General features: G+C 42.6%; 1 protein-coding gene, 1 long non-coding RNA gene and 1 pseudogene across 2 annotated transcripts; all 3 read left to right on the top strand.

Moving 5' to 3' along the window:
* Positions 1–33,613: 33,613 nt before the first annotated feature.
* LOC130137777 (uncharacterized) lies at positions 33,614–34,857 on the top strand. The gene is made up of 2 exons (XR_008816205.1): positions 33,614–33,845; positions 33,928–34,857. It is a non-coding gene; the product is annotated as an uncharacterized LOC130137777 (long non-coding RNA).
* A 3,256-nt stretch (positions 34,858–38,113) lies between these two features.
* Positions 38,114–53,363, top strand: LOC115680957 (uncharacterized). The gene is given in 7 exon segments (XM_030604807.2): positions 38,114–41,014; positions 43,074–43,841; positions 44,138–44,887; positions 45,022–45,570; positions 49,872–50,606; positions 52,829–53,254; positions 53,256–53,363. Coding segments are annotated over 7 exon segments (6,033 nt in total). The 5' UTR covers positions 38,114–38,230; the 3' UTR covers positions 53,277–53,363.
* Positions 53,364–53,713: 350 nt separating this feature from the next.
* On the top strand, positions 53,714–66,577 carry LOC115680961 (uncharacterized; annotated as a pseudogene).
* Positions 66,578–72,089: the final 5,512 nt, after the last annotated feature.

The following is a 72,089-nucleotide window of genomic DNA, read 5'->3' as shown; positions in this document are numbered from 1 at the left end:
CTTTCTTCTTCCTTCTCTTCTCTTCGGCTCTTCTTCTTCAGTCTTCTTTCTTCCTCCCCCGACGAGCCTGCGTGTGGCTCCCCGTCCCGCCCAGCGCCGACCCGCCGTAATCGCCGCCGCGGACCGACCTCCGCCGCTTGTCACCACCGCACACCATCCGACCGCCACCTCCGCCTAGCCGCCCCGACTCTTCCTTCTCCTCCTCCCGAGCGCGTGAGCTCGGCTCGCCGCCGTTCCCGCCGCCGCGTCGCCTAGCTGCCCCGTCGTCATTTGCTCGCCAGGCCAGCTCGCCCGTCACCCGGCTCGTCCGGCCCGGCTCGTCGCCGTTGCCCCCTTCTCGGCCCCGGCTTCTCTCTCCTCACCTCGCCCTCACCGCCAGGGCCGACCTCCATATCTCCTCCGGCTCGTCGCCGCGCGTCAATTGTTGCCTGTACCCGCCGCCGTCGCCGCTGTACTGTCTGCGTCACCGGTGCCGTGCCGCCAGCGTCGCCACCGGTCCGCCACCCCCTCAGCCCAGGCTTCTTCTCTCTCTCCCTCTCGCCTCCACCCCGGCCGACCTCCACCCCTCCTGGCGGCTCGTCGTCGCCGCTCGCTACCACCGCGCCGCCGTCGCCGTCGCCGTAGTCGCCGCCGCCGGTCGCCGCCCGACCAAGCTTGCCCAGCCCCGGCCCGGCCAGCCAAGCCGTGGCCAAGCGGCTCGGGCCGGCCCGGGCCGTAGCCAAGCCCCGGCCAGGCCCCGGGTCGTGGCCGAGCTTGCCGGCGTCGTGCCGTCCGACCGTAGCGCGTCGCCGTCCGACCAGCGCGTCGCCCCGGCCGTGGCCCGCGCCTTGCCTGTTCGGCTTGCCGTGCGCCCGGGCATGCCGTTCGGCCACCGCGCCCGCGCGCCAGGCGCGCCGTCCGGCCATTGTGCCCGCGTTGGCCGGCCACCGCGCCCGTTGACCCATGCCCGCGCCTAGTTCGGCCTTTGTTCACCCGGGCCATTTTAGGCCCGAGCCGATTTTCTCCGGGCCAAAACCAAGTAAGTGACTTCCTAAACCCTACCTAGTACTTTGGGTATTTTTAGACTTGTTTAGGGTGAAATTTAGTACCGGCTTAGGACTTTAATTAGGTGTGGGCTAATTAGACTGATTGTGCTTAATTGATGAATTATTGTGGCGATAATTGTGCGGCTGATTTAGTGATTTACTGAGATAAATATGCCTGACTGAATTGTCGTGGCGCTTGTGGGTGAATTGAATTAATTGAATGTGCCGACATGAATGTCGGGTCGGTGGACCGATGTGGGGGAGCATGAATTGAGTTGACTGATGTGGCGTGCTAGATTGACATTGGCGAAAGGGTGGTGATTGAAAATTGATTTATATGACTAAGAGCATGGTGAATTTTGTATTGTGGTGCATGTGCATGAGAAAAGCCCGGCTTGATCTGAGGGCTGACCTGAGGCGCAGTAGCGCGGGTCGTGGGAAAGTGTGAAATGTCCAGTGAGGGACGGAGCCCGGCTTGATCTGAGGGCTGACCTGAGGCGCAGTAGCGCGGGTCGTGGGAAAGTGTGAAATGTCCAAGTGAGGGACGGAGCCCGGCTTGATCTCGAGGGCGACCCGAGGCGCGATAGCGCGGGTCGTGGGAAAGTGTGAAATGTCCAATGAGGGGACGGAGCCCGGCTTGATCTCGAGGGCGACCCGAGGCGCGAGCGCGGGTCGTGGGAAAGTGTGAAATGTCCAGTGAGGGACGGAGCCCGGCTTGATCTGAGGGCTGACCTGAGGCGCAGTAGCGCGGGTCGTGAGAATGGGCCTGAGGCGCAGTGGCGCGGGCAGTGTGAAAGGACCTGGGAGGTCGTGAGAAAGTTGGGCTGGACCACGCATGTTGCATAGTGTTTGATTATGAGGTGAATACTGCTAGGCATGGTATGGGACGTGCCCAAGTGGTTTTACCTTATAATCGAGACACGCGCGAGTGTTATTGTATGATGCATGGAAAATTTCCTTGTGTGATCTGAATATGAGATCAGATGGATACACTAATGTGATTTGACTAATGTACAGTGTGGGCATGTGATTGGATGGCGAGGTAAGTCCATTGATGTGAATTTTATATGTTATCGGGTAGATTGCATGTACGACTTGTCTGGGTACGCATTGGCCTATGTGGGGTATAGGGGGTTGCTTATTGAGACTCGTTCTCACGGTTATTATATAACCATTTTCAGATCTGCGACCGTGATTGATTGGAGACGCCACCAGGGTATCTCGGGGATGGAGGACGGGTCAAGTTACTCCATATTTTGTGTGCCCCTCTTTTGTATAGCGAAGTAGGATACCCCACCACTATTCCCTTTTGATGTTGTGTATTTGGAATTATTATTTTGTGCTATCCCTTTGTCATATTTTATTGGCTGGGTTGTTTTAAATTCGCTTCCGCTTGCCTTTATCTCTGATGTTTGAGTTGGGTCGGCGACGTGTCTGGGACGTCGCATTCAATGATCGACCATCGCGGGATGATCGCGCGCTCGTAGGGTGCGGGGCGTGACATCCCCGTTGATTTGGTATAAGAGCAAGGTCAGCTCGAACCAAGATGGTCGAAGCTTGGAGTGATAAGGAGCGATGACTTTGGGGTAGCTAGTTAGGGAGACTTGTTGGCCATGCGTTACCTAGACTGCTTGGTTGTGATTGCTGAGTGATATTATGCACTAATACGTGAAATGCAGGTGCGACAGGACTTGAGGTTAGTGCACGATCGCTGTTCTTTGTGATTGAGTGGTGTTGTGATTGACTGCCTGCTTAGTGAATTGTGGTGATTCACTGCCTAGGGCTTAGACTGGTATAGTTGGCCTAGGTCTTTAATTCCCAAGAGGAATTATAGCAGGTAAGTGGGTGGTGTGAACCCTGTCAGTATGAGTAGCCGAGGTCGAGGTCGAGGTCGAGGTCGTGTAAGTCCGCAAGTTGGAGTTGTGGGGGATCCCAGATGGAACGAGATTTTGATGGCACTCGAGGAAGTTGGAATTTTAATGCGAAGGCAAACTGAGGAGCGAAATGCGACTATTACTACTGATTCTGAGGCCGCTGTTGCCGCCACCAATAAAAGTAACGGGAATCGTGGGCATAATGGAAATGTTGGGAATCAAGGCCAAGGGTAAGTTAATGCAGTTAGACAAATGCATCAGTTGGTTGGAATATTTTTTGAAATTTAAACTTGTGAGGTTCGATGGGAAGAGGTGACCCGGAGGCTACATTACTTTGGACGGAGGGCATTGAGGTATTCGGGTGCACTGATGATGAGAAAGTGACCCTGTGTGTATATCAACTTTAAGGAAATGCAAATGATTGGTAAGAGGGCCCCCGAAGTGGGATATTTCATAGGGCATATTTCCAAGCTGGGGTGTCGTTATCGAGGCCTTCAATGGGAGGTACTTTCAGAGAGCACGTGAGGACAGAAAATGATATAGTTTCTTTGGCTTCGCTAGATTCGGATGTAATCGATCAATACGAGGTCGAGTTTATAAGGTTGCCTAAGTACGAACCAAGGATGGTCAAGGACCATGTGGATAGGACAAGGAGGTTTCGGGATGGATTGGAACTGGAATTCCGCAATCAGTTAGTATTTTTGAGTCTTAAGGGATTACAATGAGTTGTATGAGAGAGCTCGATGGTTGAGACGGATACGAGTGAAAGGGCTACCGAAATGGATCGCGGTACGCGCCGGCTAGGGACAATAGGAACTTTGGAAAGAAGCCTATGACAAAGAATCAGAGATTTGTCCCTCTAGTAAAAAAAGAACTTTGGGAAGCCGAATTACTATTCCAACGCCGCATGTCGGTCTTATGGAAAGAGGCGTAGGAATGACCATTGCCAAGGTGGAAGTGGAGCATGTTTTGGATGTGGCCAACATGGTCACCAAGCGAGAAATTGTTGATTCGACAGGTTAGACCACTGATGCAATTGCAGCAACCGCAAGTAGGACATTAAGCGGGAACTGCCCCGCAGAATAATCAGAATCGGCTACGGACGTAAGGAAATGTGTATGTTGTGATTGGGAAGGAATCAGAGAATTTGTCTTAAAAAAGCCTAGATGCATTATGTGATGCACGACGTATAATTGCTTATAATGGGTAGGCGCAATCGGTTCAAGGATTTCTAAATTACTGACGGTATTCTTGGACGAGTTGGGAAGGATATGTGTTGCTTGGAGATTTCGGATTTTGTAAAGGACTAAGGCGATTATTTTGAGAGACCATTGGATTGAAATTGGATGGGTTGAGCTTTATCTTCGAGGTGTAAAAAGGTGATTATTTTGTGGATGACTAGTTGGTTGAGGAACCAAGGCTAAAGGACATAACCGAGGTGTGTAACCTTCCCGATGTCTTTCCTCAGGAATTGCCGGGATTGCCACCTAATAGTGAAGTGGAGTTTGTGGTTGAGTTGGCCCTAGGGACGGAACCAATTTCGAAAGCGCCCTATAGGATGTTGTTGTCAGAATTGAAGGAATTGAAGGTTCAAATGCAAGAATTATTGGAAGAAGGTTTTATTCGTCTATGTAAGTCTCCATGGGGAGCGCCAGTTTTATTCGTGATGAAGAAGGACAGATCGTTAAGGTTATGTAGTGACTACAAACAGTTGAGTCAGGTGACTATTAAGGATAAACGCCTGTTGCCAAGAGTAAATGACATGCTCGACCAGTTATAAGGGACATCAATATTTTCTAAGATTGACTTGAGGACTGGTTTCTACCAATTGAGGATCAAGAAGGAAGACGTGCCGAAGTCGGCATTTAGGACGAGGTATGGACGCTATGAGTTTACGGTGATGCCGTTTGGACTGACGAATGCCCCTGCAGCCTTTATGGATTTAATGAATCAGGTATTTAAGGAATTTCTGGATTAGTTTGTAATCGTGTTCATAGACGATATCTTGGTATACTCGCAGAGTCCCGCTAAGCATAAGTTACATTTGGAAAAGAGATCTATGGACTTTAAGGGAATACGCACTCTATTCTAAGTTTAATAAGTGCGAATTCTGGCTTCATTGAGTGGCGTTCTTAGGACATGCGATACTGGGGAAGGGATTGTAGTGGATTCGACAAAGATTGAAGCCGTCACGAATTGGCCGAGGCCGACGTCAGTAACCGAGGTTCGGAGCTTCTTGGGTCTAGCAGGCTATTATAGGCGCTTCATGGAAGGGTTTTCGGCACTAGCTACGTCGTTGGCACGGTTGTTAAAGAAGGAGACGAGGTTTGAATAGACGGATGAGTGCGAAAGGTGCTTCCAAGAATTGAAACAGAGGTTGACGACCGCGCCAGTGTTAGCGATCTCGTCAAGTCCGGGAGGATTTGAGAATCACAGTGACGCGTCGTTAGGAGGATTGGGATGCGTGCTAATGCAACACGGGAAAGTAGTGGTATATGCATCGCGTCAATTGAGACCGTATAAGCTGAACTATCCGATGCATGACTTGGGATTGACCGTAATTATATTTGTCCTTAAGATTTGGAGGCATTACTCGTGTAGGGAGAAATTTTAGATTTATACAGATTATCAGAGTTTAAAGGTATCGGTTTTCTCGAAAAAGAACTTAGCCTGAGACAGCGTCCTTGGATGGAACTCCTTAAAGACTACGACTGCGATATTTTATATCACCCCGGAAAGGCTAATAAGGTAGTGGATGCACTGAGTTGGAAATTGAGCGTTGCGCATATGATGGTCAAAGAATGGACCTTGTTGGAATGAGTCCGGGATTTAGAGTTTAAGTTTGAAGTGAGCCATGTTTTAAAGTCTACTTGCCGCATTGAGGATTGAACCAAAAATTCAGACTAAAATTAAGACTTTACAATATACGGACCCGGAGATTCAGAAGATTTTGATGTATGGATGCCACAAAAAGGAAATCGGATTTTCAGATATCCGAGGATGGGATTCTAAAGTTCCGTGGATGGTTATGTGTGCCAAGTGATACAGAACTGAAGGAAGAGATTCTGTTTGAAGCACACCGTAGTACGTATAGTATTCACCCGGGGAGTACAAAAATGTATCAGAATTTACAGCAGCATTATTGGTGGAAAGGCAAGAAAGTAGATGTAGCCAAGCACGTGACCGAGTATCTAACATGCCAACAAGTGAAGACACGGCATTGTAAGCCGGGTGGATTGTTGCAGTCATTGGAAATCACCGAATAGAAATGAGAGCATAACGCGATGGACTTTGTTATGAAACTACCAAGAAGCAAAGGGGCCATGATTCAATTTGGGTTATAGTAAATCGGCTGATAAGATCAGCACATTTTCTGGCAATGCGAAAGGACTTCGCATTAGGAAGGTACGCAAGATGGTGCGTGCAACAGATAGTTCATCTTCATGGAGTACTAGTGACGATCACTTCAGACCGTGATCCTAAGTTTACTGCCGCTTATTGGAAAAGTCTTCATACGGCATTAGGAACAAGGTTACAGTTTAGCACGGCCTATTAGTCGCAGACGAATGGCTAGTCTGAGAGGACGATTCAGACTTTGGAAGATATGCTGCGACCATGTGCATTGGATTTTAGGGGAAGCTGGAAAGAATAATTGCCCTTGGTTGAGTTTGCCTATAACAATAGCTATCAGCAGAGTTTTAGAATGGCACCATTTGGGGCATGGTATGGCAGGGTTTGCAGAACACCGGTTTGTTGGGATGAGTGGGTGAGAGGAGCATCACGGGTCCCAAGTTGGTTCAGCAGTCAATTGAAACAGTCAGAGTGATTTGGGAACACCATGGAACCGAAGGTGCGACGTGGAAAAGTGAAGAGTTGATGCGACACCAATACCCCCATTTGTTTGAATAGTTGGGTTGGATTGTAAATTTCGAGGACGAAATTTTTGTAAGGGGGGAAGAGTTGTGACATCCCGAATTTCGGCCCATTTTTGGGATTTATAAAACGCGTAATTTGTCAGTGTGCTTATAGTAAAATCTCGCCCGGGAACTGATCACTCCCGGTTATCATTTTTAAATTAGAGATTTCGCTAGAATCGCACTCGATCGAATTTGGCCGTTATTTAGACCCCGAACTTGGCAGTAGATTTCCGGGAGTTTCGGGACGAAATAAATTGGACGGTGTCGATATTATTGTGGCCAGCCTCGAGATTGCCAGGAATAGTGGAAAAGTGAAATTTCGACCGGGTGCGGATTTAGACTAGCAGACCTCCCTCGTAGTGTGTTTTGAGTTATTTTATTTTACCCAATTGCCCTATAATATTAATTAGGCTTTTTATGGGCCGTTAGATTGTTTTTGGATTCGAACCGTGTCCGTTGAATCGCATTCGAGTGCGTTGACTTTCTTTTTCTCTCTTTCTCTCTCTCCCCTTTTTCCCGCTCGCGTTCCCCCGTCCCGTCTACTCTCTCTCTTTTCTCTCTCTCCCTGCATTGCGCCGAGCCCCAGACCTGCACGTTTCCTTTTCCCGTGCGTCTGCCCCTCTCTCCTTCCTTCCTTCTCTCTCTCTCTCTCTCTCTCTCTCTCTCTCTCTCTCTCTCTCTTTTTCCCCCTTGCATGCACACGTCCATCACGCATGCACGCACGCCCATTCCCCCCCTCTGACACCCCACCCTCTCTCTCTCTCTCATCTTCCTTCTTCTTCTCTTTCTTCTTCCTTCTCTTCTCTTCGGCTCTTCTTCTTCGCTTCTTTCTTCCTCCCCGACGAGCTGCGTGTGGCCCTGCTCCGCCGCGCCGACCCGCTCGCCATCGCCGCTCGCCGGACCGACCTCCGCCGCTTGTCACCACCGCACACCATCCGACCGCCACCTCCGCCTAGCCGCCCGACTCTTCCTTCTCCTCCTCCCGAGCGCGTGAGCTCGGCTCGCCGCCGTTCCCGCCGCCGCGTGCGCCATTGCCCGTCGTCGCTGCCCGCTGGCCCGGCTCGCCGTCACCGGCTCGTCCCGGCCAGCTCGTCGCCGTTGCCCCCTTCTCGGCCCCGGCTTCTCTCTCCCTCACCCTCGCCTCACCGCCCGGCCGACCTCCATATCTCCTCCGGCTCGTCGCCGCCGCGTCCTTCAGCTTGCCCGCCGCCGCCGTCGCCGCTGCGTGCCGTCGCCCTGTGTGCGCAGCGTCGCCACCGATCCGCCACCCCCTCGGCCCGAGCTTCTTCTCTCTCTCCCTCTCGCCTCCACCCCGGCCGACCTCCACCCTCCTGCCGGCTCGTCGTCGCCGCTCGCTACCACCGCGCCCGCCGTCGCCGTCGCCAGTAGTCGCCGCCGCCGGTCGCCGCCCGACCAGTAGCGCCCGGCCGGCCAGGCCAAGCCGTGGCAGCACTCGGGCCGGCCGGGCCGTAGCCAACAGCCCCGCCGGCCGGGTCGTGGCCGAGCTTGCCCGGCGTCGTGCCCGTCCGACCGGCGCGTCGCCCGTCCGACCGGCGCGTCGCCGGCCGTGGCCCGGCGCCTTGCCCGTTCGGCTTGCCGTGCGCCCGGGCATGCCGTTCGGCCACCGCGCCCAGCGCGCGGGCGCGCCGTCCGGCCATTGTGCCCGCGTTGGCCGGCCACCGCGCCCGTTGACCCATGCCCGCGCCTAGTTCGGCCTTTGTTCACCCGGGCCATTTTAGGCCCGAGCCGATTTTCTCCGGGCCAAAATCAAGTAAGTGACTTCCTAAACCCTACCTAGTACTTTGGGTATTTTTAGACTTGTTTAGGGTGAAATTTAGTACCGGCTTAGGACTTTAATTAGGTGTGGGCTAATTAGACTGATTGTGCTTAAATATGCCTGACTGAATTGTCGTGGCGCTTGTGGGTGAATTGAATTAATTGAATGTGCCGACATGAATGTCGGGTCGGTGGACCGATGTGGGGAGCATGAATTGAGTTGACTGATGTGGCGTGCTAGATTGACATTGGCGAAAGGGTGGTGATTGAAAATTGATTTATATGACTAAGAGCATGGTGAATTTTGTATTGTGGTGCATGTGCATGAGAAAAGCCCGGCTTGATCGAGGGCGACCCGAGCGCAGATAGCGGGTCGTGGGAAAGTGTGAAATGTCCAGGTGAGGGACGGAGCCCGGCTTGATCTCGAGGGCGACCGAGGCGCGATGGCGCGGGTCGTGGGAAAGTGTGAAATGTCCAAGTGAGGGACGGAGCCGAGCTTGATCTCGAGGGCGACCCGAGGCGCGATGCGCGGGTCGTGGGAAAGTGTGAAATGTCCAGTGAGGGACGGAGCCGCTTGATCTCGAGGGCGACCCGAGGCGCATGGCGCGGGTCGTGGGAAAGTGTGAAATGTCCAGTGAGGGACGGAGCCCGGCTTGATCCGAGGGCTGACCCGAGCGCGATAGCGCGGGTCGTGGGAAAGTGTGAAATGTCCAGTGAGGACGGGAGCCCGCTTGATCCGAGGGCGACCGAGGCGCAGATAGCGCGGGTCGTGGGAAAGTGTGAAATGTCCAGTGAGGGACGGAGCCCGGCTTGATCCGAGGGCGACCCGAGGCGCGATAGCGCGGGTCGTGAGAATGGGCCGAGGCGCGTGGCGCGGCGTGTGAAAGGACACAGGGAGGTCGTGAGAAAGTTAGGTGGACCACGCATGTTGCATAGTGTTTGATTATGAGGTGAATACGCTAGGCATGGTATGGGACGTGCCCAAGTGGTTTTACCTTATAATCGAGACACGCGCGAGTGTTATTGTATGATGCATGGAAAATTTCCTTGTGTGATCTGAATATGAGCTCTGCTGGATACACTAATGTGATTTGACTAATGTACAGTGTGGGCATGTGATTGGATGGCGAGGTAAGTCCATTGATGTGAATTTTATATGTTATCGGGTAGATTGCATGTACGACTTGTCTGGGTACGCATTGGCCTATGTGGGGTATAGGGGGTTGCTTATTGAGACTCGTTCTCACGGTTATTATATAACCATTTTCAGATCTGCGACCGTGATTGATTGGAGACGCCACCAGGGTATCTCGGGGATGGAGGACGGGTCAAGTTACTCCATATTTTGTGTGCCCCTCTTTTGTATAGCGAAGTAGGATACCCCACCACTATTCCCTTTTGATGTTGTGTATTTGGAATTATTATTTTGTGCTATCCCTTTGTCATATTTTATTGGCTGGGTTGTTTTAAATTCGCTTCCGCTTGCCTTTATCTCTGATGTTTGAGTTGGGTTGGCGACGTGTCTGGGACGTCGCATTCAATGATCGACCATCGCGGGATGATCGCGCGCTCGTAGGGTGCGGGGCGTGACATAAGCAGTGCTTTATTTTGGAGAGTATTGAGTTTCCATTTATAGCTCAAGAGGGTCTTGTCCCGGGCCTTAACAACAAGGCTTTGTTAATTTTTGCCCGATGTAGCTTGGGTTCTTTATTTTTCCACACCTTTATTTATTTATTTGGTTAATATTTAATATTGCTTGCTTGTTTATTTTTACTGCTTGAGCACTATGAATGATCATCTTTCACAAATTAGAGAATTTCGGGAAACAAAATTGAAGAGACCGCATGCAAACGTTTACATGAAAAGTATCGAAACGGCGTTAGATTAATTTAGCGCAGTCAAGTTCCAAACTCGTGAATCTTTGGTTCGTAGGCTCCACATCTTACCTAGCCCATATAGGTTAGTAGCGACTTTTTAGTGTAATCATGAATGAATAATTAATTGAAAAAACTAAATTGCGGTTGGGAGGGCTAAGGAGGATCCATGTTAGGCGTGGGCCCCACCAACTGAGAGGAACCAACCTCGGAAACATCGCGACAATTTGTACTTAAAATACTACATATCTTTGTACTAGTTAAATGTCCATGCGTTACGAGAGAAAGAACTCCAAAATTTAACACGATCAATGTATGACAAGATTTGACCTCCCCCCCCAAAAGAAAAATGTATGACAAGATTTGCTGTAACATGTTATTAATAAACATTTCAAAAATAATTTTAAAAAAATGGAAGCAAATGAACAGAATGGATGAGATGATATATTACCTAAGAACGCCGAGGATTGCTGCCACATACTGCCATAATATAGCGTCTAATGATCCTCTCTTGATGCTGCGACCGTGCATTGGCTAATGAAGAGATAGTGATTGTTGAGCGTACATCATCTTCCTCGTTGGCTTAAAAATATGAGATCAAAATTCAATGCAAAAACCTTAATCCTGTCACGCCCCGAACCCCAACGGGCGCGCGACACCCCTTACCTGGTCGATAAGTGCGACATCCCAGGAATGTCGCCGACCTCAAATAACCATCATCGATTTACAACCACAGCGGATACTAACAAATAATCCCGGACAATTAAAACTGGGGAATCAATCAGGGATAATGAACATATTCGTTCTCATTGCCAAACTTACACCATAATATTTACAATATCCATTATTATTACAAGCACACCGAACCAGTAATTATTAACTTCCAAAATACAAAAAGGATCGGCATCCTAGATCAGCATTATCCAAAAAAATGGGGCCTCTCAATTTATTGCCTCGCTCCCAGAACTAGTCCCTACGCCCTCTCGGAGGCGTCCACTCTGACTCACTGTCCTCGGCATCACCACATGAATCCTCCTCAGCTGTCTGTTCACCCGACGGCTCCGAGTCGGCCTCAATATGATCATGGCTCAGGCGGGGGCTCTGAAATGGTTTGGTTGAAACAACCGTGAGACACTTCTCAGTAAGTACACCCCTAAACCCCACCTAGGCTATCACGTACCTCCAGACAATCACACAGACACACGTGCATTCGTACACATCAAGTCATCACATCGCAGGCACCTCAAATAATATAGTCAAACTCAAACATGCATACACCCGTACTCAATCACAATCACGCCGTATGCAACACACGCATGTACCAATTCTCATTCCACTATTCCTTCCATTCTCATTTCCTCTTTCTCATTCCTCGCCAGTGACCCGCGTTGAAGTACACGCCTCAGGTACATTGTGACCATTCATCACCACACTTTCGGCCCGCGTACCCGTACACGCCTCAGGCCTCTCGATTGCGCCCCGAGCATCACACGCCTCGGTCCGATCCCACATTCACGCTTTCCTCATCCCGCACCAAATGCGACAGACCTACATCATCGAAACCCGAGCTTATAATGTCTCGGTCCGATCCCGGTCTCACCCGAGCTGATCGTGCCTCGGACCGATTCTCAACCTTGCTTTTTCAAGCCTCAGCCGGTGCCAAATGCAACAGACCTACGTGATCGCTGCCCGAGCTTATGATACTCGGCCCGATCCCAATACTCGCAATTCCACACCTTCACATAAATTCCACAATCACATGCCACACCACATTTCTTTCTTACTCATGCGCATGCTCGACACGCATATACCACACCCAACTGGCCCATCACACGTGGCCCGTGCACGCATCAATTAACACATAAAACATGCTCACTCAGCATTCGACATGACCGATTTCAACAATTAATTCAATCTGGCCCACACGTGCACTAAGCAGACATATGTTCACTATATAAACACACAAATAAGCCCTCAATTAAATCAACCCCATCCAGAATAATTCAAACATGCCTAAAACACGTAAATTGCCAATTTCCTCCAACCAAATGGCGTCGGATCAATTCCGATCGTTCACGACACTTTCTCGCCACTAAATGCCAGTTCTAAAAACCCAACTTGTGTTCCGAACAAATCATCACAGCCCCGTGAACAGTAAATCACAGCTTGTGAACAATAATTCGCAGCTTATAAACACACATATAACCATCACAATCGCGAGTAATTTTAGTCACAAGGACCCTCACAATTCAGCCACGATATCACACAACAATCCGACACATATACACCACAAATCAAGCCATAAACACAGTATTCCAAACCACAAATTCCAGCATGTATACTTCTCGTAGGCAGCCCTTATTTACTCTCTAAATAACCCCCAAACCATCATAATTCCAGCCATAATTTCACCCAAGATGAACTCGATAAATTCGTCCATGAAACAAACCCCAAAATTTGCCGAACACTAGTCCATTAATACCGAAATCATTATTTTTCTTCCACCAAACGACGTCAAATCGATTTCGGTCCTTCACGGGACTTTTTCACCATAATTTCTTGGTTCTAAAAATCCAACTTGCGTCCCGATCAGCCCATCACGGCCCCATGAACAGTAGATCACAGCCACTGTTATTTTCTAATTTCCAATAATTAATGCCCGAATTAAATCCCAAGGCCCGCCATAAAATTTCCACTACCAATTCGTACAATTCCGCACCTAACTTTATATAGATTTCACCCAAAATTGCCCGTCGATACCCGAAGTCCTAAATTGGGTTTAGAGCGCGACTTACCCGCGTTCTAGACTATCGCGGCTAGAACGGAAAGCGGCGGCACTTAAACGGACACGGCGGGGACGGCGGCGAAGCTCGGCAACGGCGATCGGCTTGCGGCGGCGGTCCGGCTCTTGATTTGGGCTCACGGCCACTTGGGGGAAAGAGAGAAAAGAGAGAGAAACGGTGGCTGGTGGTGGTGGTTTTGGGCTGGTACGGCGGCTAAGCGGCGGCTAGAGGGCGGTCCGGCTTGCGCGGCAGCGAGGGGCTTGCTTGGCCGTGGGTCTTGCCTCACGTGAGAGAGAGAGAGAGTGTGTGTCTACGGTTGGGGGGATGCTCATGGCAGAAAGGGGAAGAGAAATGGAGGAGAGAGAAGGAATGGGTCAAAGATAATATGTCCAATTTGACCACTTTTTGGCAATTTACCAAAATGCCCCTTTCTCACATTTTTGAACCAACGGCCCCGATTCGATCTTATCTTGATCTGACGGCCGAGATCGATTCTTGCACAAAAATATCCAAGGGCATACTTGTAATTTCCAAAATATCCAAGGGTCAAATTGTCCAATAAAAATTTGAGGGCAAAAATTACCAAAATGCCCTTTACCCTTAAAGCTTGTCCTTTAATAAATCCTAGGGGTATTTTGGTCACTTTCTCCGTTTCTTGTCCAAATCGAATTTTTCCGAAGGATTTGATCGCACCAAAAATTCGCACGTGACACGTGCAACGTCGTCCTAATGTTCCGTCATGACTTCCTAATTTTCCGGTGTCCAATTTGGGCAAAATTTCAATAATTAAATTCTATTAAACGTAACTCGAGCGTTTCTCGAGCTAACGGGCGACTTGCTGGGGAAATTCGCGAAATCGACTCATGACTGATACTAAATCGAGTCACGTGCAAGTCCGTTCGGTGCGTGACGACCTCGGTTGTCATTAAAATCGCGAAGATCAATCACTTGATCCGAGGGGTACGATCGTTCGGTATAATTTCAGAATCATTCGTCAAGTCGTTTCGTGGTCTAACGGAATCACCCGCGATCCACTACTAGGACAGTGGCAAACTGACCCCTAACTATTCTTGGATCGGCCAACAGTGGCTCAAAATATCACTTCCGCGATTTAATGGTCGAAATCCATTCACGATCGAATTTCTTTTAGTCGCGCGAATTTAATTTCCTCTATTAGCCTTTCCCTAATGGTTAGCATTCCCAGGAATGATCAGTTCCTGGCGAGAACTGACTACGAGTACATTCATAAAATCCAGTATCTCATAAATCCCAAATGGACTAATTTTTTTTCAGGATGTCACAAATCCATTCCGCAAAACGAAGAGAATCACCTGACCTGCATGTCCTCGTGTCTCTAAATCAACAATTTAAGCAAATTAAAAAAATCTACAGTAGTTACATCATCATTATATTTAGCACAGTCCAAATGGTGAAGTAGAAATACATTTCATCTCCTTTTTAGGAGGAAGAGAGGAAGAGAGCATGCTACCGATCAAACCGATTCACTCTTCTACCACCTCTTGAGGAATTATATAACCAAAATTTTGAAGACTGATAAAATTTCAAGCAGGAGATTTGCTAATGGGCTTACATATACGTATAGGTATATGTATATAGAGAAGATTATGTAGGTTTTCAATTGTGATTTTCTGGTACCTTTTTTACAAGTACAGCCTATTGAAAAAGTTATCTACTACGTACGACCTATGTTTCAAGTCTATTATAATCCATGCTTTTTTTCCCTCATGATTTAGATACCGCAAAAAAGTTAATATCATTCTAGTAGCACCATGGACTATTCTAAATATGGACTTATCAACTATCCGCGCCTTTTGCTTATGTGTGGGTGGCCGAGACTTGAAACAATTTGCTCGCTATTGGAGGTACTCAACCTCTAGGTTTTGATATGGAAATCTCGTGATGTCCCAACCAACTGCGTCAACTTTAATGGTTATATTAAAAAAGATGATGGAGATAAGAGAGAAAAAAAGGTTAATGAATTGAGTATTAACATTTTTTTTTCATTTTCAAGGTTCTATTTCACAATTGAGAGAAAACTTAAGGCAGACTATTTTGATTCTTAATGTGGACGTGAATAAATTATTGACTTTGTCAACCATTCAAGACTAGGTTGAAACTATTAAAAGATTGTTGACTGAATTGAATTTTTATCGACATATGTCACGAATAGAAGTGATAATCCGAGGCAATCCTCCTGTGTCTTCCGGTAAATAGGATCCTAGAGAAGATACATTTACAAGTTGTATCTATCGGGCTCGGGCCAAAACCTAATAGGCCTACGAGTTATGTCTTAGTCTGAATCCAAAGTTTTAACTACAGATAACCTATAGGACGAAAGAGGCCCAAAACAGAGTTGTATTTAGAGTTGTTCCATGTCTTGCTCCGTTTGAGAAGGAGAGAGGGAAATTATGTGAGAAAATTTCAAAATTTCACCATTTTCTCTCTCACCAAAATTTTGAAGTTTCCTGCATTTACCACCCAAACTTTCATTAAAAAAGCAACTCTACCATCACTAATTTTTTTATGAACATGAAAAGTGATGAAGTAGTACTGGAAAATTAAGTCGGAAGTATAGTAGGCCCAGGGTAAATTGGTGTAACCATGTTAGGTATATTAGGTACTTCTGCTAGTCATAATCCAGCATGTTCCTTTCAAATATATCAATAACACATTAAAGCAACATAATCCAAAATATTTATCATGTGGCTGTTGCTCCATAAATCCAACTTGTGCAAAAATATATTGAATATGTAAACGTAAATTCAATACGAACAATATATGAAACACTTGGTGTGCAAAAATATAATAAAAGAGTAGGGAAGAGAGATGCTCAACCAATTTATAGTGGTTCGGCATAACTTGGCACTTACTCGACTCCTTGTGACCGTTTAAGAGTTATGTCCATTCCACTATTATTTAGAGTCTCATATCAAAGGTCGTTTTACAATGGAGTCAATAATCCTTTATAAATAAGGTGAATACATTTACAAACAATTTCTCTCACAAGAAGTTGATTTGCAAAGTGAATCCAAGAGAGATTTTGCGAGTATTTTCACGTACACACGTTCCCAAGACAATGGGCTACCTTATTTATAGGAAAACAACTCTTCCAACTAATCCCCATACGGGTGGCAGTCCCCAAGCTGTCACCAACACGTAAAACAATTAGGGCCAACACGTAAAACAATTAGGGCCTGTTTGGCAACTTGCCAAATAATGATTAATTCTGTTCTTTTGTTCCCAAAATCAGTTTGGAAACAGAAATCTGTTTGTTAAATTTTTTGTGCCCTGGCAATGTGCCTAGAATCAGTTTTGGAACAGAATCAAGAATAAAAAAAAAATTAACTTCTTGATTCTGGAACAATTTTTTCAAAATTGATTCTTCTTGATTTTTTTCTTTTTTTTGGTTGTTGTTGTTCTTCAGCGCCGCCGTCGCCCGCCGCCACCGGCGACCGGCCACAAGCCAGGGCCGGCGAAGGCGTCGCGGCCCTTGCCGGTGGCCGGCGAGGGCGGCTTGCGGCCTCGCCCAGCCAAGGCGAGGCCGGCCTCGTCGTCGCCACCAAAGCGAAGAACCTGGGTGACGAAGACGAGGTCAGCCTTGCCAGATCTAGGCGAGGTCGAGCCTCGTCCAGCCAAGGCGAGGCCGACCTTGCCGTCGCCACTGGCGAGGGAGGCGGCGAGGGCCGCGACGCCCTCGCCGGCCCTAGCCTGTGGCCGGTCACCGGCGCTGGCGACTGGCCATGGCCAAGAAAGGAAGGGGAAAGAAAGAAATGAAAAAGAAATAAAAGAAATAAATATTAAAAAATTCAAAATATTATTAATAAAAAAAAATTTATGTAGTTACCAAAAGTATTTCTGTTCTTTTTCTATTCTAAGAACAAAAATTTTGGGCAGTTACCAAATGCCTTCAAATGCTTAGAAATTGTTTCCGAGTAAAGAATCATTTCGCCTTTCGGTTCGAAGCAAGCACACATCTAAATGGTTCGGTTCGGTTCGGTTTTCCTAAAAATCCAAACCAAACCGAACTGTTAACACCCCTAGCTGCCGGTGCTCTTTCGACTCTGGTGTCCAATGCCATGATCAGCTTCTCTAGCGAACATAGTCTGCAAAATTAACCATGGAGACAACGTAGTTGGCAGCGTCGCTTGGGACCAGCTGTCTAATCGTCTTGCTCAGCCTCATCATAAAGGAAAAACATAGAAGAAAAGGAATGGCAGCGATCACAAACCTGCTCACAGAGATCACATGAGTAATGCCGGTGATCATCATCGAGACCGCTTCCAAGCCTTGCCTCAACTGATCTCTCAACCCCAATAACGACCCTGATGAGGCTCGCAAATGACCCCGACGAGGCTCACAATCATGCCCCTCTAATAGTCAATCTTAACCCTAACCTTGTATATTTAAATCCAAAGCGCATCGAAGGGAACTCCTCTGCATCGTTTAAAACTGTCTGATCAATGCTCTCTGTGATAATTACAACGTCCGATTCATGACCTATTTTTCCCTTCAATCGTTCCTCTTTTTCACTGTATTTTGTTTTTGTGTTTGTATCTCTCTGCAAATTGAAAGCAAGAAAGAGAAAGGAAATGCAACAGTTGCTTTTGCTTCAAGATTATGTTACTTTTTCTTTTTTCTTTTCTCTTTGATAAAAATCATCTTGTTTTAAGTTCTTTTTTTGGGTCGGCATCTTGTTTTAAGTTTAATATCATCAATTTTATTCTCTTTACTTTTATAATAATAAAAAAATGTCAATGCAGCTTACCACGTGAGCACCGTTTGCCACGTAAGCTAGTTGGAGAAGATAATAGTGGCCATGTTTGTTCGTCAAGAAAGAATACGTACTTTTTGACATATATAGAAAGTGAAATCATTTTTATTTCTCTTATGTAAGAACATGATTTTTTCTGGAGTTGGCCCGATCAGTTATGTGAAATCATTTTTATTTCTCTGATGTAAGAGCATGATTTTTTCTGGAGTTGGCCCAATCAGTTACGTGAGAACTTCAAATGACACTCCAACCCACCGTGGCCATTGGACCCAACTCTCTTTCTTAACCACTCGCTTTGTCCAAGTCCACATAGGATGATCAATGAAAAAAACATATGAAAATGAAAAAGAAGTGCCGTGTCTCCTTCCACGCCATCGAGAATGAAGAAAGAAAGAACCAAAGACGTTAAGGTCGTTGCCATTGGCTAGCTGGAAACGACCCTCTCCATCTGGGCTCGTGTTGAAATTGTGTTTAGGGAAATTGAGATACGTGGTGATATTTGTTCCTCTTCATCATTTAGTTTCCTCTAATATTACACACTAGTTCACAACTAATTAATTTCATAATAGCAAGTTGTGTGTTGATAAAGTGAAGCCTCGCCCTTGTCGACCCTCGCCTGTGGCCGGCGGCCACATATCCAAGCAAGGGGAAGAAAGAAAAAAAAACAAAGGACAAAAGGAAATAATATTAAAAAAATTCAAAAAATTATTAAAAAATTATTAAAAATTATTAAAAATTATTCACATCAGCGCCGGCCGTCCGTCCTACGTGGCACGGCCGGCGTCCACATCAGTAATTTCCGGCCTAAATTCGCCGGATGGACTGAATTGGTACCAATGTGAAAAGGTTTAGGACTGAATTGGCCCAATTGAAATGTTAGGACGGAATTGATACCAATGTAATACGTTTATAATTTTTTAGGTACTTTTCCCGTTGTTCTCAATATAAAAATGGCCTCGCGCCATCCCGATACAGTTAAGATGAATAGAAAAACTACATTAAAGAATCAACAATCTAAGCAAAGAAGTATTATATGGACCAAAATTATAAACTTAACAATTTTACAAAATTAATCCATCAGAAAGTACGAAAAGTATGGTTAATTGATGATTAATTGATTTTCAAATATAGAAGGATATTTAGTTGATTATCAATAAACATAGTAGGTGAAGAGGAAATGAGAGAGAAAAAAAGGTAGGGTAAATTAGTGATTGACCTTGTTTCCAAACATAGAACGTTATTTTGATCAATTAATTATATATCCCAAGCTAAAGAGGGGGTAAAAATAGCCCTGCCCTATTTATTTTATTTAAACTAAAGCAGCAACATCAAAATTTTTACTTAGTGTAATGTTGTACTTTAATTTAGAATTTCTCACATTTAGATATAGCCATTTTAAAGAAATTCTCTTTTAATCTAAGGATGACACGGCATCTACTAAGCTCTAAAAAGCACTAGCTATCAAAATAAGTGATGGATGGGAAAAATATCAAAACAATTACTAGCTATCTATGAAGTACACGGCATCTTTTAATTTGTAACCTCTACTTCTCGCCGGATTCGGCAAGGTGGAGCCTCGCCCGAGGCTGGCAAGGCTCGACTCACCGGAATCGGGCAAGCTGGAGCCTCGCCTGAGGCCGGCGAGGCCTCGGCCTCTCCAAATCAGCGAGAACGAGCTTCGCCGGCCTTTGGCGAGCTCGTCCTCGCTTGTGGTCGGTCGCCGGCCACGGCGGCCAAAAATAAAGGAAAAAGAAAAAAGAAAAAATAATTAAAAATTCGATTTAAAAAATAAAAAATATTAATATTATTAAAATGAATGCACAAATTAAAATCAAATCAGATTTTATATACCAAATATCAAAAAATATTTTCTAGTTTATTTTCAGGTTTCAGCCAAACGTCAGAATTTTTTTTATTTTCTTGGATAATGACTTTATGGAAAATATTTTCTAGAAATGTCGCAGTTTTTGCAAAACAAACAGAACCTCAATTTTAAAAAAAATTATAAAATTTTTTCACTTGCTTTGTATTGCATAAAATGTTTTAGCAGTATAATTTAAAAAAAATCACTTGCTTGGTTGAGTTGAAGAAAATAACTCAAAAGACCTTGACCATAATTTTGCCAGTAAAGGAGATGATTACGTGGATCTTAAAGAATTACATCATTTAAAAATTTTAATTTCTACTACAAACATCTTGAAACTAACGTAAGTATCGTTTGTTTTTTGGCCAAAGACCTAAGTTTTGATTAAAGTAAAACGTCTTTGCGTAAAAGACCAATTATTTGAGAGCGTCTATTAGCGAAAGACCAATTTGAGACCACATTTCTCTCTTTCGCTGAAGGTTGACCATAGACCAACTTGCCCTCCTGCAAGTTCCAATTGCAAAGACATTGTGATTTTTTGACTTGGTATTGCTCTAACTCCATTCTTGACTAAACATTTCTCCAATCTAACGAGTACTGGTGCCGCATACACTTTCAACGCCACCGTCGAGGTAAGCGTGGTGTTGCTACAACCATCACCGTGAGGCTCTCACTGCTCTTTTTGACTCCGGTTGTTGAAGCCATCATTGGTTTCTCTACGGAACATAGGTATCTGGCCAAACCCGCCCAGATGTTCGGTTGGTTGGGTAATGGCTATGTACCCATACCTATCTTCAGACAGGGTTAGGTCTTCTTTAACCCGTGCCAACGTACACAAACTTGTAGAAAACACAAGCATTACAAATATACAATTTCGAGTCAATAGCAATAACTTGTAAATAAACGGTGCAACTAAAGATCAGGTATGACTAAACTATTAAATATGATAAATGTAACTTTTTTACTGCATGTTCTATTATGAATAGGAAAAAAGAATCTAGAATGTTATAATAGCGATGGAGGGTTTTGTGGTGTCTTGTGTGAGCTCCATTTTCACTAATGAGTAATTATACTAGGAAAAAAGGACAGAAAAGCGAGGATATGACTATACTACAATATTTTATCGATAAAATTTGGTTTATAGAACCTTTAGCTTCCGTTAAATCTTATTACTTAAAGGGATCACACACCAAGCACTCAAAATGATTAAAGTGAAATTCATTTATAACTAGCCTAAACTTCACATGAGTCCCACGCTATCAAAAACAAAAAGGCTTGTTATCAACTACAACCACGGTGGAAGGTTCTAATTACGAACCGTCCATTAGCTATATATTTTCAAACATAGAGTAACTAATTAATAATTTGGCTTTTGTGCACACTAGTGTGAGAAAATGTGTTTGGCGATGAAGAAATTATGATAGAGGCCCTGACGTCTATGTTTTGTATTGTACCAATCATTGCATCGCGAGCCCGTTAGGGTCCGGGGTGTGACAACAAGACTTTAACTCAAGACTGGAACAAGAGAAGCAAACTCCCTCGGCATCTAAGCCAACACGTTGTCACTGAATTACGTCCTCTTTGGCCAAACAAAGGAAAGTCGTTTTCATTGTTTTGTCGTTTGGAAGGAGCCACGATTCTTGCGAGTTTCTTTGTGGGTTGGACAATGTGGCCAAGACCACAAGTTCGAGGGCGCCAGGGCTACACGTTTAGCCCAATAAAAATAAGAGTAGGCCCATTTAGAATTGTATCTAATTTTTTATAGGGATAAGTGCACTAGAAGTCCTAAAACTTATCACGAAAGTGTAATTGAGTCCTAAAAATTTCAAAAAGTGCAAACAAGTCCTAAAACTTGTTATAAAAGTACACTTGAGTCCTAAAACTTTCAAAAAGTGCAAACAAGTCCTCAAACTTGTCACGAAAGTTCGAATAAATCCTAAAACTTGTCATAAAAGTGCAAACAAGTCCTAAAACTTTTAAAAAGTACAATCAATGGAAGGACTTAATTGAACCAATTTGACAAGTTTTAGGACTTGTTTGCACTTTCGTGATAAATTTTAGGACTTGTTTGCACTTTTTTAAAGTTTTAGGACTCAAGTGCACTTTCGTGACAAGTTTTAGGACTTGTTTGTACTTTTTGAAAGTTTTAGGACTCAATTGCATTTTCGTGACAAGTTTTAGGACTTTGAATGCACTTATCCCTTTTTTATAAATTGACAAGTGAGTTCAATTTGGTACTTGAAAAATGATCTATCGGAACTTTATGCTAGAAGGAGCATAATACTTAGTTTGCTTCCGAAAATGAGTAATCTCAAGAGAAGCTAGAAACTCAATTAGGAAACACAAAATCACGAGCACAACTCTTCCAAGTGATACCGATTTTGTATCACCATGTGTCCTTTCTGGGTACAACATACAAAGACTTATTAAAATCGTTAGTGGATACCAGTGTCACTAGTGATATTTGGTATTTATATAAGTTGAGGTATTCTTCTTCTTCTTTTTTTATCACTAGCACAATTAGTTATCAATGAATTTAGTTTGATTTTGGTTTGACATCGTTTCAAATTGAACCTGATAACTAGTCGATACAGTGATAACCTTTTATACTAATTTGTCGGGAAAATTACCAATTCTATCTAAAATCTGTTGTATGGATGCTAATTCAATTCTAAACTTTTAGATTTTGTAAATTTAGTACTTTATGTGAAATTCCAATTGCCTCCGAAAAACGTTGATCCAGTGGTCCACATAGGATGCCATTTCGATTAAAGCTTTACATGTCTGCATGTCGTGTAGGAGGGCCATCAATGATCGGACAAGATGTCAGCAATTTTTAGAGGCAATTGGCCGGAATAACTATATTTCAATTTTGGGCAAATGTTTAGAATTGCATTGGTATAATTGGATAGTTTAGGATTAGGTTCGGCATATGCACAAAAATTTGGGACTGATTTGATAATTATCTCATAATTCCTCATATAGTAATATAGGCGATTTACTTACAAATTTATTTGTTTTTAAACTACAAACGGTGTTTTAGATGAGATTCACGATATATTTTTGTATGGATGTACAAATACATAATATAAAATGATAGTATTCACAAATTAAAGCTCTTTACCATGTTTTTCAAGCTTTTATTATATAAATGTTATGTTTCTCTTTAAAAATGTTAAACTTTTTAATTGATGCCATTAACAATTTTCGGCGAAGAAACTCAATTGAACTTATCTCAATTGAAAGGTTTATAGTTTCATTTGAGCTTGGATATTTGTGTTTTGGACTTGAGTTGACAAGTTGAAATCCTACTGACATGCGAGTGCAGCCCCAATGAGATTTGGGACTCGTGAGCTGACTCGGTGGTTGCACCATCCAGGTTGATTGAACTTCCAGTCTACTCCAGTTGTCCACGTCAGCACCGACCGGTCAAAATTGACCGGATGGACTAAATTGGCACAATTGCAAAAGGTTTAGGACTTAATTGGCTAAAAAAAGGTTTAAAACTGAATTGGTACGATTGCAATAAATTTAGGACTTTTTTGATAATTTTCCTATCATTTTGATTAGCTGTTGTGATTTTGCGATGCCCCTCGTTGATTCTTTTTATGTCTTTTAAATGGACCATTTCACTATGTAATTGCTTATTCCTTAACTCAGTGTTTTAACTTCTGAACATGATCTACTCTAGGAATGATTTCCAACTACTCCAATTTCTGAGCCACGGTAATTGTCGATGGATGGATCCTCCTTGGCTCTGTCTTTAACTTCTATGCCTGTTTTGAGTCAATCGATTGTTGTCATGTGTCGTACTTCTATGCCCACTGAAAACTCATGTTCAATGAGCTCATTAGACATTTAATTGATCTCACCAAGTGTATTTCTTGGCGTTTTTCACGGGTGGGCCCAAATTTTGGGCCTGGTGTCAACACATGATCAATGAAAAAAAAAAAAGGAAATAAAAAGCCGTGTCTTTTCACGCCATCGAGAATGAAGAAAGAAAGACATTGAGGTCGTAGTCATCGACTAGTAGGAAACAGCCTATTTCGACAAGCAGGAAACCGATTTCGTCTGGGATTTGGTGGAAAGTCGTAGTCATTGTCAAGTAAGAAACAACCGATTTCGTCTGGGCTTGGGTTGAAAATGTCTTCAGGAAGATTGTGATACCTGGTGATATCTGTCCTCTTCGTCATTTCCCTCGTATCATACGCTATTTCTCAACTAATCAATTTCTTAATTACAAGTTGTGTGCTGATAAAGTTGCCTTGTTTTGTTTGTCTTTGTACAATGGTTATTTGCTATTACTTATCTGGCCAAGTTGGGCACAAACACAATGATGCTTCAGTCCTCATCATTTCCCACCTAATCGATTTCTTACTTGCAAGTTTTTTGTTGACGAACAATGAACGTGGGTATGTGTTGCATGAGAGAGAGAGAGAGAGAGAGAGAGAGAGAGAGAGAGAGAGAGAGAGAGTTTGGACAATGACAAGACATTGACCTGTTGACTGCTAATCGTGTATCTTTATTGGTTTAGCAGCACATGGCTTGTGAAATTGTGGATAGTTGCCGGTCCAATAAGTCTGACCAATGCTCTCTGGTGTAGGTATAATGTCCCATTCGTAACTTTTTTTGTGCGATCACTTGATTACCATATAACTTTTCAATCGATCATAAAACATTAACAATAAGTTCTATGGCACGTCGGATTTCCGAATTCGTGAATCTTTGGTTTGTAGGCTCTTGCATCTTACTTGGGTGTCTAGCTAGCCAATAATAGGTTAATGGCGACTCCATAGTCTAATCTTGAGTGAATAAACTAAGTTGCGGTTGGTAAGACTTTGGATGATCCGTGTTAGGTGTAGGCTCCACCTACCGAGAGAAAGCGCCCTCAGGAAGGTCGCGATAGTTTGCACTTAAAATATTGCATATCTTTGTACTAGTCATACGTCCATGCGTTGCTGGAGAAAGAACTCCAAAATTTAACACAACCAATGTCGGATAAGATTTGCAGTAAGATGTTATTAATAAATATTTCAAAATTTTTAAAAATATTGGAAGCAAATGAACACAAACGATGAGATGATATATCACCTGAGAACGCCGAGGATTGCTGCCATATATTGCCATAATATAGCGTCTAATGGTCCTCTCTTGATGCTACGACCATGCAATGGCTACAACACGAAAGTACAATCCTTCAATCTAATGATGAGAACTATTCTGGCACAAAAAGCTTCTGTCCACACTTTGTTCGAGGCAATGAAGAGACAGTGATCGCTGATCGTACATTATCTTCCTCGTTGGCTTGAAGATAGGAGATCTAAACTCAATTAAAAAAACTTGATTCATTCTGCAAAATGAAGATACTCACCTGACCTGCATGTCCTCGTGTCTTTAAAGCAATAATTTGAGCAAATTATAAAATCTAAAATATTTACGTCACCTTTATATTTAGGACAATCCATATGGTGCAGAAGAAATATAATTTGAAAGAAGGTGCGCGTGGAAACAAACCTCAAAAGGAGATGAGAGGAAGAAAGCATGCCGCCCATTCAAACCGATACCCCCTTCTACCGCCTCTTGAAGAAATATACAACCAGATTATTTTAACCCTGATAAAATTTCTAGCAGGAGATTTGCGAATAGGATTTGGGTGGAGAATATGTATAAAGAAGAGATTTTGATGATTTTTTTTTTCAATTGTGATTTTCGTGTACCTTTTTTACGAATTTTCCTATGTCTCTTCCTACAAGAACACTCGCAAAAAGTATTTGATAAGTCTCGATGTACATCAATTTGCTTATTTGCATGCATTCATACGGATTAGTCAGACTTAAGAAATTTGGGTACCTCATGTCATTAATAAAAAAAATTGAGAGGGAAAATATCCGCTTATTCATTTTCATTTGTTTAGGACGAGAAAGATTCCTTCGGATGAATATTCATTGTCCTGAAACATCGTGTTAACATCACAAGAAAAGCATGTACTTATATATATCGGGGAGACAAATACAGTCCAACTTTTATTGTCTTAAAAAAAAATAACAGACTTTTAATTGAGGACAAAGGGGCCATCACTGCTGACGCGTCGATTTTTATTAGATAAACAGTAAAAAAAATATAAAATTATTTATCTCAAACCCAAAATATAATGATTTTTATCAAAGAGAAAAAGAAACAAAAACCAGAAGGAGAGACAGGGGAAGGGGGTTGTGTCCGGTGGCCTTGCCATGACACCATCGAGGTAAACGTGGCCGGAACCGCTGCTGCGTCAATCTCAGTAGATGTACTCTACTCCGGTGGCCAACACCATCACCCTTTTCTCTGCAGAACATAGTCACCTCGCGCCCCTCTAAGCGCACACCCTAACCAAGTCTTGTAGATTCAAATCCGAAGTGCACTCACGGTAGCTCCTTTGTATCTTCTCAAACCGTCGGATCAATACTCTGTTCTAGTTTTACCATCCAATTCATAATTTTTTTTTCCCTTCAGCCTTTCCTCTCTTTCACTGTGATTTTGTTTTTGTGTTTGTAATCTCTCTGCAAATTGAAAGGAGGAAATAAGAAGGAAAATGAAACATTTGCTTTTGCTTCATGATTCTGTTACTTTGTTTTTTTCTTTTCTCTTAGATAATAATCATTTTGTTTTGAGTTCAAATCATTAATTTTTTCTTCTTCTATTTACACGTCAACTTACCACGTAAGGCCATTTGTCACGTAAACTCGTTGGAAAAGATAATACTGGCTATTTTTGTCTGTGGAAGAAGAGTATGTGCTTTGTTAGGGATACTGGAAAAGAGCGCTCTTTGTTAACAACTTGCTACATCCAAATCGCCATAGCATGATCAATGAAAAAAGAAAATCAAAAAGAAAAATGAAGTGCCGTCTCTTCTCCACGCCATCGAGAAGGAATAAAGAAAGAGGTGTTGCGGTGTTGCCGTCGGCAAGTCAGAAATGACCAATTCCATCTGGTTAGGTTGAAAATGCCTTTCGGGCGATCGGGATACCTGGTGATATCTGTCCTCTTCGTCATTTCCCTCTGATATTAAACTATGTAATTTCTTAATTGCAAGTTGTGTGTTGACAAAGTTGTGATATTTTGTTACCTTGTTAACAAGTCTTTTCCGATGGTCATAGAACCACAGTGATGAACTCTGTGGTGTTAATAGACTAATCAATTCTTTTTTTTTTCCCGGCCAAAAAAAAAATTTGTCCTCATCATTTCCCTCTAGTAATATCCATTTCTCAACTAATCAATTTCTTAAATGCAAGTTGTTTGTTGATGAACGATAAACTTCGCTCAAGTCAAAAGGTAGAGCCAGTAGTGCTCATTATAAAAATGGCCAACCAAGTGCTTGCCCTCCGGACAAATTGGTTTCAAGGCAATTATATGTGTCAATGGCCCATTGCGAGAACTCAGCAACGAATCCCCTCATCCTCTAAGGGCGCACATGAAATCATTTCTATTTTTCTATTTTCCTATTCACAAAAATAGGTTTAGAACAAAAATTCGTTTGGTAATGCAATTTTGTTTTTCTATTTCTGGAACAAATTTTTATTCCAGAAATAGATTTGGAACAAAAATCAGAAGTAAAAAAAATTTACTTTTCTATTTCTGGAACAGAAATGAAAAATAAAAACTTTTCTTATCGCTCGCCCTCGTTACTAGCCGGCCATCCCCTTGCCACTCGCTATTGCTGCCGGCCGCCTCTCGCCACCGCCAGCCGCCTCCCGCTGTCGGCCGCCTACCGCCAGTGTCCTTCGCTGACCGCCTTCTCCCACCGCCATCCTCCGTCGGCCGCAACCCGCCCACCACTGCCTCCTGCCGTCCTTCGCCGCCACCTGCCGTCGCCCGCCGGCCGCCTCTTGCTGCCGACCAACGTCCTCCGCCACCTGACGCTGGCCGCCACCCGCCACCGACTGTCATCCTCCGCCGTTGACAGCCGTGCTCCGCCGTTGACAGTCGTGCTCCGCCGCCCGACGCCGGCCGCCACCCGCCGTCAGCCGCCCCCCGCTGCCGCCGACCACCCACCACTGACTGCCGTCCTTCGCCGCCAGTTGTCGTGCTCCACCGCCTAACGACGGTTGCCGTGCTCCGCCGCTGGCCGCCGTGCTCCACCACCCGATGTCGCCACCACCCGGCGCCAATCGCCTCCCGCTGCCGGCTGTCATCTGCTACTGCCGGCCACCGTCCTCCGCCCCCCGCCGTCCTCCGCTGGCCGCCCGAAACGGAGAAATTATTGTCATTATCAAACGAATTTCTATTTCGGAAATACAAATTTTGTGTTGTTATCAAACACGCATTTTTGCTCAGAAACTCATCTACGGAATAAAAATAGAAAAATCTATTTCTGGCCAAAAATTTATTTCTGGAACAGAAATGTTACCATGCGCGCACTAATAGGAGTGTGCAATCGGACCGGGTTTACCCGGAAACTGGACCGGCCCACCCGAAAAGCAGGTCCGGGAACCGGTTCTAACAAGAACCAGTTCCATTTTTTGGGAACCGGTTAGAACCGGTCCGGGTTCCGGTTCCAAGTAAAAACCAACCCAAACCGGTTTTAGAACCTGTTTTGAGATAATGTAAAAAAAGGTAAAAACCCTAGATCACGTTACCCTACTTCACCGGTTTTAGAACTGGATTCCGGTTTAATATTGGGATCCGTTTCACAACTATGAGTGAAATAGCACGGCCCTTAAAGTCATCTAAATATTGTGTGATTCAGATGAGATATATAGACATTTCTCTAGTGAGAGCAGATACTTTACCGCTAAGTCTCTTGATTTTCCTTTCAGGATATTTTATTCGGAAATAGAAGCAAGGAGTTCTCTCATCATGGCGCAAAATAAAGAGCTAAACATGTTGAACAGATTCCCTGAAAATGTGACTCTTAAAGATTTATGCGATTAGACTATATCTTGCCACATAGTGCTTTTGGATTGTTGATTTTGATGGATTGTAATTTCAATTGCTCATTTTGGGGATTGTTACTTTTGGCGGATAGTGGTTTTTGTTATTCATCTTTTACTTTGAATCATTTCATTGCTACCTATATTATTTTGCTAGAAAACAATGAAATCGGAAAAAGGAACAAAAAAAAATAGGTTCTCGGGTAGACCCTAAAACCGGACCGGAAAAATAGGGTCGGTTCCAAAACAGGGTCCAGGAAAAATAGGGTTGGTTTCAAGTTCAAAAAATTGGGAACCGGTTATAACAGGGTTGGTTTCAGGTTCTAGGTCTGGACCCAACCCACCTTGGAACCGATCACCCCTACGCCCTAAGTCGTTTCAAGTCGAAGCTGAAGGTATTGGAACTTTTTCCTCCATTACATTTTCTGTTCGATGAATTTTCAGTTCCCTGCTGTTTTCTTCCCCCACAGTGTCCACTTGTTTTTGCGTTCGGCTAATGTGTCCACCTATATTCTAGTGTTATCAGGACTGGTTTTGGCCGGCATTCCTCTTCATCCATCTCAAGGACACATTAGCAGCCAAGAAATCTCAGTTCCTCTTGCATCCTTATATTGAAGCCACTCCTGGTGGTATGTGTGTCATTATATATCTATTTTTCGTGTGCTATCAGCTCTTGTTTCATGTTCATCCTCTTTGTTTCGTAATCTGGTTCTATCAATTAAAACGTTGATAACATAAAAGCCAAAAAAAAAAAATTAATCAAGAAGAAGAAACAAATGGGTGAAAAAACTGCAACATAAACTCGTTCCAGAGATTCGACCAAAAAAAACTCATTTCAGAGGCACCAATATTTGTCTCTCTAAGCTTTAATATGTCTCTAAAATGGTAATTGTATGACATCATGTTCCACCATCTTCTTGTTTGTAACGTAATTTGTGACTTGAAAATAATAGGGTGAACTTTGACAACTAGCGAGTCTCTGGTCATAGATATTGTAGCTAGAGCAATATCATATAGAGGAGGGTAAATAGGTGATTTTAAAACAGCTTGAAATTTTAATGCAGAAGTAAGACAATCAAGTTGAATATTATCAAAGTCGAGTGAAACCAGAGTCTAAATATTGATGGTGATATGATGATATTCGCAAGTGCACAAAGTTCTATAAAAAAAATAAACTAGAGTTTTAGAGATAGAAGAAATTGCACATAGAGTTTATAGTGGTTCAACTTAGAGTAAGCCTACTGGCTGAATTTCGCTAGTCAATTAATAAGAGGTTACAACCGTGAGTGATAATACTAAAGCATATGATATGTTTCACTATCTCACTCTTTTAGTGTCTCTCAAAAATTACAATTTGTAGCTTAGAAGGACATGTATGTAAGATTGAAGTTCTCTTGCACTTTGAAATTTATGATTATGGAGCTCTCTATTCTCTTCGGCACTTTGGTCTCCTTTTATATTCCTCAACTTTTGAACGACCCGCTGGATAGTCTTCAGAGGATCAATCTCCAATCAACCCATTGGACGAGATTACATAAAAAAGATTGAGTAGCCGTTTGAGAGATAAGATCTAAATCCCGTTGATTTGGTCGCTCATACAAGCAAATCTCAAGTTTCAAAAATTAGAATTCTTCGATTAAGGATGGTAACTCGTCTAAGAAGTGATTGCCGATCAATCAAAGATGTCTTGCGTGAAAGATTTTGTTGCAAAACAATCTTTAAGATCGAAGATTAACACTTTCTTTAAAGGAAATCCAACCCAAATTACTGGCCGTGATGATTTTTTTAAGTGAAATACTTTTCTTGTGAAAAGGACCAAATTGACTAATAGAAGCTTCAAAAGAGTCCATACGGTGAAATAAAATAGGCTTGTTATCTATTACAATAATAGTGGAAGTTCCTAACTACGAGCCGTCCATTAGCCCTTACAATTATGTTTTGACTTAATTATGCCTCATAACTCCTTTCTTGACGAAAGGTGTCTCCAATCTAATTAGTGTTGTTGCCTTATAACTTTTCAAAGTGTTTCGAAAAATTAAGGTTTTTTCTATATTCGATTCCCAATAGATTACGCAGCAAATTTGTTCAACTTTTAGGAACCATCATCGCGGATTTTCCTATTTCTCTTTGTACAAAAATGCTTTAAAAAAGTATTTGATTCGCTACACCTATGTTGTCTATCACGAAATAAAGGATGAGCATGGGCGCAGACGCCTCCTAATTTTTTAGTGAGAAATCAATTTTCTTATCCCATCTACAAAATTAGGGGCAAATTTAATGATATTTATGCAAGTAGGATTTGTAAAGTTGACATTTAAGAGAATATTAAAACGGACTATCAAATGAGAAATTAAAATTTTGATGAAAATCTATTATATCCATCTAACCATGTGCCAAAAAAATAAATAAAAACAAATTGCGTGGAGAGCAACATATCGCTCCAAGGTTCCTTACCTCGCTCACAAAGTACACGAAGTGGAGATCCAACAGAGTGCGAATTTATGTGAAGCTTAGTGCGGAGAAAAATTAAAGATTGTACAAGAAGCACCCACACAACTCCATTCTTGATTCCGCCTATTAAAAAATAAAAAAATTATAAAAATTATCCACGTCGGCCCGTACTGTCCCCCAACCATGCCATATAGGACAATTGGTGCCGACTAGATCACCACGTTAGCAATTTCCGATCGAAATTGACTGAAAGGATTAAATTGGTAAATGATTAAAGGTTTAGGATTAAATCGGCCAAATTGAAAAGTTTAGGATTAATTTGGCACAAGCATAATAGGTTTAGAATTTTTTGTTTTGGTAAATTTCCTATTATGAATGATTGTATGCTAATATGAATCAAGGCAAAATGTAAACCTCACACTCATACAAAATTGCTTAGCTCTTCCCTCTTACAGTGATTGAGAGTCGAATTGACATTGACCTTACCCATCAACTTATTAAAAGACGTGTGTGTCACGGGCCGGCCCGTGACACACACGTCAAGCGTCAAAAGTCATCCAAGCTTCGTCCGAGATATTTCCACAAAATTTCCAACACAGCTCGACTTTAGCAAAATTTCTCAACCAATCCATCATTCTCGAAGCATAACTATTCAACATCTTGTAAAAGTTGCTAGTAAAGGAGATGATTAAGTGGCTCTTAAAAAATAGCATCATGAAAAAGTTAATTTCCAGTATGAACAACTTGACTCTAACATGAGAATTGATTTTTTTTGGGCAAGACCTAAGTGTTGATTAACACGTCTTTTAGCAAAAGACCAATTATCCTTGAAGTCTTTGGGAGAGGGTATTCTTGCCAATGTAGTGGAAGGGATTGATTTGCTGGGTCTTGGACAAAAGGTGAGGGTGAAAGAAAGTAAATTTGACTAGTTGGAGAAATGCAATCCATCACAAGATCTCGTATATCCCAAACAAATCTAATTTATCTTTTAGGGCAAGAGAAAAAGTGATGTCCACTACCAACACCTTGCAAAAGTTAAGTAAAGGAGATGATGATTTCCACTATCGACGCCTTGACTCTGACATAAACTATCGATCATTTCATTTAGTGGGGCAGGGAGAGCCCACTTTCATTTTCATTTGCATGGCCAGCCGATCCAATTACAAAGACAACTGACAAAGTATCTTTGAATTCTAGAGTGGGGGGTATTCTTGCCAATTCATTTTTAGTTTATTACATATGGTTTAATTATTATATACGGAGCTTGTCAAAATTTTATATGATAAACATAACATTGATTGGAATGATTGATAGTATGATATGATTATCATGTCAGATATGAATGGATCTTTGCGGAATATCCGTTACATCATATAAATAGGTGAAAGTTTTGCTACCCCTCAAATATCTCCTATCTCATTATAATTAATGAAGATAATTCCTATCACTTTATAATTGGTGAGAATAAATTTTAAATTAAGAATTGCAGTAAGCTTCTGAAAGAGTTTTTGAAGGGGTTTTAGTATTTTATTTTATAAAATTCTCACGATAAATATTTATTAACTAGCACATATTTTACATATTATTAAATACTAAATAAATGATAAAAATCAATTAGAAAAAGTAAACAAAAAAAGTTGCCTATGATCTAAAAAGAGTTATAAAACAAAAACACGTGTCTTACTTCGCCAAGAAAAATGAGATACATAAATATTAAATTAGCATCTAATAGACCTAGCTACATTTAGTGATAATAACTAAGATTTCGATATCTCTCCCTCAATTAGGGTTTGTGATTTTTTTAAATTTTCTAATAATTTTATTCCAATCAACCAACAAATTCCGTGTCACCTTTAATTTATTTGTTTAGCACCGTCATGGCGCGATGGTAGCCATGAAAGCATTTTTGTTTTGCAATTTTAACAGAAGGGCATACTTGAGTAAAAAAGCAAATAGTTTAGATATCACATAGATAAAAAAAAAAAAAAGAAATACAGGGCGACATTAAACACATGAAAAAACTACAGCAGGGATGGATTCATTATCCCTAAATTTTTTGCCCAAATTATATCAAGAGAGTTTTCCAAGAAGTTTTGTTTTATACGAGGCAAGCGGCCTAATGACCGCGTCAAAGTTAAGTGCTAATAAAGTGGTGATTTAACGCGGCAAAAGCAAAATAAAGTTATGTAAAGTGTCTAAAGTGGTGATTTAATGTTTTGTGTCTATAAAGTTGAGATATTTGTTTTCTTGTTTTTGTCCGATGGTCACCTGCAATTATTGATCTGGGCAAGATGGACAAAACTGAAGCTACGAATTCTAATTCCCCACCATTTCTAGATGTCCTTCATTTTGATCCGCCTGGTCACGCGGTCCAATTACAAAGGGCATTCTCGCCAATTTAGGGGAAGGGATTATTTTGCTGGTCTTCGACAAAAGGTAAGAGGGTTAAAGAAGTAAAATTGCCTCATTAAAGATTTCCTATATCTTAAGCCCATGTGGTTCATCCTTTGGGGCAAGAGAAAAGGGAAAGCTTTGTTCAAGTGCAGGGACTAGTAGAGCTTGAAGAAGAGAAACGCATCGGTAAGAAACACCGCGCCAATCACGAGAAATCCAAGGAGACGCTGCTCTTTGTTCTGAGATATTCTGCTTTGATAAACTCCAGGTTCACGACGAATCACCGAGGCGTGAAGGTAATCAAATCCTCCGTTTGTACGGCCTTCTGGGCACTCGGGAACAACTCGATCTTTTCAAAGGTAACTTGTTCTCAAACACAAAATCCGTTTTACAGTAAATTTATCACTGTGCTGCTCCTCCAGAAAAGCCCAACCTTCATTCTTTAGTTCAATACCATCGATATAAATAAGACACTTAAAAAAAATACAGATCCCCATTTCGAAATTGTCATCACATATATTGCTTATTTTTCTTATTACATTCTTTTCATTAAAACCGGTTGGTATAAATTGTTGGATATGTTGAACCCAGTAGTATAGCATTTTGGCCCTCACTCCACGGTTCCATACCTCGCACACAAAGTGCATGAAATGGGGATTCGACGGAGTGCAAATTTATGTGAAGCTAAATACGGATAAAAATACAAGATTGCAAGAAAAATATAAATTCTATTGAAAATGTAAATTGCGAGAAAAGCAAATTGATGTAATGAAAAAGTAGATACAAACGTAGATTGTAGGTTTGCTTGATTGTCGAAATGGAGAGCTTTACACCTCTCTTGCAACTTCCAACTTTAAGGACGAATACTAAAACGTGCAACTTCCCTGTACATCTCTAAAGCTACAAGTTCTTTATGCTTCTTGGCCGAGTTTCTCCATCAGATCAACTAAGTCAATTCATTTCATTCTTTTAAGGCTACAAGATAACAAATTATCAAAGTGAGAACGAACGTTACATCAAACATAGCCAAAATTGACATATTAGTAAAAATTGGATACCAACAATTTACTATAAATGTTTTTGTATTAGCCCACTTTTGTTTGTGTCGACATGTGTTCGGTTCGTATTTGATAATCTTGAACTGTGTAACATTCACTAGACTATACTATATATTTCCTTGTTTGCGCATTTGCTCGAATCAACGAAGTCAATCTGTGTGATTTTTTTTTGTTACTTATTAAAAAAGACTGAGGGAACTAGTGTATCTTGCTTATCAATTACTGACAAGAAAGTTTTTTGTTTTTTTTTTTTTGGGGGTGGGGCGTGGGTTGGAATCTGAACCCTTTGGATCTCCTCTTTGTAAATGCCGAACTTGCTGATTAGTTAGCGAATTTAACTTGCTCCTGTGAACTGGGGCAAGGTGGTCCTAGAAATTTTTTTTTGCAGTCTAGCTTGGTCGAATTGCATATTCAACTTAGCTACACCGAGGGACCACCCTTCTTTTACAATTTCTTTTTTTTTCTTATTAAAGAAACGCCTTTCAATTGGCCGTAATTAACCTTGACTTAACTATTTCTTTAAACATTTTTGCAGCGATTTTTCAACAACAAACCTTGTTAACAATGGCATTTTTCTGATCGCTAGTAGTTAGCATGGTCTATCGAAGCTTAGATAATAATTTACCTTACCATAAAAAATATGTTGCTCTTGTGAGTCAAGCCAGACTTGCCCTCGAGCATCAGGCTGAGCCAATGACAACGATTTATAGTAGTTCGGCCCAATCAACGCCTACTCCACTTCTCGAGACCATTCAAGAGTTAAGCCCATTCCACTATATTTGAAACCTTTGTAAAACCTCATACAAAGGTTGGTTTACAATGGAAATAAAACTCTACAAGCAAGGTGAATTCATTTACAAACAATTTCTCTCGTGAGAAGTTGATTTGCAAAGTGAATACAAGAGAGGATTTTGTAAGTACTTTCATGTACACACATGCCCAAGACAATGGGCTACCTTTTTTTCGGAAAATAAATTCTCCCGACTAATTTCCATCAGTGGCAATAGTCCCCGAGTTGTTACTAACACTTCATGACTAGTTTTTTTACCATCGAGACTGCCAAATGACCACTTAAACTCAAAAATGGCCCAAACACTGGCTGGGTTGGGTGAGCGAAATTCAAATTTAAACTATAGAGCCAGGTATTTAGCCAAACCTAACTGGCTATCCTGCCATTGTTTAGCTGGGTACCTAGATATGTTTTTAGACAAGCTCGGTCTTCTTTAACCCTTTCCAAACTGCACAAACTTGCAGAAAACATATTCAAGTAATTTACAACGATTAGAAATATACAAAAAAGAGTTTTGGAAATTAGGTTCATCAGTGACAACTTGTAAATAAAAGGTGCGACTTAAGATTATGGTTGACTGCCAAAAATTTAAATATGATAAATGTAACCTTTTGACAGGCTAATCTATTATATGAATTGGCAAAAAAAAATCTAGTATATTAAAATAACATATAAGGTAACAACCGAGGGTTTTGTGATGGCTTACGTGAGCTTTCATCTTCACTAATGAGTAATGATACTAAGAAAAGAGGATATAAGTGCGAGGATGTGACTATCCTACAAAATTTTGTTTATGAAATCATATTTTTAGATACTTTAGCTTCTATTAAGTTATGTGAATAAAAAGGTGCATATCTATTTTTCTTAACACGACTGATACTAAGATCTTGAATTAGCCAATTAATATGATACTTCTATTTATATATAGAATAATATATAATAATGAGGTACCTGTCTATTTTTAAATTGCAAGTTGTTTGTTGATGAACAATGAGCACACGTATTTGTGTTGCGTGCTTGTGTGCGTGAGAGAGAGAGAGAGAGAGTGAGTTTGGACAATGCATACTTTGCTCAAGTCAAAAAGTAGAGTCAGTAATACTCAATGTAAAAATGGCCTCGTGCCATCCCATTACAATTATGATGAATAGAAAAGCTACATTAAAGAATTAACAATCTAAGCAAAGCAGTGTTTTATGGACCCGAATTACAAACTTAGAATTTTGGAAAATTTAATCCACCTTTTTTTTAGAAAAGAAGATTAGAGAAGCAACAGTGGGGAACAAAAAGTATGGGTAATTGATGATTAACTGATTTTCAAACAAGAAGGATATTTTAGTCACTCAACAAAAAACATAGAAGATGAAGAGATGAGATGAGAGAGAAAAAAGTAGGGTGAAGTGCTAGGGAAGGCTCGCCTATGCTCGGGAACAACTGAAAATGAGCGCCGGCGAGCCTCGGCCCGCCGAGACTCCAAAAAATAGAGCAAAGGGGGAGCCGAAACAGGGGGGCTTGGTGGCGTCGTCCCCATCTGGCTCGGCGGTGGCAAATGAGGGCGAGCTCGATAGATCGGACTATGTCCGGTCGCCTGGCACGCCTCTAAGCCGGAATCCTCGGGGAATCGACCGCTAATCAAACAAAACGAGACCCCATGAGAGCTCAGGGCCGAGACCCACCGTGACGTTATCGCTGGAAAGGAGATGCGCCGGAGGGTCATCAGCCGCAGCTAAGGCGTGGCGGTCACCGACGAAGGGCTCTTCAATCTCGGATTTCTCTCTCGATTCCGATCTCTCTCTCTCTCTCTCTGCTCTCTCCTCTGTTTTTCGCTCTCTCGGTTCCAATGGCTCCCCCCTCTCACCTTCTGTTTTGGCCGCCCTTTCAGGCTGGCCGGCACGCCCGGCCGCAATCCTGTGGCGGCCGGCCTGGCCCCGACCCTAAGATCGCTCCGGGCGACCCTCTGCCACACTCCGCGCCCCTCTGCCTTCCCTACTCCGTCCCTACCGCTGGAACTTCCCGCTTCATAGGCGATGGGGAAGAAAGAGGAACAGTATGCGGGCCGGGCCAAGGGAAAGGGAAGATGGGCCGGCCCGCGTAAAGAAAAGAAAAAGAAGGGTTGGGCCGAGCCTAGCCAGGAAAGGAGATAAGGGCCGGGTCGACCCGGCCCGACCCGGCTAGCCCCCCCTTTTTTTTTAAAGGATAAAATTCTAATAAATCCTATTACTATTAATGCAAGTTCTCCTAATACTTATATGTTTATGCAATTTAACGAAAATCATTTTTATTTAGGGGTTAGAAATTAATCCTTAATTTTCTATATAATTAAACCCTAAATGAATAACCAAAATTTAGGTGCCAACATATTTGATTCTTTTTTTTCCTCATTCTAATTTTATCAGGATAATGGAAGTCCTTAAGATTATTCTAAATTGCTCTTGCTGATATTCCTCAAACTCTCCTGTTTATATACATTGCTCTTGCCTCTCTCTCTCTCTCTCTCTCTCTCTCTCTCTCTCTCTCTCTCTCTCTCTCTCTCTCTCTCATATCTTTGGTTTTGTTTCAATGTTCTCATTGTTTTATCACTTTGTTCTTCCTTTCTTTTCATACATAGAGTGATTAGTTATGTTCTCTCTTCAGTTTCCTTCGGGCCCATTTGTTTAAGCAAAAACAAGGAGACAGAAAAGAGGAAAAAAGGTGGGGAAAAGAAATTTCTAGAAAAGAAGGAAGAAATGGCCGGGAGTTTTTTTACCTCTGTTGCGGTGAACCTAGTTTCGAAATTCGGTGAGTACCTGTTTGCTCCCATTGGCCGTCAATTTGGGTACGTGCTATGCTACAAGAGCTACGTCAAAGATCTCAAAAATGGAGTCCAGGAGCTGGAGATTGCAAAGGAAAGGGTGCAATGCTCCGTCAATGAAGCCATGTATGATGGAAAACCTATACACACTGATGTTAAGGATTGGCTGGAGAGTGCGACCAAGGAGGTTGAGGAAGCACAACAACTGTTAGAACGTGGCAAAAACGCAAAGAACGCTTGCTTTCGCGGGTGGATTCCCAACCCCTTGGTGCGCCATCCGATAGGCAAAAAGGTGAAGGAGACAACTAAAGTCATTCAGGGACTCCATGGAAAAAGCAGAAATAGTAACTTCAAGAAGGTCTACTATGAGAATACTCCGGCAGGAATTGTCACTGCCGTCACTTCCGCTACAAGATCTGTTGACAAGAAAGAAGATGCCCTGGAGTCGAGGGTTTCAATCACTGAGGATGTAATGAAGGCTTTAGCTGATGACAAGGTCCATGCGATTGGGGTGTATGGACCAGGTGGAGTTGGCAAGTCCAAGCTTTTGGTGGACATCGAAAAGCGAGTTAAGGGAGAGAAGATGTTCAATGAGGTTGCCATGGTAGATGTATCACGCAAACCAGATCCAAAAAGAATCCAGGGAGAAATCGCTGACGCATTGGGCTTGAAGCTAATGAATGTGGAAACTGTTCGTGGGAGAGCAGATCATTTGCGTGAGAGGTTAGAGTGTGATCCTAAGAAAAACATTCTCATCATTTTAGATAATTTGTGGAAAAAGCTAGAGTTAAACGAAGTTGGAATCCCTTGCGGTGATGATAATAAAGTAAGAAGCTGCAAGCTATTGATAACGTCTAGATACCGAGATGTTTTGCGCATTGACATGGGCATTGACCGAGAATTCCGACTTAATGAGTTGGAGCATGGAGAAGCACGAAAACTTTTTGAAAGGACAGTGGAGGACAAAGTTAACGATCCTCATTTTAAACCCTTGGTGGATGGAGTGGTCAAGAAGTGTGGTGGCTTGCCTCTTTTGATTCTATCGGTGGCAAAAAGGTTGAAGCATGGAGATATGGCTGAATGGAGGAATGCTTTGACCAATATGGAATTATCGGATGCAAAATCAATAGTGGAACTAAATTACAATGACTTAGAAGATGAGAGGATCAAATCATTGTTCTTGGTTTCTGCTCTAGACTCTGGGAGAATTGTCATGAGGTGTTCCCTAGCATACTGCATGGGTTTAGGTTTATATAAAAAATTCAAGACCATAGAAGATGCTAGGGATAAGTTGATTATGGATCTACATAGACTGCAGGACTCTTCTTTGTTACTAGATAGTGATAACATGGAAGAGATCAAAATGCATGACATATTTGTTGACGAGGCCATCTCTATTGCTTCCACTCAATGGAATGCCTTGGTTGGGAGGGAGGATTATGGGTTTAAAGAATGGTCAAAGGATGATCTCCAAAAATGCACCGCAATGTCCTTCCCTTTTGTTGGCATTGATGAGCTTCCAAAAAAATTGGACTGTCCAAATTTAAGAATGCTTCTTTTATATGAAGACAACTCATCTCTCAAAATTTCCGAGTCATTTTTTGATTCTACGGAGGAGCTCCAAGTCTTGGACTTTACTCGTCTATCTTTCACGTCTCTACCTTCATCGATTGAGTTCCTTGAGAACCTCAAGTCGCTATATCTTGATTTCTGCCATCTGGAGGACGTGCGTGTTCTTGGAAAGCTGAAAAGATTGCAGTTCCTAAGCTTCCACGGATCTGCAATCGCTCGGCTACCCACGGAAATAGGTGGACTTACAGAATTGAGATTTTTGGACTTGACTGGGTGTAATGGGCTCGAGGTTATTGAACCTGGTGTGCTTGGAAGCTTGGTAAATTTAGAAGAACTGCATATGGAAGACAGTTTTGATCAGTGGGAGGCCGAGGATGAAGAACTACGAAGCAACACCAGCCTAGCTGAGTTGAAGAACATGAAAAGGTTGAGCACTTTGTCCATTGCCATTCCTCATTCTACCAATCTCTCAAGCGACCTACCATTTGGGAATCTAAACGAGCATAAAATCCGAATTGGGGCATTTGTGTTTTGGTGGGTTGAATACAAAGAATCCAGAACTTTAGAGCTTAGCCTGGATTCTGGCAATCTTCTTCGTGAAGTGTGTATGCAGGAATGTCTGGGGAGAACGCAAGATCTCTACTTGGATGGATTGCAAGATGGCAGAGATAGCATTCACAACTTGTGCACCAAAGGTTTTCAGGAATTGAAGCATCTTTTCGTAAAAAATAACCACTCATTTCAGTACGTTGTTGACTCCACACAGTGCCCTACATTTACGAGACTCGAATCATTGGTTCTAGTGAATTTGAACAACTTGGAGAAGATTTGTCACGATTGTCTTCCCCCAGAATCCTTCAGCAAATTAAAGATTGTGAGAGTGGACGAATGCGATGTAATAAAACATTTGTTTCCTTCGTCCATGGCACATATATTCCTGCAGCTAGAAGAGATTGAAATAACTAGATGCCACTTGATGCAACGAATTATCGGAGATGCCGAAGCAGATGAATACAGAGACGAAATTGATGATGATGCCAACGTGAAGTCATGCAAGATACGTAGGCTAACGTTACAAAACTTGCCAGAGATGCTGAGCTTCTATGAAACTGAGGACCACTCAGCCGTATTCTTGGATGGGCAACAGGTAAATTTCATGCTTTCTAAAAGAGTCATGTTCCCATTCATCCGGACCATCTTAATTGGAGGAAACCTTCTCTGACTAATCTGATGAGTTTGTTACAAACATGGATATTGCCTTCAACTAAATATGTTAATCATAGAAAAATACTTGTTTTAAGCATGCGTTAGTTCATTACTCAATTCGTGATACTCTCGATAACAAAATATGGGGAAAGATAGACAAAATAACGTGAATAAAGTTTCCCATTTTTATAGCCTTTTCCAATTTCCTCCATACCTTTCAAAGGTATCAGTTAAAGTCCCACACATTTTGCGGTCTTTAAAAAAATTTACTTATTGAAATATATACTTTGGAGATATAATGTATAGAAATTTTGTGTAATTTTAACAAAGTAATATGCATTTATCAACCAAACGGCAACAATAATTTAATAACATTTGTGTAGTTTAGTGTTTTGTGTTAAAAGGTATTGAGTTTATTCGAATTTGATTATTTAGATATTTGATTTATAAACACATTAAAGTATTGACTTTAGAATTATCCTCAATTTATTTTTTGTGGAAATGTGGCTCTAAACAAACTTCCATTATATGATTTTTTTATACTCTTACATGTTAATCGATGGACTATTATGTGACTACGAAATCAAAAATCAAATATAATGTCCAATAGGGCAATTTATTTTCGTTACCCCTGGTTGTAACATGGACCTTCTATTTTCATCAAATCTACCACAAATCTTCATTTTAACTACTTTTCTAATATTAATTGTAGAATTTATGTGCGCTGCACATGTTTAAATTTCTTTTTTTTTGTAATAAAACATTGCTTTAAAGTATTTATTAGAAATACATCTAGCATTTATTTGTTTGCTATTGCTTGGATTTAACAGTTTCTGTATTTTCGACCAAAAAAGAAAAACAGTTTCTGTAACTATTCTGTTAGTGTAGACAAAAATTTGGAAACCCTTTTTTAGATTATATTTTAGAGATTATATGGCTCCGAGGTATAAGCATGATGATAAAAAAAAAAAAAACAGTTTTTGTAATTTCGCAAAAGCATGATGCTCGGCTATAGCTCTTTTTCTTGGCTACATGACTAACTCTCCACATAAATTAATTTTTTTATGACGAGAAAGGGTATCTTAGGTTCTTATATAGGTAAAATTAAATCCATTGCTGAAATTAACTTTCATGCCCATATGGTGCTACTACGACCAGTTCATGGATCTGATGGCCGACCATGGATCTCAAATTGATGAACCCCTTTTTGACTTTGGTTTGATAAGTCATCCATTCCGCATTACAGATATACTAGAATTTTAGCCCATGTTATGCTCGGGGACAACAAATTTTTATGACTACTTCATAAATTTATAATTAATTTTTACTTTCAATCTTTTGATAAAGCATGGTTTTTTTTGGAATACTTTGAAGAAAAATGCCAGACTCAAATTACACCTTTTAATCAATTAAAAGTATAGTTTTTATATGTTTGTCAATTACAAGTCCTTTAAATAATGTTCGTTGTTATGTTTAATGTTGTTCTATGTCTTTTTTTTAACTTAATATTATAGTTCATGACGATTTGGTAGAAACTAGTTGAGATATTTTTTTTACATTGTCGTTTGAGATATTATGTAAGACCACAATCAATGACTAACAAGAATTAATTCAGTCTATGCCATTAATTTTCAAATTTTAGAAAGCACAAAATGTGAGGGTAAATTCAATAAGCTCAATAACTTAGGGATTATAACTTCCTCCTCTTGTCACATATATAGTATACTCCCAATACATAAAACGTAAATGATAAGTCAAGTGTAAAAGTTGATAAAATTTAAAGAAGAAAAAGGTAAAAGTCGAAATCACTACTCGGCCTTTTCTTCCATCATCTTCAAATCTATTATGTGCGATTATTTCCTTTATTATTTTCACTCGATTTGCGTGTTCATAATTTTTAGTTACAAGTATTGTGAAATTATGTGGGGTTATCCACTCCTCGCAACTAAAGGAAAATTGATGCATATGCCTTCATAACGTGATTCTCCTTGCTTTTTAAGGTTGCATTGCCCTGGTTGGAGTCCTTGACACTATCTGAACTTCCCAAATTGAAAGAGATATGGAACTCTCAATTTCCTTCAGATGTAAGGAACCTAAAATTTCTAAAGGTAGAGGATTGCGCATTCCTCTTGAGCATCTTCCGATCAAATTTGGTAATAAAGCTACAGAATTTGGAAGCCATAACCATTGAAAGATGTCAGTTACTAGGAAACGTATTCGACCTTGAAGGACTGACAACAAGTGGGGATGTCAAGATTCTATCGCAATTGACCACATTAACCTTGAGTGACTTACCAAGGTTGGGATACATATGGAACAAGAATCCAAGACTAGCGTTGTGTTTCCAAAACTTAAGGGTACTGAAGGTGCAAAACTGTGAGAACTTGAGGTTTCTTTTTTCTTCTTCCATGGCTAAAGCACTCCAGCAAATAAAAGAAATTAAAATAGCAAGTTGTAAACTATTGGAGGATATTATAGATGTGCAAGAAGAAGAACCAGAGGAAGCTGCATCCATCGACACTTTAGAGTTCCCTCTATTAACCTCCTTATCTCTTGAGGAATTGCCAAATCTCAGGACATTCTCTTATGGGAAGTACCGTATTCACTGTCCAACCTTAACAAGGCTGACGATAACTGGATGCCCCAGGATGATAACATTCTCTTCATTCGAAGGAAAGCAACAAACGGTAACAGCTGATACAAGTTTACAACAAGCATTTGGTGGTGTCAACTCTAGCTTGTCCTTGCCTATACTCTTCAATCAAAATGTGAGTAAATATCTATGGAGTTTTCTATTTTATGTTTATCGTAGAAATTATTCTTGGTAACTGTAGTCTTATCACCGATGAAGTAGTTGAAAACTCTATCTATCAGCTTGTCCTTTAAAGCCTCTTGCTACTCCATGCATCTATTGTTTTTCTATTACAATGGTATAAACTCGGGTAACCAACTTCATTCTTGAAAATATATTATAGAGCATATTATCATGGGTAACCAACTTCATCCAAATCAGGATATTTATAAGTTCATGTACGAGAAACTAACATATGGTCCTTTCATACAGGTTCTTTTTCCGAGCTTGGAAGAGTTGACCCTCGTGTCGTTGTGTGGGTTGATGAAGATATGGCACAATCAACTTTCTGAAGAATCATTCTGCAAACTAGCATCCATCACGGTCCGAGATTGTGAAAATTTGTCCTATATTTTTCCATCAACTTTCATAGAGAGGCTCCGGAGCCTGAAAAGGATTATGGTGGTCAAGTGTGCCTCTTTGGAAGCATTAATGGAGCATGTTGCTGTCAATACTAAGAAAAGGAAAAAACGTCTGGTCTTGTTGGACTTAAAAGAAGTGAAGTTGCGGGACCTACCGAGGCTGAATGCGTTTGTGACAAGCAGCGCCGAAGCAACATTGAGTCTTCCCAGTTTGACTTATGTTAGGTTGCGTTGTTGCCACAGTTTGAGATATCTCTTCACAAATGACACATCCACGACTCTTGATAAACTTGAGATGCTAGATGTTTTTGGTTGCAATAACATGCAGGAAGTAGTTGCCACGGAAGAAAGTGAAGAGCGAAAGTTGGAGGCGGTGAAGTTCTCTCATTTACGTACATTGCAGCTTTGTTCCCTTAAGAGCTTGATTAGTTTCAGCTCAGGAACTTGTGCATATGAGTTTCCCTCCCTTAGAAATCTCTCAATTTTGGAGTGCACTGAATTCAAGGCATTCATAATGAGGCTGCCAGCACCAAGAGTGGAGGCGATGAATGAGGGATCTTCCAGTTTTGATGAAAGTCCACATTCTTTATTTGACGAGAAGGTTTTCCTCTTTCCTTTATCTCAGCTGTATCGCTGCTCATGTGATTTGCTTTCTTCTTTGTGATGCTTTGGACACATAAGAAACTTTGCTTCGATGCTAGTCATTGTGACTTTAGCCAGGTGATGCGTATGCAGGTTGTATTTCCCAAATTAGAAGAGCTACATCTAACAGGAATTCAATCAAAAGGACTTTGGGAGAATGAGATGCCCGATGAGTCCATTTGCCAACTAAAGGTCCTTGAGGTGAAGCGGTGTCCCGACCTATTGAATGTCATTCCTTCACTCATGGGGAAGAGGCTGCTTCACTGTATGGAGTCCTTGACAGTTGAGGAGTGCCCACGTCTGAGAAACCTTTTTACAATGTCGACGGCAAAAAGTCTATTACAGCTCCAGTATCTTGGTCTAGGGGGTTGTGGAGAGATGGAGTACATTGTTGCTAGAGAAGAGGAGAAACCTGAAGAAGCAATTGACATAATTGTAATTCCTCAACTTGTCACTCTATATCTTCACAAAATGATAAAGCTCAGGAGTTTCTGCCATGGGAAGCATATTTCAGAGTGGCCCTCCTTGAAAGAGTTTACCGTTGAAGATTGTAAAGCTGTGGAGGTAATTCTAGGAGATGCCAATTGTGGAAGACTAGAGGGCAGCGTTCCAATGCAGCAACCGCTTTTGCTGGTCGATAAGGTTTGTGCGCATTCTTCTTTGATGGCATATTTAGTTTCTTGTCCCTGATGCTTTGAGCTAGACAATATAAGGGTCCATGGGGGTGACTTATGCTGGCTTATCATTTTCTTTTACAATTTTTTGACTTTAAATTAATTACAAACATATTAAAGCTATTTCTCTAAAATTAACATATTGACACGTATATCGAAACTTTTTCATAAATTTCCAAAACTTGATATATTTTTCTTTCACTCTCAAATTTTAGACTAATGTAATGTTTCATTAATACTGTGATTGAAATACATATATTACTTAGAGGCTAAGCTCTAGTTAACATCATTTAACTAGCCTAGAGTCTAGATGATACTAAAGAGGTTACCTCAAATTTAAATCTTTATTGATGTAAGATCAAGCGATAATGACATCACAAGTCCTAAAACTTGTGTGCACTTAATCTCTAAAACTCTTTTAACATGCATTTAAGTCGTAATAATTGTACTCTTTATGCACTTTTTCGGACTTGTTAAGTCTTTTGTTTTTTTGTAGATGGAAAATCTGCATTTTCATTTTCATCATATTTGCAGTCCTACGTGGCAATTAATGCAGTGATGGAGCTTCCTCAAGCACAAAAGGGTGTTGTTTTAATATTGCCACATTGGAAAAATATACAAAAAAATATACAAAAAAGAACAGAAAAAGGACTAAAAAATAGAAGAAATCCAACAGTAGTAAAACAGTGAATATGAAAACTGGATTAAAATAATCCTGCAAGACATCGCAAGTCAAGGGGGAGGGGCTAAATAGGGACCGACACTTCCCGCTGTCGAGAGCCTACAACCCTCACGAGGGTCACGGCGAGGGCGGTCGACCCTTCCAGGGCCACTGGCGAGGGCTATGGATGATCAATAGGAGAAATGGCAATTATGAATTTATTAAAATACAAAGGTGTTTATATAAATTCATCCAAATTAGTTAGTTCAATTTTAACCCACTCACTAAAAAATAAGTTTAATCACTTCAAGATTATTTAAGATTTTTGATGATCATAGTTACAGCAATTGTCGTAATAATCTTGTCAAAACTATTAAAATAACATGACTCATAATAATCGTAAATGTCATACAAATTAACATAATAATCTTAATAAACCTTTACACTTTTTTATACTAGATTTAATAAATATTGAAACAATATTAAAAGAGAATATTATACAAAACATGGAGTGGCTCCAAATCAGCAAGGATGGCGGATGAACTTTCAATGGGCATGAATGCTATTCACGAGCACATCGAATCAGAAATGCAAGTGTATCAACCAAAATAAGTACCATAGCATTGGCCTTCGGTCTAGAATCATCGCACAATGATAAGATTTAGTCAAAGAAAAATTCTAATACCAATTGGTGTTGAAGAGATCTAGCTCAGATACCAATTGATGACGAACAGATCTAGATCCGATAACAACTTATGTCAAACAAAAGCATGTAGAAAGTTAGGTTTAGATTTGTGAAAACCGGAGGAAAATCAGATAATTTGAAAGGATATCGAATAACTAAACTAAATAAAGAAACAAACCAGCTAGTGGTTGAAGAATCCCATCCTACCGTAGTCTATCATCTTTTGATTTAATTGTCGGATTTTTTCTTCGGTATCTGTCATGTTTTCTTGGAATCTAAAATTTGTCGAAGAAAATTTTGAAGTGGAAGATCCACGAGGCATTGGTTTGTGCTAATTGGCTTTTTTTTCGTCAAAACCTTACAACGCACAAACTATAATTTTAAATGGTTCAAAGAAATGGGAGAGTCTATTGGCTATTGTGTATGTGTGTGCTGCAATGAGCGAAATCTAAGACAGGCCAGATTGGTGGCTTTGGGTTATAGTACAACTCAAACATATTTCAATGGAGGTGTCTTTCGCTATCACAAAAAATTGGAAAAGCTTTTTACTAGGTGTATGATACATATGTTAGCAACCGATAATATAGAACGAAAGTGCATAGCAAGGGTGGTTCAGAATGATAAAAATTGAAGGGAAATCAGATGGCAAGAAAGGAGGGAAAAACTAGATAGAGTGAAGAAAGAGACAGAAATGCCAATTCAGGCGAGGAAGAAGAAACGCCAAATAGGCAAACTCATTAATCAATGAGTTCATCCTCAAAACTGAAGAAAAAATTAGTATCCTGGCCTATATTTATGGGTAATTAAAACAAGAGTTCAAACTAAGTAAGCATATCTAAATGAGAGAAATAGTATCTTATAACTAAACTCAATATATTTTGAAAAAAATAAAGACTAAACTCAATATATAAATAAATTAACTAAACAAATCAATCCGCGCCCCCACCCCAAGAAGAAGTCAAGTCCTTTCTCTGGTGGCTCTTCCTCTGAGTCAGAGAAAACAACTTTTGCCCTGCGAAAAATCTTTTCTACATGCAAAGCGCCTGACATAATGGTTGTTGCAAAATTCAAGAAATCTCCGCACCGAATAATCGCATAATCCACAAAAGTGAGATTTGGATATGCACCTTGGAAGTATAAGGTTATGGTAAGTATTTTAGACCAAATTTTAGCATCACGAATTTTTCACTTCTGTGAATGATCAATAGGAGAAATTACATTCCTGAATTTATTAAATTTCAGAAGGTGTTTAAATAAATTCATCCAGAATTAGTCAGTAGAATTGTACTCCACTCACTTCACTATTCTCATAACCAGAGTCCTTATTTAACTCTTCAAGACATTAATAGTACTTATTCATGCTGTTTGCTCACTCGCAAACTGATTTTGGACCGTTTTCTTATCTTCCTTACAGTTTTTTTAATAAAATCTATTCAATTCTTACCAAAATTGTTGAAATATTCTCTCAGATCATTAAAGTTTATTTAAACTCTTCAAGATTGTTAAGGATTTATAATATTCATAATCACGGCAATAGTCGTATTACTCCTTATAGTCAAAATTATTAGAATAACATAATAATTATAATAATAATTGCCATACCAATCGACGTAATGATCTTGATAACTCCTACTCTTTTCAAATTTCGGCATACCAGATCTAATAAATATTGCAACATTATTCAAAGAGAAAATTATACCAAACATTGAGTGGCTCCAAATCAGCAATAATGGTGACTGAAGTTTCAATAGGCATGAATCCCATATATCTTCATGAGCATATCAGCTCAGAAATGCAAGTATAGCAACTAAAATAAGTACCATGGCATGGGCCCTTGGTCTAGAATAGTTGCAAAACCATAAAACGTACTCAAAGCAAAGTTCTGATACCAATTAATTTTGAAGAAATCTAGCTCGAAGATCAATTGATGAAGAACAAATCTAGATCCGATACCAACTAATGTCGAATGAAAGCATGTAGAAAGTTAGGTTTAGATTCGTTGAAAGTGGAGGAAAATAAGATAATAAGAAAAGATGGAGAAACTAGAGAGAGATGAAAGAGATAAAAAAAGCCAATTCAGGTGGGGAAAAGATGTGTAAAATAGGCAAACTTAGTAATCAAATCGATTCAACATTAGATCTACAGAAAATTATTTTCTGCATCTATATTTATAGGCAACTTAAATAGGAGAGTTAAGCTATTAAGAGAAATAATTCAAGATCAATATCCTAAATCTTTGAAAATTTTGAATAACTCAACTAAAAAAAGAAACAAATCAGCTAGTGGTTGGAGAATCCCGTCCAACATCAATTGAACAGTACATACCTGCACTCTACCATCTTTTAATTTAATTGTTGGATTTCTTTGTCATGTATACTTGGAGTCTATACCAGATCAAAAAAAATACTTGGAGTCTATACATTGCGGAGGACATTTGGAGGGCAAGATCCATGAAGCATTGGTTTGTGTGAATTGGTTTTTGTTTTGTCGTTATCATACCTTATAATGCACAAGTTACATTTTTTAAATGGTTCAAAGAAATGGGAGAGTATGTTGGCTATTGTGTATGTGTTGTAATGGGCGGAATTTAACATAGACTAAATTTGAGGTTCATGGGAAACATATGAAGTGTGATATGATTATGCTCGTCTAACTAAGGTGGTTGTGGGTTACGCTACTGCTCAAACATAATGCTTGATATATTATATATTTATGCTTTCTACTTTAAAAAAAATATGAAAAGAGAATGGATTTTAGGGGATAGCATCTGCTAAAAAGAAAATAACATGCATCTATTTTTTTTTTCTTTCTGTTCTATCAATAATGTCTATCTTGTGATTTTCCTTGTTCTTGAAATCACAGTCTTCTCTTTTTCAAGGGGAATAGAGAGTTGGTTCTAATAAATTAATTTGAAAAATTACAGATTGAGTTCCCTAGTATGGAGTCGATGAAGATCTCGCACATGGATAATGTGGAAAAATTATGGCTGGATGAGCTTGCTTCAAATGCCTTTAGCAAACTCAAGACACTAATAGTGGAGTATTGTGAGAAACTTTCATCTATATTTTCATCTTATACCATCCTCACAAAATTTAAAAACCTAGAGAAGCTAAATGTGACCAATTGTGGGTCCTTAAAAGTGGTTTTTCACGTCCAAGATTACAATTTTAGTGAATGTCATTCTACAAGCACTTTTCAATTGAGAGAATTAGTTTTGACACGGCTCCCAAAAATGAAGCACGTGTGGAATGGACTTCCTAAAAGAGGTCTTACCTTTGGACACTTACGATGCATGAATGCAGTTGAGTGTGAGAGTCTCAAAAGTTTATTTCCAAGCTCGGTGGCAAAAAGTATGACACAGCTTGAGGTGCTTCAAGTATGGTCTTGTGGGGTGGAACAAATTATAATAGAGGAAGACGAAGTAGGCACAAGTGCAAGTAATCACTTCTTTTCACAATTGACCGACTTGAGCTTATATGAGTTACCGGAACTAAGGAGCTTTTATAGGAATAGTCATACTTCAACATGGCCACTCTTGAAGCAATTGCATGTGAGACACTGCGGCAAAATGAAGTCACTCTCATTTGCTTGTGAAATCCAAAGCTGCCAAGATACTGCTACCTGCGAAGACCCACCTGCACTCTTTTCTTTCGGAAAGGTACCTTACTTAATTCTAGCTCTCTGTCTTTGTCTTCATTGATTTATGTGGATAGCTCTCGGTCCTTTGTTATTTTCAATGGGAAATTGAAATTGTCAAATTTTTTATGCTTATTAATATTCATATAACCACACCTGTGAATTGCTTAGAAATTTGAATATTGATTGAAGTTATTTATTTCCATCTCATATTCTTTGGAATATAATCTAGTGATCCCTGCTCTTACGTTGAAAAAAGAAAGAACAATTTATTGGATTTACTTGCATACACAAATCATGCTTCTAATGAGCCGCTCGTGTCTTATCTAGTCCATCATGTTAGTGGCATGTCTTATGGCTGGATTTACCTATTTAATTTATGTTGACCTTCCTAGTCCGCTAAAATTCTTAAAAAATTGGTATTATGTTTATTTGGCATATAAACAGCTTAGCTACGGAACAAAGTTCCACGCTCGACAATGATTAGTAACCGTCAAGTATCGCGGGTAACTTGCTTATCCAGTCACGTGTTAGTAACTTATCAATAGGTTTTGTCAAATACCAACATTTATTTATCCTTCAAAAATTATTAACTATGTTAATAATCTACGAACATTTACTTTTGTGGCTTGCCAACGCTTTGAAAGTTACCAACTTTTATTCAAAATTACTAAACTTCATTTGATGGATGTAACAACATTCATCACATTAAGACAAACTACTTTTAATCACTTACCAAATTTTTATAATCTACTTACATTTGTTAATGCAATTACCAAACCCTTTAAAGTACTAATTTTAATTTGAAATTACCAATCTTAATATGACTGACGTACCAATTTTGTCACATTAATGTATCCGCTAACTTTAGTTACTTGCAAACTTTTTATCTTGTTATACTTTGAAATAAATTTATACTTTCAAAATTACCAACTTCTTTAACAATCCACCAACATTTATTCTTGTGGCTGACCATCGTACTTGAAATTACTAACTTCGTTTTAATTTACCGAACTTAATTTTGCTGATGTACTGACATTCGTCACATTAAGATACAAACTGATTTTAGCTACTTGCCAACTTTTTATCTTGTTAGGTTTTGAAAAGTGCCAACATTTTCAAGTATACAAACACCTTTCATAATCAACCAATATTTATTCTAATGAATAACCAATGCCCTTGAAATTACTAACTTTAATTTGAAATTACAAACCTTAATTTGATTGATGTACCGACATCGTTAAATTAATATACCAACTGATTTTAGTCGCTAAGCAACTTTTTATCTTGCAGATTTTGAAAAGTACTAATGTTTCATTATAATTTCAAGCTCAACAACTAATATAATAATCTACTAACGTTTATTTCAGTGACTTACCTATGCTTTGAAGTTACTAACATTTATTTGAAATTACCAACCTTAATTTGATAGGTATATCAGTGATATACCAACACAGAATTAGGTTCCGTTTTTTACCCCACGGAATACTACAAACATCAGTTTATTTGGGGTTATGTACTTTTAGTTTGTTTTCTTAGCTTATTTGACATTTCATTTATCTATTGTAAGCATGACCAAATTGTCTTAATTATTTATTCTTTTTCCATCAAAATTTTGAAACATAATCTATATCTTGTTTTATCACTTTTTCGCCCATATCCCATAAATAAAAATTTTGCCAATCATTAGTTTAGTTTGAATGCATTCTTGTCAAAAGTCATAGAAGGGTGAAGCCCATGCGCTACTCATGATCTATAGTAAAATAGATATGAGAACTGCACCTTAGAAAATAGAGTGCAACAAAATAATACATCATCTTACTAATGAAACGCATCTACTTATTATAAAAGTAACATGATTTTGTAAAACAAATGAGTTTTGTTTTAAGTTTTTTCTATGAACTTGTTGAAATTCATATGTTTATTTTACCTTTTGGATTTAATTAGTTGACAATTGAAATAGCTGAAGTATCATTTACTAATAACTTTTTATATCCGAATTCACGGAACATATTGTAATTGAACTGGGCACACCGCTAACAACATACCTTGTATAATGGTCATCAATGCTTGATCGTCTGGCTCCAGAAAGATGTTTTGTTTTCTTTTTTAATAAAAGGGGCGAAATGCCTACCGGTTCTTTTTTCAATAAATGGAAGCAGACTTTAATTATTCCCCCGCCCCGCCCCGCCCCGCCCCGCCCCGTATTTACTTTTGGTGGCCTAATTAAACGGAATCCCACAGGTCATACCACACTTGGAGAGATTGACATTAACGGGGGAGGATGTTGCGAAGACCTCGCCGCATTACATCTTTGGCAATCTCATAGGGCTGGTTTTGGCATGCTACCATGATGAAGATGTCGCTTTTCCCTCCGACTTCCTTCTCCAGAGATTCCCCAATCTAGAAGAGCTTATTGTGGTGTGTAGTTCCTTCGAGGAGATATTTCCAGAAGATGCATCTAGAAATGGGGGAGCCACTCGCTATGGAGGACTTACTGACTTGCAAAAACCTCTCAATGCACTTGGAAATCTGAGGCGACTTAACTTGTTCAAGCTGTGTAACCTGAGGCGAGTCTGGAAAGATGGCTCCTTGATGGCTAAAATCCTCAAACAGATTGAATATGTGTGTGTTGCAGAATGCCCGAGTTTATCAATCGTACTTCCATCCCCGACTTCATTCCAGAGATTGACGTATTTAGGAGTACAGGTTTGCGCTGGTTTAGTTCATTTGGGGACTTGCTCAGCAGTGACAAGTCTGGTGCACCTTACTCGGCTAACCCTAAGAAATTGTGGTGTAATGGAAGACGTGGTAACAGATGATGGAAATGGAGTAGAGGAGATCTCTTTCCCCAAGCTGCGAGATTTGATACTTGACGGTTTACCAAGCCTTCAGAGCTTCTCCCCCATGAATTGCGTCTTCAGGTTCCCATCATTGGTGCGTATCGTCGTCACGCAGTGCCCCAAGATGAATATATTTTGCAAGGGTGCCTTGAGGACACCAAACCTCCATAAAGTACTCCTCTCTTCCAAAGATGATGAAGGGCGTTGGGAGGGCAACCTTAATATCACCATCCAAAACTTATCGACATGAAACGAATCCACACGGATTACAGTAAGTCAGGTAAATCTGTGTGCCTAATCATGTCTGCCCGAACCCGATGTCCGAAGAAAGAACACTTGCGTTCCCTTCGAGTTCTACATTGGCTCATATTTATAATGAAGTAGGTCTTTCTGGATTATAAAGGAATCGTAACATTATTCGATTATTAGGGCCTTTTGAGCACTTATTCACTAATGCATTCTAGCTGTTTGATTAATTGCTTAGCATAACCTCTATCAGTGCAGCTTCGAAGATTGTGAGGTTTTTATTATACGGAGCTGTGTGCTTGCCCAGTTCTCTGGTTAATCTTGAGGAGTGTTGGTAATTAGACATGTCTTATTGACAATGTTTGTTTCTTTCAAGTGTCATGCTTGCTACGATCAAAGTAGCCGCTGCTTTTATTTGCTAGAAAGTGTCTCCTACAGTAAGATGTTGAAGCAAGCTTTCTGCAACCTGTGCTCTAATAGTGTTCTAGTGCATGGTGTTGATGCCTCTCAACATGGCTTCTTTGTGCCAATGCGAGGTATTCACAGTGAGCAGGTGCTTCATTGAATATCTCACTCTTTTTCTAGTTTGGGATGTCCTCTCTGTCATTTTGTTGATAATGGTATTGGTGTGGCATAATGGTTGAGCAAATAATTTAATGAACATGGGGGTGCTCTATCCTTTATTGAACTGTATAGAGATTTTGTATGAGTGTTGGCGTTTAGGTGACCCCGTTTAGTGGGTAAGACTTAATTTTCCGTCATAGTTTTCTATCGGGTATTAGATGGCACATCTCCCAGGCCTTCCATGTACTAATATAGTGCCAGTTTGTAAGTTTGATACTTGTTTCATTTGTCTCAACAGCCTCATATAGCACCAAGAAGTTTCTTGGGAGTTGAAGACTATTTGGATGATGATAATAGCCAGCCATACACTCATCAAAAGGGGAAGAAGTCCAGGAATCCAAATAAGCAAGTGTCCTTCAAACAGGGCACCATAGCCTATATGGAGCTGATCACGCTAGATGGTTGCATCTCCAAGCTCTTCGTCTCAACTTCACTCACTCACAGAGTCTTGTGCAAGCAGTTCGCTGTTGCGGGTACCAAATCTAAGGACATCAAAGCCATACTCAAGTCATGATCGGACATGCAGGCACGTCTGGCTGTAGGTGTCACGCCCCGCACCCTACGAGCGCGTGATCATCCCGCGATGGTCGATCATTGAACGCGACGTCCCAGGACGCGTCGCCGACCCAAATGAAACACCCAACAATAAAAGCAAGCGGAAGCGAAACTAATTAACCCAGACAATAAACAACGACAAAGGGATAGTGCGAAACAATAATTGCATACCATCATAAAATAGTCACTATACAAAACGATAACTCAGACTACCAATTTAGAACCACGGTTTTCAAAAGGGGCGGTGGTTGACAAACTTATCTCCTCTACAAAAGGTACTCAAAAGACAGGGTAAATGATCTATTCTTCAATCCTTGTGTGTGCTGCGCGGCGTCTCCGAATCGATTACGGTCGCGGATCTGAAATGGTTATATAATAACCGTGAGAACGAGTCTCAATAAGCAACCCCCTAAACCCCACGTAGGCCAATGCGTACCCAGACAAGTCGTACATGCAATCTACCCCACAACATATAAAATTAGCATAATTGTACTTACCTCGTCATCAAGTCCATGCCAACTCTACACGTTAGTCGTCACGTGATAAGGCAATAATATTAATTAAATAACACATCACAAGTCGCTCAAACACCAACCACGCTTTCACTCAATCACTCCAACTAATTCAACCAGTCAATTCAATCACACTCAATTCGCATGCGTGGCCGAGCAACTTTCTCACGACCTCCCGGGTCCTTTCACACGGCCGCGTCAACACGCCTCGGGCCGGCCTCGATCAAGCCGGGCTCGGTCCGCGTAACCACGCCTCAGGACATTTCTCTCGACCCGCGTAACCACGCCTCGGGTCCTTACTTGCCTTTCTAGCCACACCCGCGTAACCACGCCTCAGGTTGGCAGCCCTCAGATCAAGCCGGGCTCAGTCCCGCGTAACCACGCCTCAGGACATTTCTCTCGACCCGCGTAACCACGCCTCAGGTCCTTACTTGCATTTCTAGCCACACCCGCGTAACCACGCCTCAGGTTGGCAGCCCTCAGATCAAGCCGGGCTTCGTCCCTCACTGGACATTTCACACTTTCCCACGACCCGCGCTACTGCGCCTCAGGTCAGCCCTCAGATCAAGCCGGGCTTTTCTCATGCACATGCACCACAATACAAAATTCACCATGCTCTTAGTCATATAAATCAATTTCAATCACCGCCCATTCACCAATGTTAATCTAGCACGCCACATCAGTCAACTCAATTCATGCTCCCGACATCGGTCCACCGACCCGACATTCAAGTCAACACATTCAATAAATTCCAATTCACCCACAAGCGCCACGACAATTCAGTCATGCTATTTTACCTCGATCAATCACTAAATTAGCCACACAATTATCACCACAATAATTCATCAATTAGGCACACTCAATCTAATTAGCCCATGCCTAAATTAATTCCTAACCCGGTACTAATCACATCCTAAACAAGTCTAAAAATACCCAAAGTACTAGGTAGGATTTAGGAAGTCACTTACCTAAGTTTGGCCGGGAAAAGTCGGCTCGGGCCCAAAATGGCCCGGGTGAACGATCTCGGGCCAGGCGCGGGGCACGGGCCAACGGGCGCGGTGGCCGGCCAAGGCGGGCACAATGGCCGATCGGCGTGCACAGCGCGCGGCGCGATGGCCGAACGGCGTGCCAAGGCGCACGGGCGAACGGACGGGCGACGCGCCTAGTCGGATGGGCAACGCGCCAGTCGGATGGGCACGGCGCCGGCGAGCTCGGCCACGGCGCTCGGCCACGGGCACGGCCCTCGGCCACGGGCACACGCACGGGCACGGGCGCGGAACGGGCACGGCGGCGAGGCGCGCGGCTTGGTCGCGTGGGCGACGAGCCGGCTACGGCTGGGGCTGGGCCGGTCGGGCGGCGGCCGCGCGGCAGCGCGCGGCGGCGGCCGGCGGCGGCGGCGGCAGCGGCGGCGACAGGCGAGCGAGGGGAGAAAGAGAGTGAGCGGGGGGTGAGGGTGAGGGAGAGAGAGAGGGATCGGGGCGAGGAGAGATGGCGGGCCGGCGGTGAGTGGCCGGCGGTAGCGATGGAGGAGCCGGCCCGTGCAGCAGCTGCAGCAAGGGGCAGGCAGGCGGCAGCGGCGGCTCGCGGCGCGGCGGTGGGCGGCACGGAACGGACGAGCTCGAGATCGGCGAGCTCCCAGTGCGCGAACAAACGAGCGGCGAAGCGGCACGGGAGCTCCGCCGGCGGCAGGCGGGCGAGCGAGGCGGAGCAAGGCGGCCGAGGCGGCGGCGACGGGCCGAGATGGGTAGTGGCGGCGAGCCGAGCTCGCGCGCTTGGGAAGGAAGGGAGGCAGCGTCGGGCGGGGCTTCCGGGCGACGCGGCGGCGCGGCGACGGCGCGAGGAAGACGGCGGCGGCGCTCGGCGGTCAAGCGGGCTCGGGCGGTGGTTGGCTGGGCGAGCAGGAGCGGGGCGAAGCAGAACCAGACGCCGGCAAAGAACAAAGAAAGAAGAAGAAAGGAGAAGAAGGAAGAGAGAAGGGAGGAGAGAGAGAGAGGGGGACAGTGCGCTTTCATGCGGGAACACGGGGAGGGGCGTGGTGAGAGAGGGACGTGCGCGAGAGAGAGAGAGAGAGGACAGACGGAACAGAGGGAAACGTGAGCGGGAAAAGAGGAGGAAAGAGGGAGAGAGAGAGAGAGAGACGTGCGCAGGAGGGGGCGTTGCACGGGAGTGGGTGGCGCGGCGCAGAGGAGAAAGGAGAGAGAGAGAAAGAAAAAGCAAATATTTATCCTCGAGCGCGAACCAACGGACACGGTTCAAACTAAATATTATTCTAACTGTCGCGATTCAAACCAGGAAAAAGATCTAACTGTCCCCGAAAAAATCCCAAACAATAATATAAGACAACGGGCCAAAATAAAATAACTCGAAACACACTACGAGGGAGGTCTACCAGTCCAAATTCGCACCCGGTCCAAAAATCCACTTTCTCACTATTCCTAATCACCTCGACGCTGGCCACAATAATATCGACACCGTCCAATTTATTTCGTCCCGAAACTCTCGAAAATCGACTGCCAAGGTCAGGGTCTAAATAACGGCCAAATTCGATCGAATGCGATTCTAGCGAAATCTCAAGATTTAAAAATAATAACCGGGAGTGATCAGTTCCCGGGCGAGATTTTTACTATAAGCGCACTGACGAAATACCCGTTCTATAAATCCCAAAAATGGGTCAAAATCCGGAATGTCACAACTCTTCCCCCCTTACAAAAATTTCGTCCTCGAAATTTACAATTCAACCCAACTATTCAAACAAATGAGGGTACTGGTGTCGCATCAACTCTTCACTTTCCCACGTCGCACCTTCAGTTCCATGGTGCTCCCAAATCACCTTGACCATCGGAATTTTCTTGTTCCGCAGCACTCTTTCTATTCTGCCTTCGATCCGAACTGGCTTTTCCACATACGACACTCTGTCGTCCATGTCTATCTCTTCGTAGTTCAGCACGTGGGTCGGGTCCGGTTCATACTTTCTTAACATTGACACGTGGAATACGTTGTGCACTTGAGACAAATTTGGTGGTAGCGCGAGACGGTAGGCCAGGATACCAATTCTCTCTAAGACCTCGAATGGGCCCACGTACCTCGGGCTCAACTTCCCTTTCTTACCAAACCGAGATAATCCTCTCATAGGCGATACCTTGAGGAAAACGTGGTCCCCCACTTGAAATTCCAAAGGCCTACGTCTCCGGTCCGCATAATTCTTTTGGCGGCTACGAGCGATCTTAAGCCTATCCCGAATTATCTTGATGTTTCGACCGATTCTTGAACCAACTCGGGACTGTGATGCTCCTCTCACCAACTTCATCCCAACAAACCGGTGTTACGCAAGCCCCGCCATAAAGTGCCTCGAATGGTGCCATTCGATACTTTCTTGGTAGCTATTGTTGTGGCGAATTCCACCAAATGTAACTGTTCCTCCCAACCACCCTTAAAATCCAAAACACATGCTCGCAGCATGTCTTCCAAGGTCTGAATCGTCCTTTCAGACTGGCCATCCGTCTGGGGATGATAGGCCGTGCTAAACGTAACTCGTTCCTAATGCCGCATGAAGACTTTTCCAAAAGGCGGCGGTAAATTTAGGATCCCGGTGCGAAGTGATTGTCACTGGCACTCCGTGCGGACAACTATTTGTCGCACGTAAATCTCGGCATACCTTTCCAAGGCGAAGTCCTTTCGTACAGGTAGAAAATGTGCTGACTTTGTCAATCGGTCGACTACCACCCAAATCGAATCATGACCCCTTTGACTTCTCGGTAATCCCATTACAAAGTCCATCGTGATGTGTTCCCATTTCCACTCGGGAATTTCCAATGGCTGCAACATACCACCCGGCTTACAATGTTGTGCCTTCACTTGCTGACATGTTAAACACTTGGCTACGTGCTTGGCTACGTCCACTTTCATGCCGTTCCACCAATAATGCTGTCGCAAGTTCTGATACATTTTCGTACTACCCGGGTGAATACTGTAATTGCTACGGTGTGCTTCAGACAAAATCTCTTCCTTCGATTACGTATCACTTTGGGTACACATAACCGTCCACGGAACTTTAGAATTCCATCCTCGGATACCCGAAAATCCGATTTCCTTTTTGTGGCATCCATACTCAAAATCTTCGAGTCTCCGGGTCCGTCGATTGTAAAGTCTTAATCTTAGTCGTATTTCGGTTCAATCCTGCCGCAAGTAGACTCGAGACATGACTTACTTCAAACTTAAATCTCGAATCCCGAACTCCCTCCAACAGAGTCCACTCCTTGACCATCATATGCGCGATGCTCGATTTCCGACTCAGTGCATCCGCTACCTTATTAGCTTTTCCAGGGTGATACATAATCTCGCAGTCGTAATCCTTAAGGAGTTCCATCCAACGGCGCTGTCTCATATTTAATTCCTTTTGGGAGAACAAGTACCTTAAACTTTGATGGTCCGTATAAATCTGAAATTTCTCCCCACACAGGTAGTGTCTCCAAATCTTAAGAGCGAAAATAATCGCGGCCAATTCCAAGTCATGCGTCGGATAGTTCTGCTCGTGTGGCCTCAACTGTCGCGATGCGTATGCCACTACTTTCCCGTGTTGCATTAGCACGCATCCTAATCCTCTCAACGACGCGTCACTGTAAATCTCATATCCTCCCGGGCCTGACGGGATCGTTAACACTGGCGCGGTCGTCAATCTCTGTTTTAATTCTTGGAAGCTCCTTTCGCACTTATCCGTCCATTCAAACCTCATCTCCTTCTTTAGTAACCGCGTCAACGGCGTCGCTAATGCCGAAAACTTCTCCACGAAGCGTCTATAATAACCTGCTAGTCCGAGGAAGCTCCGAACCTCGGTTACTGTTGTCGGTCTCGGCCAATTCGTGACGGCTTCAATCTTTGTCGGGTCCACCGCAATTCCTTCTCCGGATATCACATGTCCTAAGAACGCCACTTGGTGAAGCCAGAATTCGCACTTACTGAACTTAGCGTAGAGTGCGTGTTCCCTTAAGGTCCGTAGAACCTTTTCCAAATGTACCTCGTGCTCGCGGAACTCTTTGAATACACCAGAATATCATCTATGAACACGATCACAAACCGATCTAAAAATTCCTTGAATACCCGATTCATTAAATCCATAAAGGCTGCAGGGGCGTTCGTCAGTCCAAACGGCATTACCGTAAACTCATAGTGTCCATACCTCGTCCTAAATGCCGACTTCGGCACGTCCTCCTTCTTGATCCTCAATTGGTGATAGCCAGTCCTCAGATCGATTTTTGAAAACACCGACGCCCCTTGCAACGATCAAATAGGTCATCAATCCTTGGCGGCGGATACTTATTCTTAATGGTCACCTGGTTCAATTGTCTCGTAGTCAATGCACAACCTCAAGGATCCATCCTTTTTCCTCACGAATAACACCGGCGCTCCCCATGGAGACGCACTAGGGCGAATGAAGCCTTTGTCCAACAACTCTTGCATTTGGACTTTTAATTCTTTCAATTCCGACAGTGACATCCTATAGGGTGCTTTCGAGATCGGTTCCGTCCACAGGGCTAACTCAATCGCGAACTCCACTTCTCGATCGGGTGGCGATCCGGCAATTCCCGAGGAAAGACATCGGGAAAGTTGCACACCACGGCTATGTCTTCTAGTCTCGGCTCTCCAGTATCGAATCGATTACATTTGACGAAATCCTTGGCACCCTTCATCCAACAGCTTTGTTACCTCGAGCGATGAAATCCGGGGATCGAGGTTCCTCCTCGGTTTCCCACAAACTCAAATCTAGGATGTCCAGTCGGATTAAAGCTGGATCACCCCGCTACTACTACGATCCATAACAGCTCTCGCTGACTAGCCATCCATACCAATAATCACATCGAAGTCATGCATACATAATACCGCCAAATTTATCCTTCCTTCTCTATCACCAATCACTATTTTACAATCGGGACACCCAAACGTAATCAGCACTTTATCATTCAGCGGAGTAGTCACACACATAACATCAAGCAATTTTGGCTCAATCCCGGATAATTCAACGAATGCTCGAGATATAAATGAATGCGACGCCCGGATCAAACAAGGCATAAGCGGCATGATCACGAGAGAGAGCCGTACACTGTGACCACGCCGGGCGCGTCCCGAGCCTCCCTCCTTGCCATTGCATATACCCGTCCTTGGGCCGGCCGATTCGAGTGGCCGGCTGGATAGCTCTAATTTGATTTCCATTCGAGGCGGCGGCGGCGCGAGGTGCGGGTGACCCGCCGCTTGTTGTTTGGACATTCTCTCATCTTATGGCCCCTTCCACCACATGTAAAACATGCTCCGCCCCTATTTGGGCAAGGTCCATTCCGTGTTTTCCACCACACAACCTACACGGGCGTTACGTAGCGGTTTGGCTTCCCGATATTCCTCCGAGCGGGTGGAACGAAGCGACTATTTCCCGTCATGGGTCCTTTCCCCAGTTGACGGTTGTCCCTAGCCGGGGCATACCGCGATCCAGAAGCGGCAGCTCGATCCGTCTGATCTCGCTCAATTGCCTGAGCCCTTTCATATATCTCATTGTAGCCTCTCAAGTTCAACGAGATCATCTGGCTGCGAAGGTCCGGCTTCAGCCCATCCCGGAACCTCCTAGCTTTGTCCATCGGGTCCTCCACCATCCTAGGGGCAAATTTGGATAGTCTTGCGAACTCGGCCTCATACTGATCTACCGATCTCTGACCTTGGCGGAGCCCCATAAATTCAGCCAATTTACGTTCTCGGGCACTTTCCGAGAAATACTTGCCATTGAAGGTCTCGGTAAAAACAATCCAATTCGGGGCGGTACCGCGGGGAACACTTGACCCACGGTGGCCCTCCACCAATCACTTGCATTATTCTAAGGCGATAGCGCTAGCGTCACTTTCTCTTCCTCGGTACACCCCAAAGACCTCAAAAGCTTTCTCTAGCTCTTCTACCCATCTTGGTGCGGCCTCGGGGTCGCCTCTCCCATCAAACTTCGGGGTTTCAACCTCGAAATTGCTCAACTAGCTTGGACATCGGCTGTTCGCATTTACTCGCACTATACCCGGATTTCCACTAATCACATTATTCCCCGGTTTCCATTATTCCCTATGATCTCACCGGCCGGCAAGCAGCATGCGCGCTCCTTTCTCCCGTCGTCTACCCGATAATAATCCCGCTTCCTCAAGTACCCTCCACACTTCATCCAATCGGGATCCCCACAACTCCGGCTTGCGGGGCTATACGACCTCGACCTCGACCTCTACCTCGACCTCTACCTCGACCTCGACCGCTCATCTTACCGGTCCTCACAAGGCTCACCTGCTAAATTCCACGCAGGAATTAGAAACCTAGGCCAACTACACCAGTCTAAGCCCTAGGCAGTGCATCACAACACATTTCATTAAGCAGGCAGCCAACCACAACAACACCCAATCACAACCAACAGAGTTCATGCACTTACCTCAAGTCCTGACGCACCTGCACCTCACATAATATTGCATAAAAACCACTCAGCAATCACAATCATACAGTCTGGGGTACGCATGGCACACAAATCTCCTTAACTGTCTACCCCAAAGTCATCGCTCCTTATCACTCCAGGCTTCGACCATCTTGGTTCGAGCTGACCTTGCTCTGATACCAAATCAACGGGGATGTCACGCCCCGCACCCTACGAGCGCGTGATCATCCCGCGATGGTCGATCATTGAACGCGACGTCCCAGGACGCGTCGCCGACCCAAATGAAACACCCAACAATAAAAGCAAGCGGAAGCGAAACTAATTAACCCAGACAATAAACAACGACAAAAGGGATAGTGCGAAACAATAATTGCATACCATCATAAAATAGTCACTATACAAAACGATAACTCGAGACTACCAATTTAGAACCACGGTTTTCAAAAGGGGCGGTGGTTGACAAACTTATCTCCTCTACAAAGGTACTCAAAAGACGGGGTAAATGATCTATTCTTCAATCCCCGTGGTGCTCGCGGCGTCTCCGAATCGATTACGGTCGCGGATCTGAAATGGTTATATAATAACCGTGAGAACGAGTCTCAATAAGCAACCCCCTAAACCCCACGTAGGCCAATGCGTACCCAGACAAGTCGTACATGCAATCTACCCCACAACATATAAAATTAGCATAATTGTACTTACCTCGTCATCAAGTCCATGCCAACTCTACACGTTAGTCGTCACGTGATAAGGCAATAATATTAATTAAATAACACATCACAAGTCGCTCAAACACCAACCACGCTTTCACTCAATCACTCCAACTAATTCAACCAGTCAATTCAATCACACTCAATTCGCATGCGTGGCCGAGCAACTTTCTCACGACCTCCCAGGTCCTTTCACACGGCCCGCGTCAACACGCCTCAGGCCAGCCCTCAGATCAAGCCGGGCTCAGTCCCGCGTAACCACGCCTCAGGACATTTCTCTCGACCCGCGTAACCACGCCTCAGGTCCTTACTTGCCTTTCTAGCCACACCCGCGTAACCACGCCTCAGGTTGGCAGCCCTCAGATCAAGCCGGGCTCAGTCCCGCGTAACCACGCCTCAGGACATTTCTCTCGACCCGCGTAACCACGCCTCAGGTCCTTACTTGCATTTCTAGCCACACCCGCGTAACCACGCCTCAGGTTGGCGGCCACCGATCAAGCCGGGCTTCGTCCCTCACTTGGACATTTCACACTTTCCCACGACCCGCGCTCTGCGCCTCGGGTCGACCCTCGAGATCAAGCCGGGCTTTTCTCATGCACATGCACCACAATACAAAATTCACCATGCTCTTAGTCATATAAATCAATTTCAATCACCGCCCATTCACCAATGTTAATCTAGCACGCCACATCAGTCAACTCAATTCATGCTCCCGACATCGGTCCACCGACCCGACATTCAAGTCAACACATTCAATAAATTCCAATTCACCCACAAGCGCCACGACAATTCAGTCATGCTATTTACCTCAGTCAATCACTAAATTAGCCACACAATTATCACCACAATAATTCATCAATTAGGCACACTCAATCTAATTAGCCCATGCCTAAATTAATTCCTAACCCGGTACTAATCACATCCTAAACAAGTCTAAAAATACCCAAAGTACTAGGTAGGATTTAGGAAGTCACTTACCTAAGTTTGGCCCGGGAAAAGTCGGCTCGGGCCCAAAATGGCCCGGGTGAACAATCTGGGCCTGGGCGCGGGCACGGGCCAACGGGCGCGGTGGCCGGCCAAGGCGGGCACAATGGCCGATCGGCGTGCACGCGCGGGCGCGATGGCCGAACGGCGTGCCAAGGGGCGCACGGGCGAACGGACGGGCGACGCGCCTGGTCGGATGGGCAACGCGCCTGGTCGGATGGGCACGGCGCCGGGCGAGCTCGGCCACGGCGCTCGGCCACGGGCACGGCCCTCGGCCACGGGCACACGCACGGGCACGGGCGCGGAACGGGCACGGCGACGGGCGCGCGGCTTGGTCGCGTGGGCGACGAGCCGGCTACGGCTGGGGGCTGGTCGGTCGGGCGCGCCGGCGGCGCGCGGCAGCGGCGGCGGCGAGGGCGAACGGGGGAGAAAGAGAGTGAGCCGGGGTGAGGGTGAGGGAGAGAGAGAGGGATCGGGGCGAGGGGAGAGATGGCGGACCGGCGGTGTGAGTGGCCGGCGGCAGCGATGGAGAGGCCGGCCGGCGGCAGCAGCAGGAGGGGCAGGCAGGCGACGCAGCGGCGACTCGCGGCACGGCGGTGGGCGGCACGCAGACGGACGAGCTCGGATCGGCGAGCTCCCAGTGCGCGAACAAACGAGCGGCGAAGGCGACGGGAGCTCCGCGACGGCGAGCGGCGAGGCGGAGCGGACAAGGCGGCCCAGGCGGCGCGACGGGCCGAGATGGGTAGTGGCGGCGGCGAGCTCGCGCGCTTGGGAAGGAAGGGAGGCGGCGTCGGGCGGGGCTTCCGGCGGCAGCGGCGGCGCGCGGCGGCGCGAGGAAGGCGGCGGCGGCGCTCGGCGGTCAAGCGGGCTCGGGCGGTGGTTGGGCAGGGCGAGCGGGAGCGGGGCGAAGCGGAACCGGGCAGCCGGCAAAGAACAAAGAAAGAAGAAGAAAGGAGAAGAAGGAAGAGAGAAGGGAGGAGAGAGAGAGAGGGGGGACAGGTCTGCTTTCATGCAGAACACAGGAGGGGACGTGAGCTGAGAGAGGGACGTGCGCGAGAGAGAGAGAGAGAGAGGACAGACGGAACAGAGGGAAACGTGAGCGGGAAAAGAGGAGGAAAGAGGGAGAGAGAGAGAGAGAGAGAGTGCGCAGGAGGGGGCGTTGCACGGGAGTGGGTGGCGCGGCGCAGAGGAGAAAGGAGAGAGAGAGAAAGAAAAAGCAAATATTTATCCTCGAGCGCGAACCAACGGACACGGTTCAAACTAAATATTATTCTAACTGTCGCGATTCAAACCAGGAAAAAGATCTAACTGTCCCCGAAAAAATCCCAAACAATAATATAAGACAACGGGCCAAAATAAAATAACTCGAAACACACTACGAGGGAGGTCTACCAGTCCAAATTCGCACCCGGTCCAAAAATCCACTTTCTCACTATTCCTAATCACCTCGACGCTGGCCACAATAATATCGACACCGTCCAATTTATTTCGTCCCGAAACTCTCGAAAATCGACTGCCAAGGTCAGGGTCTAAATAACGGCCAAATTCGATCGAATGCGATTCTAGCGAAATCTCAAGATTTAAAAATAATAACCGGGAGTGATCAGTTCCCGGGCGAGATTTTTACTATAAGCGCACTGACGAAATACCCGTTCTATAAATCCCAAAAATGGGTCAAAATCCGGAATGTCACAGTAGGCCAGATTTCGGCGGACCGGGTAGGGGAAGCTGATGTGTACACTGCTTCCTATACTCCAAGAGAGAGGGACACGTTTGAAGGAAAAATCAGAGCAGTAGTTCAGTCTCTGATTGATAGTGGCATCGATATTAAAGTTTATCTTGACTAATTTTCCCTCCTTCAGCATGATCTTGTTTATGTGCACAACTCCTAATAGGAATATATTGACAATTTGTTTAGAATATGCGGGATGTGGTGTTGGTTCTTTTGCTGGTTATATATAGATAAGAGTGACTGTTTGTTTGACAATAGCGGATTCAGATTTTGTTTTGGCTTTGTTGAAACATTTACCTTGATTCTTGGATGAGTATTGTGATAGATATCATAGCTTCATATATATTTCTCCAATTTTACCTAGTGTGGACATTGACTCCAGCATTTAAAACATTATGGATGTCGATGCCATGATGGTTACTTTCATTTGTCTTCTTTTAGCGGACAATTGTTCACAAGATTAGGTCCACAGCTCTTGACGGTCTAAAGTACCATTATCATATGGATTGGGAAGTAATATCCCACTCAAGTTATCATAAACTCAAGTTAGTTTAGTTTACCAATCAATTCTTTTATTTCAATTCATAGCATATAGATACATAGATATCACTTTGCTTGCCTTCGTGACTTGATAATATATAATCAATTAACTCGATATAAAATGATTTGGTCACTGTATTCTTGTAGAAAATTTTGACTCTAAATATGAAGTGTTGTTTAGTCATTCTTTTTGTTCTGTTCCTGAGTTTGACTATCTTGGACAAGAAGAGTAAGCCTCATTGAAAAATGAATTTATCTGATGAACTGCTTTTGAACGTTGATTCTTGCCGATTTACTTCGGTGGAAACTGAGAAGTACTTTTTGTACAATTTGATGCCATTCTAATATCCCTATGTGTTTTTACCACAATAGTAGTATTGACCATGCCGATGTGAGAGTCTCTCTAAATTGCAATGAGTTCAAGCTAGAACTAAGGTCCACTCAGCTACTAAGCATACTGCAAAAGCAGATGATCTAAGGATCACTCAGCTACTGAGCATACTATAATTTCATATGTTCATCAGAAGGTTAGTATTATGAAGAAAGGCTCACTTGCTAGCTGCTATTATCAGATAATGCTTGAACTCTGATCTTCTGCTTTTGTTGTAGTTTAGATGTATTCATAGCTTCTTGGTGCTTCATCCTCATAGCTCTTTCCATAAGCGCCAATATAGGCTATTTAATTGTTTCTTAATTGGATTAGGAAGTGATATTCTCTCCTAGCTAGGGAAAAATACATTTGGGGTCCACAATCTTAAGAGTTCTAAGTAATCTGACTCTTCAATTGTTTCAATGAGTTCACTAAATACTTCAAATAGCTCACAAACTTAAAGCACCATAGTCATTTCCATGACATGTTTGCACTTAAAGTACTGCTTATCTCTATACTAGCCAAATGTCCACAATTTAACATAATTAATGATAAGATTGCATGCTAAAATGTTATTTATGTGCTTCTAGAAGAAGTCAGCTGTGTGCCGGCAGGGTGTCTACTCCCGGATCACATTATGAACGTGTCATTTTCCATGCACTTGATCTTGTCTGAAGCATCTTCTCCTATCTATTTCCTGCAGATAGTCACAAAGCAAAGTCGGAGTTTGACCCTTTCGCTTCTTAATAAAAGTTTACAAGTAGGTTGGAGAAACCTGGTCATTCTGACTAACCATGCTGATGAATCTGTTGCCTCCAGGACTGCTGTTAAAATAATATTGCGCTGTCCCAATTTGGAAAACAAAGATTTGTTTTCTAGAAGTGTAAGCTGTCTTGAATCTCTCTTTAAATGTCCTGCTTGATATTGTTCCTTGCCATACCTTTCATTGCTTTATCTCTCGTACTCCGGTTTCTTAAGATCCTTTCCTGAGAATATCAAAAAATATATAAAAAAATTACCAACACATCCCAAAATATTAAATCATTTATTAAAAGCATCAAGCATGAATTAAAAATCTTCAATTATGAATGATTTCATGCTAATAATAGATGTAAAATGTAAACCTCACGGTCCGACCTAATGCTTAGCTCTTCCCTCTCCGCAGTGACTCAGAGTCAAAACCGACAATTGACCTTAAAGAGTGGCATCAGGTAAAATTAATTGCCACTACGAAGTACGAACACCCTGACTCCAAACATAAGTATCGTAACACAATTCTTTTTGGGCCAAAGACCCAAGTGCTGATCAAAAGGTCTTTTAGTTAAAGCCCCAGTATTAGAATTTCAGAAACTTTCCTATTTCGTGGACATCTGCAATGTAGCACACATCTACAGAGCTCAAGAATTGATCGCGACTCTCTAATGAGTGATCGGTCTCAAAAAAAGATACTCCAACAGCAGCCTTCTCATCATTTTCTGGCGTGCATGTTTTACTAAATAACAGACGGAATATTTGTTAAAAATCATGGAGGCCAACATTCATTCTTCAAAAAGATGTCCAACTGCAACCATTTCGTTAACCATGTGCTTCTTCTTGATGTGTTACCCTCTGATGACGTTTTGCAGTTACTGGACAACGATAAGATCAGAAATTGGCTGGTCCCATACAGAAGTTGCATTCAAGCTCTTTCAGCTTTTCTTGATCATCATCTTGCGCAGTAGCGAAATTGTCAAGGACTGCGGGGACCTTTTCTTCCTATATTACCGTTGGTATTGGATTTGTAATGTAATGCTGCTAGCGCTAACAGCCTTGGACTGCCATTTTCTTGGCGGTTTGGCATGTAGGAATAAATTTCTTCATCCACTCGACTGCAGTTAAAATTATGCTCTGGCTTTGCGAGATACATCCCTCGCAGAACTTTGGGGAGCGCATGTGACAGTTATTTCCTTGAGGCTAGGTTCTCAATTCCTTCGTCCATCACTATGAGACCAGCATTCTCTTTTAGTATGATCCTGTTAGTGGTTTTTGCATGGACACTTCTTTTGGCAAAATATAATGAACTTCTTTTCTTATAGGACATCTGGTTCTTTTGTCACGACAGTACTAAATCGGGTAACTATACTATGTTATTTCCCCTTTTAGATATGTGCACTATACGACCGACTTTTGAATTAGATACCAAGTGTGCGAAGGTCAGGCTTTGATATCATGTGGCAGGGAAATCATCCGGGTTAGTTTGTCTTCATAAAGAAGACTATTAATTCAGTGAGCTCTTTGGCCTGCCTTTCATGATATGAAGAGAGAGAGAGAGAGAGAGAGAGAGAGAGAGAGAGAGAGAGAGAGAGCATGGCTAAGAGCGGCTAAGAGCAGTTCATAACTAGACGACATTGATCTTGTATCCAATTATGCAACTTCTATTAGAAATCGAAGTAATCAAATTTCCAAACTAAATCAGATCCTTTGGTGACCGAAATGAGTTTTAGCAGTCAGATAATGACTAGATTTTGTCTTTGGACGTCTATTCCAATTACTTCACCATTTTCTTTCACTTGCTTTTGATTGGACAATATTAAATTGAGATAAAGGCATTGATCACCAACAAATTATATGTGCAATCTCTTGGCTTGGATTTAGGTTCAACTTAACCAGGAATGCTCGAATATAGGATTAAAGATCCACGAAATATGATAAAACTTTTGGAGGGGCAAAAGACAACAGGATAAAATAAGACTTATTATCACATTTATACATATTAACTCGAGATTATCATTCCAATCGAGTGACTTTAATTATTGTGATATTTGAATATGTCTTTCCATGGGGTAAATTGCTAGATGTGTGATGTCACGTATAACTCTTATAACAGTTAAGATTCTTTAATCTGTTGATTTCATTAGGGAGCATGAAGCTCAAGATAGGATTGAGTGATCCAAGCATATTCGTGCACTTGTCAAAAGTGTAATTTGAACTGTCATGCCTGTGACTAAACAAATTAAAGACTTCTCTAGCCACACATTATCGAGAGACAATTTCTTGAGTATATATAGTCTCCTTTTAGTCTTTAGAAAAATACGGTGTTAAAATATTAATCGAATGCTCTCATTGTCTTCACCAGGCAAACACTAATTTATGCATTTACATGCTAGCTCAATAATTTTGCCAATTTTACCTTTATTGTTAAGAATCTGTAATTAACCAGCATTTCAGAGACCGACATGTCATTATCTTTCATGTTCTAATGCTCTCCTAGATAGATTAAGTCCAATTGCACGTGTTGGTCGGGGGAAGGGAACTGAGGGGTCAATAATTTCTTGAATAAATAATTTGTCCATTAAATACTTAGTGTCATAATCTGTATCCGTATCATTATACGAAAAGGGAGATGCTACTTTTAAAGGTAATAATCTATCTATATTACCCTTATGCCCATGTTTAATATAATGTACTATCGCAATAAAATGAATGTGATGATTAAAATTTTGAGTAAGATGCTCGTAGTTACAAATCTTACAACTTAATAAATTCATAACTAATCGGCATCCAATTCTTTTTCACTTTTTCAATCACTTCGCCATTTTATCGTGGGCATTGTCTCTTTTTTTTTTTTGCACACACACAAGCATGTGCCCTGTTCTTCAAATGACAATTCCAGCCATTCAAAGGAGCATCGGCATTTACTAATTGGCTATACCACGCTGCTTTCCAGGGTGCAATAAATTAAACATCGAAAGAAATAACGCTTCAAAATCTCATCCGAGGGATTAAAAAGCGAACTCACAACCTCGTGATCGGATTAACAATCATGCTAAGGGCCCGTTTGGCAACTTGCCAAACAGTGAAAATTTCTGTTCTTTTATTCCCAGAATCAATTTTAGAACAGAAATCCGTTTGGTAAACTTTTTGTTCCCAGACACAAATTTGCAAAAAATTGTTCTCAGAATCAAGAAGCAAAAAAAAGTAGCTTCTTGATTCTGGGAACTAGAATCAAAATTGGAAAAGAAATTTTTTTTTTCTTATTCTTCTTTCCCGTTCTTTTTGTTCTTCTTCTTCTTCATTCATTTTGCTTGGCCGGCCACCAGCGACACAGGCGAGGGCCAACGAGGGCATCGCGGCCCTCGCTAGCCACAAGCGAGGGCTGGACCCTCGTCGGCCTTTTCCAGCCCTCATCCGAGCTAGCAAGGACCGCCCTCAAGGCTCGCGGCCTGGGCGAGGGCAACGGCAAAAATCCAGTCCTCGCCAGATCTGGCAAGGGCGGCCCTCGCCCAAGCCGCAAGCCTCGAGGGTGGCCCTCGCCAGCTCGGGCGAGGCTGAAAAAGGCCGGCAAGGGCAACCCTCGCCCAAGCCGGCAAGGGCCGCGACACCCTCGCCAGCCATGGCCAAGAAGGAGGAGAAGAAAAAAAGAAAAGAAAAAATAAATATTTAAAAATATTATTAATAAAAAGAAATTTTGTGCCGTTACCAAACGCATTTATGTTCTTTTTCTATTTCAGGAATGGAAATTTTGGGCCGTTACCAAACAGTTTTAAATGTTCAAAATCAGTTCCCGAGCACAGAATAAAAAAGAATCATTTATGAGGATAATCAGTTCCCGGACATAAAATCATTGCCATGCGCACCCTAACAGTACTTCATCCATTTATACAAGACAAGAGAGAGAGAGAGCTTCAATAGTGAATGCCAACTCAACACATACAACATCCTCGCACTTTCTCGCACGTGTTCCTTCGTTACACATTCAACTAAAGACCAAAAACGATGATGTTGGAACGATTTTGCAGAACATATCACGGAACGATTTTGCTACCTCCTCTGTCTCTCTCCCCACGGCGATTCAGAGAGTCAAAATTCCGGCATCTGACCTTATCCAAGAACTTATTCAAAGACCCATGTGGTCAAGCGTCAGAGGTCATCCCAAGCTTTTTCTCAGAAATTTCCACAAGACTTC

Source organism: Syzygium oleosum, unplaced genomic scaffold (assembly GCF_021117445.2).
Source record: "Syzygium oleosum isolate NSW1041296 unplaced genomic scaffold, Sole_v2.1 Sole_v2.03, whole genome shotgun sequence".
NCBI classification, from domain to species: Eukaryota; Viridiplantae; Streptophyta; class Magnoliopsida; order Myrtales; family Myrtaceae; genus Syzygium; species Syzygium oleosum.
Note: the sequence above shows the minus strand (reverse complement) of the source record. Positions and strands in the feature narration are given on the sequence as shown.